Source organism: Centroberyx gerrardi, chromosome 15 (genome assembly GCF_048128805.1).
Source record: "Centroberyx gerrardi isolate f3 chromosome 15, fCenGer3.hap1.cur.20231027, whole genome shotgun sequence".
NCBI classification, from domain to species: Eukaryota; Metazoa; Chordata; class Actinopteri; order Beryciformes; family Berycidae; genus Centroberyx; species Centroberyx gerrardi.
In genome coordinates this window covers 5,508,063-5,579,674 of record NC_136011.1, presented here as the reverse complement: position 1 = coordinate 5,579,674, position 71,612 = coordinate 5,508,063, and the positions used below count along the sequence as shown (strand labels likewise).

Sequence of the window (71,612 nt, the reverse complement as noted above, 5' to 3'; positions counted from 1 at the left end):
CCAACAAGTAGCACTTACCGAATTCAAAGGTCAAGTCAATGCTCAAGTTAGGGTAATAATGATGACATTACAAGTTGAAAAAATGCGCTTCTCCCTAGAGTAACCACTTACTGAATGTCCAAGGATGTTTCTTTCAGGCCTCTTGTGTGTCATGTCCTCCCATGAGCAGTGGAAATGGTGGGTCTTGCAAGAACTTGCTAGTCTTAAATAGTGGATGCACTCAAATCAGCCAATCTCTGCCTCCATTATTAGCACAAGTTTCAACGATCTTAACAATGGCTAGAAAACGACCCCAGTGATTGCACTGGATGAATAGACGACCATCACATCAAATGCATGCAGACCACTGACATCTGATGAGTGGTCATTCACACTGCCATATAGGTTTCCTGATGCATAACATTGCCACCTGTTGGCCAGTAGAACAGTTGTTTTTCTACAGGTGTCTCAAAGCAGTTCTGTGAGGAAGAGTTACCATTCAATAGCTACCCCAACAAAAGCACTTTCTGCTAAAGATATTTGGAAATGCCTCTGGTAAGGTGGCTATCATGGCATATCTATCACCAGGTCTGATTTTGTGATGAGATAGATGCAAGCATATCAATTCTTCAATTGGTTGTGTGGTATGGCTCCATCAAAGGACTCACCACAACCAAGACAACCCCAAAGAGAAGCACTTATGAACACAAGAATCATCAATGCCTCGATTTGAAGTGATCCAAGTGTGTTTCCAACAAAACTGACGTCTGTGTAGCAGCCTGGTTAGTTGCATCAGTCATGTAAAACTACCCCAACAAGTAGCACTTGCTGAATTCAAAGGTCAAGTCAATGCTCAAGTTAGGGTAATAATGATGACATAAGTTTGTCAAAGGTGAAGTGTAACTCTCGCTGAGTTGTGTTTCTAACAGGTAGATGCCAGGATGGCAATTCTTCAATCAGTTGTGTGTTATTGCTCCCACAGAGGCCTCGCCACAACCAAGACAACCCCAAAGAGAAGCACTTATGAACACGAGAATCATCAATGCCTCATTTTGAAGTGATCCGAGTGTGTTTCCAACAAAACTAACGTCTGTGTAGCAGCCTGGTTAGTTGCATCAGTCAAATAAAACTACCCCAACAAGTAGCACTTACCGAATTCAAAGGTCAAGTCAATGCTCAAGTTAGGGTAATAATGATGACATTACAAGTTGAAAAAATGCTCTTCTCCCTAGAGTAACCACTTACTGAATGTCCAAGGATGTTTCTTTCAGGCCTCTTGTGTGTCATGTCCTCCCATGAGCAGTGGAAATGGTGGGTCTTGCAAGAACTTGCTAGTCTTAAATAGTGGATGCACTCAAATCAGCCAATCTCCGCCTCCATTATTAGCACAAGTTTCAACGATCTTAACAATGGCTAGAAAACGACCCCAGTGATTGCACTGGATGAATAGACGACCATCACATCAAATGCATGCAGACCACTGACATCTGATGAGTGGTCATTCACACTGCCATATAGGTTTCCTGATGCATAACATTGCCACCTGTTGGCCAGTAGAACAGTTGTTTTTCTACAGGTGTCTCAAAGCAGTTCTGTGAGGAAGAGTTACCATTCAATAGCTACCCCAACAAAAGCACTTTCTGCTAAAGATATTTGGAAATGCCTCTGGTAAGGTGGCTATCATGGCATATCTATCACCAGGTCTGATTTTGTGATGAGATAGATGCAAGCATATCAATTCTTCAATTGGTTGTGTGGTATGGCTCCATCAAAGGACTCACCACAACCAAGACAACCCCAAAGAGAAGCACTTATGAACACAAGAATCATCAATGCCTCGATTTGAAGTGATCCGAGTGTGTTTCCAACAAAACTGACGTCTGTGTAGCAGCCTGGTTAGTTGCATCAGTCATGTAAAACTACCCCAACAAGTAGCACTTGCTGAATTCAAAGGTCAAGTCAATGCTCAAGTTAGGGTAATAATGATGACATAAGTTTGTCAAAGGTGAAGTGTAACTCTCGCTGAGTTGTGTTTCTAACAGGTAGATGCCAGGATGTCAATTCTTCAATCAGTTGTGTGTTATTGCTCCCACAGAGGCCTCGCCACAACCAAGACAACCCCAAAGAGAAGCACTTATGAACACGAGAATCATCAATGCCTCATTTTGAAGTGATCCGAGTGTGTTTCCAACAAAACTAACGTCTGTGTAGCAGCCTGGTTAGTTGCATCAGTCAAATAAAACTACCCCAACAAGTAGCACTTACCGAATTCAAAGGTCAAGTCAATGCTCAAGTTAGGGTAATAATGATGACATTACAAGTTGAAAAAATGCTCTTCTCGCTAGAGTAACCAGTACTGAATGTCCAAGGATGTTTCTTTCAGGCCTCTTGTGTGTCATGTCCTCCCATGAGCAGTGGAAATATTTTGTGTTTGACACATTTTTGACCTTGACTTCATGTTTACCGTTGTCATTTTTTATACTGAAGGCTTTGCTTTCCTTTGCTCAGAGGTTAGTGGGTCTGTTCTAGTGCATGGGGCTACAGCCATATTTTCACTCCGGGCTTAGGCAGAGAGATAAAATACTGCTTAATAGGCAATCATCCAAACAGCTTAAAATCATTTAAAAGTAACTACTAAGCAAATTGCAGTATTAAAAAAATAAATAAAAAAAAATAAAAATAAAAGTATTTAAAAAACATCAGATTGATTTAAATAAAATAAAACATATATAAATGAATAAATAAATAAAACTAAGCCATCAGAATAGACTTCCGTGTTTGGTTTTTTAATCGAGGCACCACTTGTGTGTAGGGGGAACAAGGTGTGATTCAGGTTATGACAAGAGCTAAATGTTTCTAACAGGGCTGCTGTGAGCGGAAGTTGCTCATTTTAAATAGTGGATGCACTCAAATTAGCCCATCTCCACCTGCATTATTAATAAAACTTTCAATGATCTTGACAATGGCTAGAAAATAATAATAATTTTTCATGTCCAAAATGATATTTCCTTTGAAAATTAAGGCAAAAATCTTGAGGGTTTTTAATCGTTCAGCCCAAGGAATCTATACACTTTCTGGAGTTTGTCACACTGGCAGTCTAATCAAAACATGCTACCCCTTTGGCCAGAATATACCTGGCCACAGTAGCCAGGTAAAGAATAGCCTTAAAGTGGAAAGCTCTAAATTTCAGAATTCATATTATACCTGTTTAGGATAGTGTAAACACTATTTACAACCATGACCATCTCTCTCCAAATGATAGAAAATAAAACTTGAACCTGTGAATGATTAGGGCCTCTCCAACGAGAAAGACATGGTTATTTTCCCAATTCACTCTCGAAAAAGCTCCAGATGTTTCATTGTGATCACAATACAGTTTCAAGTGTTAGTTTTCTGGTGAAGGTGACTAGGAGATCACCTTCACAAGGAACCTTAATTTATTTGTTTCTGCATCAATGTCATTGTCTGAAAACATTAGGCTGGAAAGCTGTTCATAAACCAGACAACACCAAATGGATCTACAGAAAAGGAGTTAGAGTAAGTTCTTTATTCATTGGGAAACAAAGTGTTGATGTTATAAATCCACTTTGCCTCCAATTTTAGGAGCGATTTTCCTATATCACCAACCATTTGACTCAGGATAGCTTTATTAATGCCAATGTATCATTTTCAGTGTGGTTTTCATCCAAAAAATGCCTTGCAACTGATGAATTTAGATCTCCCCTTCTAACATTACTCCTATGTTCACCCACACCCAGACATATTTTCAATTTCGTTGAAGTCTTACCAATGTAATATTTATTACATGGACATATAAGCAAATAAATAACATGGGTAGAATTACAAATAATGCATAATCTCATGTTATAGGCTATACCTATCAGCAGACAAATATTTTTGCACAGAGGCTATTATAATTACAGGATGTACAGCCTCTGCAGGGAGAACATTGAATTAATGCAGACCTATTTACAGTACTTCTACACCAGCTTTTCTGAACTTGTCTTTCATGCTTTTGTTCATGTGTGAACATAGGAGGCTTCTGAAAGACATTGTTAGGAGGCAGTGGGACAACTACCTGTCTATACATTGATGAACGCCAAGGGATGAAATGTCTGTACCTTGATCTGCTCCTCTGTATTCAAACGTTGGAACGTCAGTCATCTCTTTGGCTTACGGTTAAGCACCCCATTTTTGCTTTGAACGCAGTGAAGTGTCGGCTTTTTGTTATGTTTTGTTATGATCTGATTCAGTAACTGATGTGCTAACTCATTCACTCCCTGACTATTATGTTCAGACTGTCACAACCAAGTGGAAGTCAGTTGGTGGGCTACAATACTTTTAATAGCCTATTTAAAAATGAACAGATTTCAAGTTTTGTTAATTAGTGACTGATGAGGACCAACTCTTGGACAGGCATATGCATCAGTTACATTTTTAACAAAATACATCATAATATCAAAACCATTCAGTGAATATGTCCAGTTATTCTTCTTACAAAGATTCCCACACCAATTTAAAATACTTTGCTATCATATATACAGCATTTGTATTTTGAATAACATAACTTGTGCATATATATGGAAATAATTGTGAAACAACAATAATAAGCTGACAAAACCCCTCAAAGTCCCCAGGCTTTTCAAAATTATATAGTTGCAGATCCAAAGTATTTATTTTTTTATATAATTTTATTTTCTGTGATTGTTACTGTTGTAGGCTATTGTAGCCTACTACCTTGTGTTGAACTGAAATGAGTTACATTTATAAATACAACATATGGTAATATTCTGTCGCTTTTACATGAATCCATCCTGGCGGAGGGATTTTTTTTTTTTTTTTGCAGCATGGCGCCTCTGGGAAATGTAGTTCCCACAACCCTCCCCAATGTTCTTTCAACATTCCGGTGACGTTTGTGCAACGTGATATCGTGCGCTGGAAAAAAATGTTTTATAACAACTTCCGCTTCATAACTGTAGTGATTACAGAGACGTTGTAGAAAGGTTTTCGAAAGGTTTCCAGAAACGTTTCGTTAGTTTACGAGTTGGGATAAATTAGCCTAATGGAGCACAACGGAGATAATTCCGGCTGGGCGATGCAACGACGAGTGGACGGTTTGGTCAACAAACATATGGCAGACATTGCCCTGGAAACACTCCAGCAAAGGCTGGCCGCTGTCTCCGACGAGATGCACAGTCTGGCTGAACATGTATCCAGACGCTCGGAGGAAATGCCCAAAGATGACCCGCGGCGAGGGGATGTCAACTTTGACGTGGAGTCGCTCACCGCAGCTTACAACACTGGGGTCGGTGAAAAGTTATCTAGTACATCCACAGGTAAGATACACTTTACTTAGCCATAAAACATCAATTACACACACCACAAACCTGGAAAACATCATCTTCTAATGTTTTTATTATGCCTATTTGGTCTGCCAATCACAACTCAGGAAGAGTGACCATAATCTTAAAAGTTGGCCGTGAAACTTACTATATGGTGGCCTAAGTGAGTCTAAATTTGGTCTTGTAACTATAGCCTACACTGTATAAACTGAACAGACTATATAGCACTTTGAAATTAGAATGTCTTGTCCTTCTCAATGATTTTAAAGCAATTCTGTCACATTTTCTACCTATTATTTCTTCTAGCCTACTTGCTATTTATTTAAAAAATGTAGGCCTATGTCCCTGTGTGTGTTGCTGATTGTTTGACTACTGGGGAATGTGTAACTGAATTGTATTGTGAATTTTCTTCTTCACTTTTATGAATGTTTTTTTTTTTTTCTAATTGGGGCTCTCTTGAAAAAAATAAATCTCGATCTCAATGACACAAACATATTAAAGGATAAATCAAAAATGAAATTTTTCAAAAATTGCCAGAAATTTGTTTGGAAGCAACAAAAAATCCCATCAGGGGAGCTTTCAGGACCAATGTTCACTCCAAGATCATAGTTTGGGGACCTATGTCCAATAATGTATCATATTAACCATATAATAATAACTAATAATAATAATAGCCTAATTGTCCCCAGAAATGTTGTCAATATAACAGGAGTTTGAAGTTTGGGTGGCATGTTTTTTTTTCCACATGACATTAGATGCAAGGACTTTGCCATACCTTAAGGTTTAGGAGGCTATTCTAATTTTCTGTCCTGATGTGTTTAGCCTAAAATAACCTCTCACCTGCCATGTATGCTAAGCCTGCATAGGGATCAGTTTAGCAAACGTACACACACACATGTGAATATACGTGAACACACACAGCACTCTGATGGGCGTGGTAGTTTTTCTATGGGGATTACAACCCCCATTTTCCAACACAGCTCAGATGATATTTTGTAAATATACAGTAATAGATCCTGTTCAGATGTGTCTTCTTTTAAGGCAAGGCAGGCACAATAACATGACCGCTTATAAAATAGAATGATTACGTTTCTATTTATCACCACATTTACATTTACACATTTATTAACTTGAATCAGAAATTGTCAGAAATATTTTTTGGGGGGTGGGGGCACCTCATCATCTTGAGGGGAGAGCTGTCTCCTCCATCTCAGCTGAAACTTTCACCAATGGGTGATTGCCATGGATGCAAATATTATCCTTCAGACTCCTAGAGTAAGTGAAATACTCAGTTTTTAAGTTTGATTCCAACGCAGGACCAACTACTACGGGAGAAGGGTCATCTCAAAAAGAAATGTCAGAAGATGAGGAAGAACATATGAATGTCCAAACTTGAAGAATCATTTGATAGCATTAAGGAGGCCAGAGAATCTTAGGAAGAAACAAAAAAGAAAGAAAAAGTCATCATGACAGCATTTTACAAGGACCCCAACACACTTTTTACCCAAGTGTGGTAACCTTAAAGCAGCAAAGCATGTGTCTTTCTCTGTTGTCATAGATAATGTCAAGTCAATATTATTTGTACAGCCCTTAATCACAATTTCAGTCTCAAAAGGCTTTACAATGGCCACATTAAGAAAACAATAAATGAAAATGACACCGCTCAACCACTGAGAACAAGGAAAAACTTGTTGAAAAACCTCATTAGGACCTCATTGGGTAGGACCTCACAGCGAGGGAACCCCTACCAGGATGGCCAGATGTGCAGTGGGTGCCGAGAGTGAGAAAACAAAGATTTAGATGTTGATGACACAATGGAACATAAACAATATACCCAGAATAAACATGATAATAACGCTTGGGTGAAACGTCCGGATCTGATGTTTTCCATCCTTGGCTGTCATACCTTCCTCCCTTCCAGACCCTGCATTTCAATGCTGGTGTCTGTCGTCTCAGTGACAGAGTTACTGATGTCCTGTAAAATTTTCCTTGATGTTCATGGTCCACATTTACCAAACACAACCATAGACCAGGAGCTTTCTTCGCTTCATTTGTCTTTCTACTCGTCATGTCCATGCCCAAGTCTGTTGCTGTGTTATCCTCCTCTGAGCTGAGCTGTCTTCCATCCTTGTTACCACAAACACAAGCAACTTTCTTCCTCAATATCTGTTTGTGTTTGTAAATCCAATCCGATGTCTCGATTTCAGAAAAGAAAAGGGGGGTGCATTCAGGTTCCACTGGACCAGCTGTAACAAACTAGACTTCAAAATTGTCAATACTGTCAGTTAATACTGTCACTTCAGCCTTCATGACCCAAGAGTCTGCAGGTTTTCATACCAACCAAACGCCGAACCAGATGATTTCATTGATTAGTTCCCCGCCTCTGGATGAAGGTGTGCTTATCAGTGAAATCAGCTGGTGTAGTGTTTGGTTGGAATGAAAACCTGCCAACTCTTGGGTCATGATGGTTGAAGACCAGTGATTTAAAACAAATAAGCCCTTCTTGCTTGCATGTGAATAAAAAGGCAGTGGCGAGATGTGTAATTTTCACCATTGTGGAGTGGCAGCTATATTCATAACCCCCCCCCCCCCCCAACACACACACACATGCACATATGTGTGTCTTAAACTTGTATTGACTACATTAATTCCCTAATCCCAAACCCCAACCTTAACCTTAACATTTTACGTAACCTTAACCCTAATTCTAATCTTAACCCTAAACCTTAGTCCTAACTCGGAACTAACGTTAACCCTTGCTCTGACCTAAAGCTAATCCTAATTCTGATCCTAACCCTAAACCCATGCCCTAACTGTATAATATCCCCAGAGGACTCAAAATGATCTCACTTTGCAAAAATGTCCTCCTCACTCTGAAACTTAAACTGGTTCTCACATGGATAGGAAACTAAGAACCCACACAGACACATACACACCGCTCCCTATCACACTCTACCTCTGTCTCCCTCTCCAGAGACTGTTGCTCAGCGGAAGATCATCGCCCTACTGGTGGAGATCAAGGAAGAGCAGCAGAGGCAGTGGGCAGTGCTGAGGGAGCTCCAGGCCCAGCTGCAGGGCCAGACCAGCCACGAGGAGGAGGAGGTGGAGTCCCTGGACATGGATCTCCCCCTCAAGACCCTGGAGCAGCTGGATGAGACGGAGAAGCTGCTGGAGGACCCGGCAGTGCAGAGGAGAATGGTAGGGTGAGCTCATAGAAAACAAATAGACATAATGCGACAAGTACCTTGACTTACTTGCGCTGTGAATCCTCAGTAACTCTGTCTCCAAACGATAGGTGTCTCACCTGTCACGGATGGGCGGGGCTACAGTTGACGACGCGGTGCGGCGGCTCATGCAAGCTGTGCTCTCATTTGCTGTTGGCTCGGAGCTGAACTGGGTGGGCCGCGGGCAGAAGAGGAGCTTCAGAAGCACTCGCCTCCAAGGGGTCCTTTTCCGTAAGTGTGCATACTACATGACCCTATTCTGAAATAAAAATAAATACAAGACCTGACAAAACTATAAAAACCCAGACAAAATAAAGGTTGTATAGAAAGATTCAGAATAGTGAAATGGTGTAGGCCAGTTTCATATCACTTTTTCTCTGTACTAAATCAAAATACATACATTACATACTTTACATTTACAAGGGGTTTGTCTTGATGTATACATGCTTTTCAGTGTACTCATACAAACTGCTGACGTTACAAAAGGAGCGTAGTTGGACAAGTCCTCACACACATGAAGAAGTGGAAAGGTACACTCATTAAGGACTTTAGTCAAAAACTTTTTCAGTGCAGTAAAATAGTCTGTAGAGGCAGGGGAACATGTAGGTTCATGTAGGTTCAAGTATCAAGTGTCAAGGATATACATGCGATGTGTAGGTCCAATAATATGAAATGAAATGAATTAGTTATGGTTTAATAAATAACACTGAGCTGTACAAAGGATAATCTCCAACCTCTCCACTGATGTGAAACTCTTAGGTGCTCTGAAACGAACACCAGTGGGTAAGGAGGCCACGCATCACCAGTATGCCGACGTGGTGAAGAAATGGCTGCGGTTCGCCCCGTTCAGGCAGGGAGGGAGCGGCCGTCGCTACTACAGACCTCCTATGGAGTTCCCAGGTTCCTAAGAAACTGTCAAATCCACCAACGGCGACACAAATAACTCACTACTCACTTATAGTCCATGGGCCAGACCAGATATCGGTACCATCTGAGTGGGCAAAACCTTACCTATACTAAATTGTTTATAGGGTCAATATAAGTAAATTAATATATGATAGCCTTTCCACAGGAGCAGCTTTTCATATTTATTGGACATTTTGTTATTTTCCCCTATTAGCGCCTGCAGGAGACTTTGTTGTTGTTGCTATTCTTGTTTTCTTTCCCCCCAATATAAATTATTTCTATATAAATTATGTAATTGAAAATATACAGTATATTTAATAGAAGCCGACTCCACTTTTGAAATAATTAACACATAAACACAACACTTTTTGAAGGTTTAGTTTATGTCCAGGTTTCCCAGATTCCATCTCTGTAGCACGTGAGTTGCGTGTTCAGTGAGTGAGTCTAGTGGCTGGTGACTGGTGACTGCTAGGACCATAGGCTAGTCTGTGACAGATGCCTTGCCCTTGTAAGTAATTTTGTTCAAAGTACTTCAAACAAAGATAAAGTCTACCCATCAACAGAATAAAAGGTTACCGCCTCAAGTGAATTAACTTATCCCCAGCCAGATCCATATTTAGAGGTAACGTTAGCTAGCTAGCTAGTTTAGCTAGCTAGCTAATTTTCTTTAGCAGTTTTCTTTCCCGCCACTTTACGCTACAGTGGCTACACTCAGGTCCTCAACTATAGAATATACAGCGTCGGGACCTGAGCTCTGCTCCCAAAATTTCTTCAGCGATCAAGCAGTCAAGAAGAAGAAGATGAAGATGAAGAAGTCGTCTCACCGCGCTGGAGGAGCTGTCCACTTGTGTACCGCCTGCTGGACCGGCTACATCCTGCCGTCGGACCTCCACCCCCGCTGCGAGGCTTGCCTGGGCGCCGTTCACGCCGGGTTAACGTTGACTCCGCAGGCCTCCTGCCAATTCTGTGCCTGTGGAGGAACTGCAGCAGCAGGCGGACGCCTTCACGGCGCTCCAGGTGGAGGGAAGCAGCGACGGTAGCTGGGCTTACCGCAGCGCCGTCTCTCCGGACGCCGAGCTGGACAAGATCCTCTGCGGCAATGACTTCCCGAATATTCCGGAGGAAATCCTCGATGGCGGGTACGAGTCAGCCGGCTCGGCTCCCTCCATCTCGGGCTCTCCTCCCGATTCTCCTGTCTCCCTGTCGGGAGACCTGGAGCCTGATCTTGAGGGCAGGGCCCCGCAATTGCGGCTTTTCCCTTCCCCACCGCAGCAAGGAGCTCCGCTGCTGCAGTCCTCTCCTTCTCCGCTCCAATCTGCAGCCACATGCCGGCTGCCAAAGGACTTCTCCTGGACTTGCCGGACATCATTAAGCAGGCGGTGGATTTGAGGGGCATAGCGATGCCGGCAGAGCAACCTGCACCTGCTCACGGCCTCTTAGGCGGGGATGTGTACGTCCAGGAGCTGCCGGTCAAACGCCCCCGCTTTGGCTCTCCTTTATGCGTTTCCCCCAGTTCCCCTGATTTCTCGCCTCTTAGCACGCGTTCAGGAGGAGAACCTAGCGGTTATTCTGGTGGCACCAGAAGGCACAAGCGCGTCTTGGTTCCCGACCATGGTGCAGCTGCTGGCGGGGAAACTGTGGCAGCTCCCATGGCGCAGAGACGCACTGTCACAGCTGGACAGTGTGATCCTCCAACTCCCTGTAATAGGCCAACAACTGTGGGCCTGGCCGCTGAACCGGAGCGCTTGGATAGGTTAGGTCTGCCCCCTGCAGTGGTGCGCACTATCCAAGGTGCGAGAGCCCCTTCTACTACAGTGTGTTACGCGGGTAGATGGTCTGCTTTTCAGCGCTGGTGTGTGGAGAGAGGCTCAGATCCCACGTCGTGTCCTCTGCCTCTCGTGTTAACCTACCTTCAGACGTTGGTAGATAACGATTTGGCTCCATCTACAATCAAAGCGTATGCTGCAGCCTTTTCATCCTGCCACGAGGGCTATGGAGAGAGATCAGTTTTCTCAAGATGCTATCCCTGAAAACAGCGCTCCTCCTAGCCCTGACGTCGGCTAAGAGAGTGAGTGACTTATGCACGCTGTCGGTCTCGCCGTCCTGCCTTTCTATTAGAGAGGACGGGAGCGCAGCGACTTTACAGCCAAATCCCTCATTCAACCTAAAGTCCTAACAAACTCCTTTCGACTACATCAGCTACGCCCTTAACCCAATAGCGACAGCTCTTAGAAGGCGAAGCCTATACGAAATAGAAGGTTAGGTCAGATTCTATGAGTATAGGCGTAGCCCTCTAAGACTTAAGCCCCCTGCTCCACCAACATTGGCCGAAGAAATTACTGGCTTTTGGGAGCAGAGCTCAGGTCCCGACGCTGTATATTCTATAGTTGAGGACCTGAGTGTAGCCACTGTAGCGTAAAGTGGCGGGAAAGAAAATGTAACCCTCTAACCCTAGTCGTAACACATTTTGAATGCAGCTGTTCATATACACATTAACACAAATAAAACTCTTTTTGACTGAGACGTGCCAATTTAGTAGACACTATGTAGTATAGTATATCTAGACATGTCTGTTGAACATGTTTCTACATGTAATACTAACAGTTAGTAGTCCAGACACACCCCAGGGAGAGGATATAATGAAAGAAAGATGATTTCCAGGGAAGGCACTTTCCCGGTTTTGAACGACAGCAGTCCATACTTTAAGAGGGGATAACCACTAATAAGCTGCCAGTCTGCAAGGTCTATCATATCAAAACATAATCTAGGGATGTATAGGAATTAAAAAATCACAACTAGAATTTGCCCACCCAGATGGTACCGGTACATTCAATTTTGGGTCTGAGCCCATGGACTATTATTCCAAGATAACCTTAAAGGGTTCCACTCCAAGACGAGATATCCGCAGTAATGTAGCGACATTTTCCCCATAATGCGGCCTGTGTTGGGTGAAGAAAAGTATATAAGTCATAATGTCAAGGTGTACCTTTTTTAAGGCCTTTGCTTATAAAATGGAAACATTTTTGGGGATGCAATCATCTGTCTTTTTGAAATATTGGGCAGTGCACATCGGCCATTTTTTGTTTATAAGTTGATATATAGTGTCTTGGAATGAAACCTGTAAATGTGTTTATATTTCTGTATTTTGAAATGTTTTACATTTTGTTTATTGACAAAAGAATACACCAGTTCCATTTAATGAAAAATAATTCATTAGTTTAATGTAGGTTTGTAACCCCGTTGAGGGCTATTTATACAGTATGTGAGGATTTGTTGAATGAATGTGCACTGTTAATACAGCAGGAGGCGACAAAAGCCTAGCATTTGTCTCTGCCAGATGGAAGCCCTCTCTTTTATTGGACTCATGGAGAATATCTATTTGCACACTTCCAGAGTCGAGCATTTCGGAAATTGAATTGAAGTTAATTTAGAAGTGTGGATATGGACAGCCATGAATGGCTACATTCTTCCCCTGGCTCAGTTTCTTACCCTAGTTACAATTAAAGCTGGTAAGGAATACCTACACATACTGTGCAAAAGTCTTAGGCACCCTACATTTTTTTATATACATTTTGTCTTAGATGTTTATTTGTTTTCTGCATTAGTGTGTCAGTAGACTGCTCTTTATAATACATTTTTTGATATGTAGAAACTTTTCATTTAACTATTTTTGAAAGCATCTTTGCTTTATGGAGTTTTTTTTTTTTTTTTTACATGTGCCTAAGACTTTTGCACAGTACTCTACATGTTCTAATATTAGTATGCGTAAAGCTATAAAGGCCAAAAATGTCAAAGTATTTTTATGTTTTTTGCATCCATGCTATTTCCTGCCTTAACATGGCACAATATCACCAAACAGTGGCTGTGATTTTTCCTTGATAAATGAAATTCTGTTTACAGTGCCTGGGAAAGGTGTCTCCTTGACTTTCTGCACATGTTCTTGTGCAGCTGTAACCACAACCTAAAGAAGAGGTCTTAATATTAATAATTAATATGTATTAATATGTAATATAGGTATTAATATGATAAAAAAAATAGTTATGAGCAAAAGTTTGCCCCTTAAGGGGGAATGAGCCCAAATGAGACACTGAGGTGAATTTTTTCTAAGTCATATTTCTGTTCTGCTTTTGTATGCTTCACATAGATAATTTCCTTTTAACTTTGATTAGACTATTTTGCATAGATTTCAGACAAAACACACAGATTAACTTATTTTTAAATCCCATTGCAGCACAAGAAAATGTCAAACAGGGATTAATACTTACCCCAGCTAGTGTATACTTCATTGTGTATAAAGAGTGGTGGAGTCAATCCCGAAAGGCTTTAAAAGCACACCATGTTGTTAGACTTGAATGGGTAGCCTACACATTTTGTTACTATGAAGTAAATCCTGAATATAGTCTGCAGTAACTAGCTTGTACTGAAGAAAATGTGTCTTTTATTAGTTATTATTTAGAATCATTAAGCAACAGATAGACAGTTATTTTGTGTCCAACTTTCACACATCACATAGCAAGGTGAAGCACACACACATGGCTAAATATTTGTAAAACCACCACTAGCTTGTCACATGGGCTGGTTGGCCAGACATCAAACACAGTCCTAGACTAAAATTGCCTTTTGAAATGGTCTAACTCTATTTGGCTTTCACAGACATGGTTTAAACTGAGTTTTCTCTGAGTTGTAAACAAGTATAAGTGGTAACATCAGTATAGTGAGTTTTGCTTGGGGCTGCAGTATCGAGGACTCTGAGCACACAACTTGCACAGCAAATATGAGCCTATTGGAACTTGATCAGTAGCCCTGAACAGGGGAAAGAAATTAAATCTGGGAAATAAATGCCATATACAAAGAAAACATACACAGAAAACATTTCACATTTGCCCTTAGGTGGGGTTCTGAAGTAAAGCACTGAAACAGGAGCTGCCAGTGTGCAGACTTGTTTGTTCTTATACCCTTAGGTGGTTGAAACATTTAAATGGGCCAAGAGTTACGTAATACACAAGTCGAGTTGATCAGGTGTGGAAAACACTGTTCTGAAAAAATGATATGGTTTTCATAGGCATATTAACGCTCACATTTTCAAGCTTTGTTAATAATGTTAATAATTTTTAGGTATTGATGGGTCTGTTTTGTGTGTTCCCTTTAGTTCCACTGAAACAATACACAATACTACATTTCAGGGTTAAGGAAACTCAAAAGCGTAGTGTTCTCTAGTACAAAAGTAACTGAACAAGATTAAGGGATACCATGACAGGTTGAATTTGTCTGTTATTTTTCAAAATCAGGCACTAACCCTAACCACAATATAGGGAAGATGTCTCTATATTAGCACTTCAATTAACTGGAAAGCAGCATTTTAACATTTTTAGCATTTTGCATTCAAACCACTGTGTATCACACGCTGCAACCCAGTTTACAGCAAGTAGTACCTATTGATTTCAATTATGAATGTAAATCATGGTAACAAGCTGTATTAATGGCAGCTAAAAAACAAATGTAGATACTATTTTGCCATGATCTGAAAAGTTACAGGTGAAGAAAAATAAAACACTAAAATTCTAAAATGTATGGTGTCATGATGGCAACGTAAATGTTTTTCCTTTAAATGTTTTTGCTGAGCTGCTCCAGATTCATGCCCATTTCCACTGAAACTAAGCTGTATCCTGCAAATAGCCTTTTTTTGTTTTTTTGTTAAATAATGACCGAAGGTAATATGGCCACCACTCACTTATTAATAGATGAACTTGAAAGTGAGTTCAACCCATGTTTCCCTTTATTCACATCCTCTCTGGGCTTCACCACCAACACATTTTTTACATATTATGGCAAACATTTGAACATGCAAGCCTTTCAAATGAAATCACAATCATAATGGACCGTGCAATTATCAATAAATAACTTTCTGAAGACATTGTTTATCCTTGAGTTTTTATTTCAAACAGCTAGTCTACTGTGGTTCTAGTGGAAACTTGTGGAGATACAGAGATCCCTAATGTCTGCATGGCATTTCTTTCTAATGTTTTTAAAAATACTGTGGGACTGAACCTGGCAGAGGTTGTATGGCAAGAGGGCTACAGTTAATAAGGTTACAGTAATATGTTTACACAAAACATTGTACAGTATTGAAAACTGGCTGTAAAGTACTTAGTTCAAACTCATGGGAAAGCATGGGGAGAGATCATAGATAATAACATTGTTTTTTTTTTTTTAAGTAAATCCGTAACTTTTAAGTACATTTAAAGTAAAATTTCAGCAAAATAAGTGCTTCTACCTGAGTGGGATTTTTGTTACTCTTTCCACTCCTGATTATTACAAAGGCGTTTCAATTGAACCACAAAGTACATCACAAAATACAGGCAACATGCACTGAAAGTACCTGAGCAGCATGTAAAAATTACAAAATAAAATAAAATATAGGCTACATTTCTTCACGAGATGATGCAAAGATTGAAGGATGTAATATTTAGCCATGGCTAGTGTTAGAAAAAAGTTTTTATACTCCATAGAGAATCCAAATTTTATGTTAGGCTGCTGCACTTATTTGGCAATCCATCCCAAAAGGCTCACCAACTCACAAGTATAAACAGATGCTTTGCTGTCTCTATTTCAGTGTTACAAAACATTTTTGAAGTTTAGGTTAAGTCTAGTTTTAGGGAGTTAACTCCATAGGCCTGCATCATTTATAGTCTTAACATGTACTTATTAGGAATTAGAGGAAATTGTCTTGTTCTAATCTCAACTAAAAGCACTTCTTGTGTATTTTGCAGCAGCATGTTGATATGTTGTTATTGCACAGGCCTGTTGAAGGGGGACCTATAAGAGGTTCCCAGAATACATCCATGGATAGGACACGTGACGTGAAAGTTGATGCAGACTTTGCTTTTGTTTCCCTTGCAGCGCTGTGGGGTTTAGGGGGAAACAGTGTCGAGCTAACCAGAGTTAGCCAGAATAATACATGAAGTGCTGCGGCATTGCGTTCAAAATAAGAGATAAATTGTCAAACAAAAAAAGGTTAGATGCTTTGTACTGTTTATCTCTATCGTTAAGTGTGCGATACCTTGTCATTATCCAATAATTTAGTGTGAGCATATTTATGACTGGGAGTCAAAAACCCCTGTACATTTTGTTATGTGTGATGCAATGTCTTTTTAAAATCGCTTAGGGTTTAAAAAGTGTTAAAGTGTGTCAGCCTAACTATCACCGTGTTGCTGTTAACAGGTCTGATTACACTGTAGCTAAACGTATGTAGCTAATAGGTGGTAGTGGCTAGTTGTTGCATGCTAACCAACATAAGATTAATTGTTTTACCATATTAGCTTGCTGGATAGTTAGCTAACGTTAGCTATTAAGCAAATATAAAAAACAACAACTACTGTTTGTTTAGGTTCACTGAGCTGTCTCGTCTCAAACTACAACTCTTTGGAGTAACATTGGGGACTAGAGCTAAACTAAAGGGCTGGGGCAGACAATGAATATAATTTTATTTCCACTTTGGAACTTTGCATGACCCAAAAAGTTGTATAGTACTGTGTAGTTGTAACGGGTAGGATTTTATTTTGAAAAATTTGGCCGGAAGTCTTATTTTATTTATTCTGGCTGGCTTCACTGGTGGGATTGAACTGGGACAAAGTAGCTAGCTAGTACTTCAGAAGAGTTTAGGACCATGGAGGCAGCCGGTGCAGAACAGAGTCTGTTCGGTTGTGTTCTTCACTTGACATTATAATATAGCCTATTTATTGTCAGAAGGACCGTGAGAAGAAAACTCCTTAGCAAGCTATAATGGTTGCACATTCAGTGGATCGTCGGAGAAGTGGAACTTTCTTCTGCCGAATCCGAATAGCCTACACTCCGAAATAGGTAAGTACAGTTTTCCATTGTGTTGACAGTTTGTATTGGCGAACATAGACAATAACGTTACCATTTTTGTTTGCTGTAGCCAACTTCGAAAGACAAAGTTAGCTCGTTTTCTTTATAAGAACGAAACCGCCAGCTTGGGATCATTGTTTTGTTGTATAGTCCATGAATTATGTGTAAGGAATCCTGCGGGACGTGTCGTTCAAGTTATCACCACCTGTTGCTCGACGTCAATACTAGCCCAGATAAGAGGACGCACGCCGAACCTCATACAAAAATCTGGCAATTTAATACCTTATGTGTCGATTTGTAAGGCCACATACCCAACAAAATATGACTCGATCTTTTTGGAATAAGCGGGAACCACCCTTCAAGTCGGCCTATTATATATAATCCACTAAGAAGCACAACGTTTAAGATTTGTTCAACTTAATTAGTTCAAACTGCCAGAATGTGGGAATAACGGGGGAGCCAATTCTAAAAATAAAAAATGCACTTTCTACTGAAATTTATTGCTGCTTGTTGGATTATATGTATACCGAATGGAATAGTGTTTCCCAACGATTCAACGAAAAGTCTTGGGTCATATTGTTATGGTGATTAGGCTTTGCCAATAAGCCAGATCTTATGAAATTGTCAGATTTTTTTTTTTTTTAAATAGAGTCTGGCATGACATTATCTTTATACATGAGAGCGGCACATATCTGGGCTAATGTTTCGATGATAGCTGTGTCGACTGGTTCATTGGTTTTATAAAACGGCGGCCATACTCCATCGTATTAAAAAGAAAAACGCAAATATTCAGTAAATCATTCATTGTTAACAGATAATGAGCAAATAAGAATAGTGAAATGTTATTCTTCCGCCAAGCAATATAGTTCTTGAAAAGTAGTTAAACAACGTAGTTGCTAAGCAACACATAAGCAGACTTGGTTATATTACATGCTAGCTATGGGTCACAGTTGTTATGCAGTCACAGATGTGTTTATGTATTATATCACATTAACCTATGCAGTCACAGCTGTGTGTTTATTGGGTATTTTACAATAGCATTTGGTGTGACTGAAAGTCTCAAGAAGGATGTGTCATTGTCAACAACAGTCTAGTCTAGTGTGTAGTTTGGGACAGCATACATTGTGTTAAATTTCAACACAGAAACTGTGTTGTGCCAGTATGTTTTGTCATTAACAAATGTGATGAAATGACACATCCTTTTTAAGTATACAGCCAGTCAGAACTGAGGATCAAAACTAAATGCTTTTTAAAGGCACACAGTATTCTGGATGAATGCTCCTACCTATATTACTCTCACAATCACAACAAGAGAGTGTAATTTTTTGTTATATGTTATACTTGGGTGTGCTGGATTATATGGGATGTTGATGCGGATATAAAGTCACCCAGAAGAGTGAGAGTATATAGTTAACCTGTCAAAGAGCTATAGCGATGTGAAACCCAATGTCTCAACAATATTGTTGGAAATGAAAGGATAAGCTACAATAACCGAGTAATGGACTCTGAATCATCACTTCAGGAAAACCAATTGAGCATGTCACCAATACTCTCATATCCTGAAGCATTTGTGAAATGTGAGTGGTGTGATATTTCACCTCAGCCTTGAAATCCAGTTGTCTACAATGGTGTTTTGGAGCTTCAGTCACTTTGTGACTCTGGAAGACTTGGCTTTCTTTGGCCCGTGAATGATTCCAACTCACAGATTGGTGTGTAGTCTATTGTTTGCATGGTAATTAGGCTTCTGTTTAAGATGTAATCCATCTCTCAGCAGTAGTGATTTTAGCTGCTAGGCATTGGTGGGGTTCTAAACCTACCTACCATCTCTCTCATCTATCTTCTCTCACATCATATCTCCCCGCTTCTTCCTTTCTATGGGAGAAGCATGAAAAAGAGCTGAAGTATTTCCCAGTTTCCCAGCCAAGACCCTGGTTTTCCAATCTCCTCAGAAATCTGCTAATGTGCTTAGTGCTCAGTGTGGGGAGCAAAGCAGACTGGTGCTGTTAGGCTACCTCAAACCTGAGTCACAGGTCAGGAATTCAAGAAGTGCACAAAGGCCAGGCAGTCTGGTTTGTTCTTTGACCATCTCCTTTTGAAAGCCAAGCCTGCTCCCTTTGCTCAGGTGGGTTGATATTGCTCTGAGTGGGGGTGCACCAATCAATCTGCCACAGATCACAATTGGCCCGTAGATGCTCTAGATAGGTCACTGGTGATGCGCCAAGCACCGTTTCAACTACCCAATCCCATTGTAAGCAGTCCTAGGTACAGAAGGAGTGTAATAGCAGCTAACAAGCTTTTGTAGAAGTTTGTCTTGTCATTCTATTCTTTATCAACTGGACATTGGGATGTCCGTGACTTGGATAAGTGGCTAGAAAATGGATGGATAGATATTGGGATGTATCTTCATTTCATAATGCTACCCACAAAAGCTCCATACAATAATTTTAGTACTATAATATTTCTAAATGTCAAGTGTCCCAAATAGGCTATGCTAAGTAATTGATATTGCAATCCTTTCGTAGTATTATCATGTAATCACAATGGAAACTTATTCTTTGTTAAGAAACCAACTTGGGCCAACCTGTTTAGCTTTTGTCTTCCAAATACATGGCAGCTAATTGCTTTCTTTAAAGTGCACTGCAAATGTTGTTGCTTTTTAACACAGTTCCTGTCTGGATGTGACACTTTGTGACACATCTTACTGCTGCAGTAAGCCACGCTTAGCCACACAAAGCAAACAGTGGGCAATGCCATCGTTTGGTCACTGCGGACGCAGTGCACTAGTTGCACTTCTCTAATGGTTGTAACAGCTAATAGGTCTGTTCAGCTAAAATCCAGTTCCATACTGTGGTAATAGTTAATTTCACTATCGTTTCACCCTCTTTAGTAGTTGACACAATGAGAGAATGTTTTAGGATGACTGTTTTGTCCATAGGTTTCACTGTCTCCAATGTTAACTCACCATGTACAGTATAGCCAGTTGTGTAATTCTCTCCTTCCTTTGAACAACATATTATCAAATAGGGGTAATATGTATGTGTGTTCTCCAAATGAAAAAAAATAATACCTGGCCTATGCTGTTGTAAAATAAGCATTTTCACTGAAGGCATTCCCTATAACACCCTGATTACCTACAGATGCAATAATCAAAGGGCCAAATGAATGACTTGGCACTCTTCCTGTGTGTGCCTGTGCTAAATTATTTAGCATTCTGGAGATTTGCCATTAAGTCATGATTAACCATAGCATGTCTCCTCAGTCCTCATAATTTATCTGCCAAGAACGCTTTTATAGTAATGAGAAACATACAAAACACAGTAACAAATTGTTGTTTTAATCCCTTATTTTGCATTACATGCAACCACATTTCTGCATTCTTTCTGTGGTATTTGTTGGCTTTGTGTTGGTACAAGCATCTTTAATGACTCATTATGGTGGCAATCATTATAGTAAGTATGCATGCCATGATTACTGACACGCAATAACACACAAAAAGCTTAGTGGAGTCACGCAATTTTTTTCTATTCCGAAATAGCCTTCATGAAAAAGCCCAAATTGCAAGCATTAGGCCTAATATCAGCCTCCTAATTTGTGCTACATCAGTGACAATGTACCTTACAGTATCAAAGCTGACAAATTTGTGGCCGTCACAGCTTGAGCAAAACCTTTGCACTATTCTTTTGTCTGCTACTTTAATCTGTGAATCTGCCGGTAACAAAAGGCATTGTAGTCTCATACTGTCAGACCTTGTTTGCAAAGCTCAGTTAGTCAAATTTGATGTAAAAAAGTGACTGCAGTTCCAATTATTGAAAACATATACAAAGCCACTAGTGAGGTGACATCGTTTCAACACACGACGTTTCACTACAGTTGTGAGATGGGACTTCACTGGTCACTGGTGATGTCAAGCTTACCAGTGTTTTTGACTTAATTCCCCATACCTTTTATTTAAGGAACACAGATGGATCAACAGGGTTGGAAAATTCCAGCAGCCACCAGTCAATCACTGGTACATTTTTGGCTATGGCTGTTAAGTTTGGCTACCCTACCAGCCTCTAATGACGGGTTCTCACTACACAACTTTTAGCCTGATACAGGGCTGATTTTTCCAGACTGGATTACAAGATAGAGCTGAGTCTCTGCTTATTGAGCTGATATGGGGAGTCGGAACTGACAATCGGCATAGCTAAATGTGAGAAGGGTTAAGGACTCAGTCTCTTGCCTCCTATCAGCAGATAACCAATTATAATTTGGAAGCTCTCTCTTGTTAAAATCAATTCAGCTGTCAAAATGGTAAAACTGGGTGTTGAATTTAGGACATCCAACCTCCACTATGACTAGTGCTGGACTGTACTGACAAATAATCATATTGCAATTATTTTGGTGAATACTGCAATGACGATATAAATTGCAATACAGTATACAGACACATTGATTTTTCAATATTTTAGATTTTTCATCAAACAAAAAACATTTTTAATAAAAAGCAAAGATGTTTCTTAAGATTTGCTCTATTTGAATACAATTTTTTGTGCAGTTTAATTTATAGGCCAGAAATTGCGCTCAGCACCAGGATACCATGTTTAGGAGTCCATTTTGAGCATGCACCACTCTGATGAGCCTCTTGCTATTTGGAAATTGAAGTAGTTCACATTTCCATTTTCGATTTGTTTCGATTGATTGTGCAGCCCTAACTGTGACTGGTGCATGAAAAAGTGGGTTTCCTGAGCGGAGGATTAAACCTTCTGTCCAGTCTTCATTTGAACCTTCAATGCCCTCACTAATTTTCTCAGGAACCCGTATGCATTTTATAATTACACAACCTGGAGAGACAAAAGTTTGCACCCCTATACAAATGCACTTGCAGTTTTCTTTCCTTTTGTCAGGCCGTCTCGAATCATTATTTCAGCCGTCTACCGCGGTAATGTGCAGAAATCGGATCACTCAAGCGCTTTTGTCATCACTTCAGAATCCAGCTGCACAAACCCAAAGACAGATCCTCCAGTCAAGGAGGGAATGGAGAAATGTGGAGCCAGAATCCCTCTCTCTCTCACACTCTAATCAATGGGAGATTTGTGTGTGAGTCTGTCTCCCAATTAGATCTTCAGAGTATCCACCATTTGGCCAGCAGCCACATTGCCGCTATCAGGAAGTTGGCAGTGGGCCTACCACAACAAGCCAAGATGTCATTAACAGGTCATAAAGCTGTATTCCTTTACCTGTAAAACTTAACACACACACTGGCTTACACTATTTTTGAGAAGCAGGCGAATTAATCGGCTGGAATGTTGTTGTAGAGATGTTTGCCGTGGACTCGGTGACCATGCTGTATATATACTGTATATAAACCACAGCAGTCTCAACATGGCTTCATGTTGAAAGCTTGCAGTTATGGCATTCAAAGATATTGGCCCTTTTTGCTGTTGCCCTTCGTGAAAGTCATCCAGGATAAAGGTGACCAGTCATTAATTTATGTGACCAGCTGCTGTCCGCATATACTGCAGTGCTGAGCTTACGCTAAGTTCCACCTTTCCATGTTTATTTCACTTAATACGTCTACAATTTGTAGTCACAAGACATCTGAAGTGCTTTGTGTTGTTAAAAGCATTAAAAAACACACTGTTTTAAAGAAATTGTTTATATTTTAGAGGCATTTTTACTGAAATGAAAGTGCCTCCTCAGTAACTCTCAGTTTCACGTCCCACTTTAACTTTGACACATAAAAAAATTACAGATGGACAGAAAGTAGCCTTTAAGTTTTTATCTGGCATGGAAGTTAAACTGTTTGCAAAAATGTGAGTAGGCTCTATGTTAGAGGCTAATTGGGTGTGGAGCACCTTATTTGGGAGATGGATGGTTTTCAGAGTTTAAATATGAACAGTTATTCTGAGCCTGAGTCTTAATTTAGACCCCTCTCCATGGAGGTATGGTATCCCGCCATGTATAGTTTATTGTATAGCGCCTTTAGTGAGGCGGTGTGGGATTTGGATTGGAGTAAAGGGTGTGTATGTGTGTGGGTGTTTGTGTGGGCAGTGCATATGCTTTGATAGTGGCTAGAGTCATCAGTGGTGAGTGGTGTGTGTGTCTTTGTTGGGGGGGGGGGACTCCTTCTCTTTTCAATCAAGATATGTGTGTTTGTGCATGTGTGTGATGTCACTGCTGCTTGGTTTTCCATGGCATAAAACTCTCCTCTTGCAAAGCAGAGACACGCCCAGCCAAAGTAGGGAGAAATGGAATGCATTTGACACACTTTCAGGGGCTAAACATAGGCATTTTATGTGGTGGGAGAAGCTAAATGGCTTCCACCATATTCCCAGTTAAACCACGACCCACAGGAAATCCCATCAGAGGGGAGAGAAGATCTCAGGAATGGTGGATGCCGATGGGGTCAGGAGGTTCGTTTTCAGAGACAGTTTTCAGAACTGCTTTTCCCAGCTTTTTCCCAGCTCGGTTTGACCGCGTCTTTGATTTACATACCGGTGGAAGCCATTTTGTGCACCGCAGCAACACATTCATCCAGAGAAATATGTTAAAATGCCCCAAGGTGTAGGCCTAATCTAGATTCTTAATACAAGTGGTGGTCTTGTAACACTTTTGCATTGTACACATGTTTTGTGTTAAGGCCATTGTTTTGTGGTATATTATTCAGCCTACATCACATTATATTACATGTTTCGGTCGCTAACTAGCACTTACATGTGTTTTGTTTGTTTTTATTTTAAAAGCATTTACAAATGTAGTGCTGACTCTTGAACTTGTTGAGGTTACTTGGAATTAGGCTATAGTATTCACAAATACAGCTGTTGCTCTTGTTGGTGTAATTCACCCTGGATAATGGTGACAGCTAAATGAGGATAAAATGGTGCAATGAAGGCAGGTGTTTTGTATGTGATGGGGGGGATTGGGGGGGGGGGGGGGGGGGTATTTTGACATGTCCACCCCAGCTGCGTCTCCTCCTCTCTGGGGCAGGACCTGGGAATGACTCCCTGCCCCGGGGTTAAGGTCTGGAGCTAGTTTGGGGTGAGCATGTGTGGAGAGGTTATAAAACAACAGGATCATAATGGGGAAAACAGAAGGAGGAGAGATCACACACATTGGGCGAAATGACCTCCCATACTCATGAATGTGTTTCATTATCCATCCTTATTTGTACGTGTTTGTGTGTGCATGTACACCAGATATGTGATAAGGAACAAACAGCAGGAAAACAGTAATCTTCCTTTAGAAATGAGGGTGTGTTGTGCATCTAAAACAGTAAAATCCTGGGAGAACAATCAAAAAGGGCACCTCTCTGCAGCATCTGTACCCACTAAATTACTTTTAGAAGGATCAACTTTGGAAGCTCTCCCGTTTACAAATCTATCTTACCGATGAAACCTAGCATGTTAAAATTATGTGGGATGATTAATATTTATGGGTGAAATAATGTGTGTGACCCTTAGGTTTCATAGCTTCCAGATCATGGCCAAGTTGCTTCATGTCTCACCAGACAGGTTTGGGCATGTAGCAGTAGCCTTAAGCATTGAATGGACATATTGTGTACCAATGATGACATGGCGAGGCATGCATCTTATGCCTTTGAAAAAGTAGATTATTTTAGTCATAGGAAATAGCATTAGAAGAGGTTTAGAGAGCCAAAGGGTCATTATTTGGTCAAAGGTGAATGCTTACTGTTGTAAAGCCTCATCGTGCCAATGGGAGGCCTCCACAACATCCCAGCATTCACACAGATTAATGCTCTAGAGGAAAGCGGGATTTACTTAGTCTAGCCCCCTCCACCTCCTTCAAAAATATATTAAACGGAGTCTGTGTATGTGTTTGAGCAGGGGGAGGTGGCGTTACAGTAACTAGATCCCAGGGCGCATAAATGCTTGTAGTATGTGTAACAGTATATAATGCTAAACTGATATGGAATGAGATGTGAGACACCATTCATTTCCCCATAGTCTGCAGGGTGTGAAATTAACACCCACCAAATGCAGTGGCTGTAAATTTGTTTCATGAAATGTTGTTACCAAGGAAAACATTAAATAGGCCAGCCTTAATGTCCACTACGTCAGTTAGTCTTGTTTAGCCTGATGCTAGTCCTGTCTAACCTGATGCTAGATAAGACTGTCAGACTGGAGGCAGAATGTGGTGACATACTGTTGGAGTTGAGAGGCCAGCAGGCACAGATAAGAGAGGTGGTGCATTGCAGCAAGCAAAGGAGGAGACATTGGAGCCAGCGAAAAATGCAATATTTCAAGGAGAAGTGGCAAGGCCAGATGCGCAACTAGCTTGTATCATGAAACCATCTTACTCCAACATATTTAGCCTTTAACATTGATTTTAAAAAGTGGCTGGTAAAAAAATGTGAGTGGATGGTAGCATTTAGGAATCTACCAGACACAGTGGTCAGTCGATCAAAAAGGTAATTTCCCACCCTGTCTGTGTAACCAGAGCAGCCTCACATTTCTTATGTAGTGGAAGACTAAGGAGCTAAGGCCCTTCATTTGTCTGGTCTGTCCTCTCTCTCTGACTTTGGCCCTCTGTTTCCTGCTCTGTTATGCCTACAATATGGCATCTGTTTTTTTTTCTGTGCCGATATATGGGTCTTCACTTTAGATGAAGTAAGTGAGTAACACTAGTAGCTGTAGCCATAGCATTTGCAATAGCACTATTGTGCATTGGCTTTTAACCACTCTCTCAACATAGTGAACTGAATGCATCAAAATGTGCCTTATCACACCATCTGTTCATATTTACCAAGTGGGGTGGCGAGGAGGCAGGCTGCTGTATTCCCTCACATCACTAAAACGCATAGCCCTAGTTGCCAGGGGAAGTGTATTTAGTAACAGTTTCTAATTTGAGCTGAACTGCTTGAGTTGTAAGTTAATGTGGCTTGTAGTTTACAGGACATGACTCACCTCTTCAAGTCCAAACCGAAGTAGATTTTTGTTAATCTGGAAAAGCCAATTCGTCTAGCCAGAGCCACAGATTTAGTCATTGCTGATGTTCCTCAACACATTGTCACGGCAGTTTCAAGAATAATAAAACACAGGTTTTCCTGGTTTTTGAAAGAGGCATCACTAGTGCGGTGGGTTTTGTGCAGGAAGGGGTGGTTAAAGACTGTTAGACCACATGGTAACCTTTAGGAACAAACTACTACTACTACTGGAAATCAGAAGTGCTATACAAGGAAAAGACACTCACTCAGAATCAACATTCTTACCTGTAATTTAAAATATTCATTAAGCGGTCAGAAGGCTGCTTAACAGTAGGGATGCACCGATGCCACTTTTTCAATGCCGATACCGATTACGAGTATGAAAGTTTAAGTATCGGCCGATACTGAGTACCGATCCGATCCATTACTTTTACAGTGCAGGCTTACTTCCTTAGTTTGGGGTCAATGAACAAAATTATTGAGATAAAATCTTTGTATTTCCCACTGTTTGAGAAATTCAGGCTTCTATGTGCCACAAATGCATAAAATCAAGACAGTTTGCTTTTATTTCTTACATGTTACTCATGGCTTTCGGTATCAGATTTTAGTCTTGGGTAAAATCTCCGATACCGATATTCCATTTTAGCCTGGTATCGGCACACTAGATATTGCTCCACTCTAACTGGTGGCTCTTTGGTCGCTGGGAGGGCAACACGAAGATAGACACACACACACACACACACACACACACACACACACACACACACACACACACACACACAGACATGAGTGTCATTTTTTCCATTTCCCTATTATGTGCTGTGTGAAATGTTGATATCCTCTACTGCTTGTAGAAAGCCACCAGCACCCCCCACACCCCTTCCTTTTACAGTGTTGAGCACCATCATCCTCTTGACCATACAGGATGTGACTAATCATCACAGAGTACATACAGTATATTAGCCCTGTGGATGTGTGCGTGTATGTCTTGTCCTTCCTGGCTCCCCAATGGTGGAATGACCTTCTCACTCGAACCAGAACAGCAGTCGTAGGCTGAAAACATATCTTTCCCCACTGAACGACATCCCCTCTACCCTAATTGCTGTCTAAAATATCCCTTCCCATCTCTCTACTTAACTTTTACTCTATTTCCTTTCCTCGCACTTTCCTACCCACTTTCTACTCTCACATGATTGTTCCATGGTCACAGACATATATTTTAAGGCAAAAAGCGCTTTTCACTCCTGATTTTTGGCTGCATAAGAGCATCAGCTAAATGTCTAAAACGTAACTGGCAAATGTGTGTTTGTGTGTGTGTATGTGTATGTGTGTGTGTGTGTGTGTGTGTAGGGGGCTTCATCTTTAGGTTCAGTCTCTGTCTGAGCTGTGAGCTACTCATGTGCAAAGTAGGCTTCGCCATTAGGCTACATTCTGTATGTGATGTGATTTATAGTATCTCTCCTGTTGGGCCTCTCATTCACCTGACAGATTGGATTTGGTCTCTCTGCTTGCAATTTTTTTTTCTCAAGACGATTGTCCAGTCCTCCATGTTTTTTGGGCAAATTTGCAGTTTGACATTTGAATTATGACAGTTCATAATTTGCAAAACATTATATCACCTTCTAAACAGTGCACTGTTGGAAGGAAAAGAGAGTGCTGTAGTTTGAAGGGTTAACAACTTCCTTTGGAAGTGGCCATTAGTCTATGCCTGATTTAGTCGAGCCTATGACCCCACTGAGTCCGTCCCCATCAGTGTTCCCCCTTGTTAGAGCAGGTCTACTCCTCTGCGGTTCTCCCTGCAGCACCCGTGGTTTTTGACACAGGAAATTGGCTAGGTATTGGCGAGCTTTAATTGGCACAGAAGGACTTTGTACATATCCTGCATGTGTGTGCAAGTGCATGTATGGATGTGTGTGTAGAGCTCGGAAAGGGCAATAATCTGTGCAAGTCTTTCAGCTCCTTACAGATTTCCTTTCAAGAATAACTTTTTCAAGTAGAGGTCCTTAGAGCAGTGGGTGTGTTGTACAAACACAAGACAAGAAGACTGAACTTTGTTTTTAAAAACTTCTAAATGATGCCTTAACAGTCAACCACTTAGATGTCATTTCTGGCTCAGGACATTGACCGAGAGCCCAGATCCCAGATCTAACCCTAACCCTAACCTGCATTTCCAATGAAATATGGAATTGACTTCAAACCTCCTGCCATTTCTGTTTGTAGGTCACATAGTGTAAAATATGCAGTGTGTGTGAGTTGAGCTGTTTTGCGTATTATTAGACAAGTACTAGTTGGCAGCCCGGGGTTTATTTTGCCTCGACTGACAACCACAGGGGCCTTCCTGTTTACCAGGCCTGGACAGTGAATCACACACATGTGCACGCACACACGCACACGTCTTGCTCCAACCAAAACAACCCCCAAGCCCGCCCTTTTCCTTTGTTTTGACAAGATGGATGGGCCCAGAGATGTTTCAGTCCAACAGCACCCCATTAGAGATCTGCAGCAAAGAGTGAGAGGAGGAAAGAGAGAGACAAGAGATAAAAGACTGCAAGGTTACATGCCTTGTGTCACTCTGTGGCTTCTGTTGCTTTTCAGGAAATACCATCACCAGCCCACCAGAGTTCTCTCTCTCTCTCTCGCTCGTGTGCACACTCCAGCAAAAAACATGGAACAAGCAAAAATTAATCCAGTGTTTTTCTGTCAGTTTTGTTTTCTTCCATAGCCCAACAGCTGAGCTCATACACCTACACACTGTCTGTCTGTGTATTTACTAGGGTTCAATCAATATGATTTTTTGAAAGCCAGTACAGATATTTTTATATTGAAGCTGCCGATAGCTGTTATTTTGTGCCAATATCCAATTATCTTTAAATGTGTACATTTTTCTTTATTGGTAGTCAGTGTTTCTCCCAGAATGTTGTCAGGGTGGAAAATCCCCTTAAACAGCATTTAGCTGATGGGACACTAAGACTCTCCATTGAAACCCATACTAATTAAATTATTTTAGGTTTAGTAGCGACGTGACTCGCCACACCTATTCAATGGTAGTGAAAGTCATATAGACTATTAATATGTTGCTGCAGTCAGGGAGGAACCTCTATGTTATTGGCAGTGGACCACATGACTGGCTGATATCTGATATTTAATAAAGGGCCAATATCAGCTTAATAAAATCAATCTGCAAAGCGTTATATCAGTCTAACCCTAATGTGTACTAGCCTATACACATGTGTGACAGAATGTATAGGCTATATGTTCAGATCACCTTACTGGCTCTCAGATCAAAGGCATTCCTGCACTGACTGAGCAGCAAATGTTTTTGTCTGCATCCCTCAGTATCCTTTCACCCAGTCAAACAGCGCACTCTCTGGCCTGTCCCAACTGTAGCCACAAGCCTTACGCTTTCAAAACAACCCCACTGTCTAGTAACACATGTTCATGTGGATGAGGACAGGATTTTGTTCTAGTAGAAGGACGCTGATGGTGTTTTCTTCTTGTGTCTTCCACGTGCCAGGCCTTAAGGGGAGGGGTGGGAGGTGTTTGCATGTCTCGACACAGCTGGCTCATATCAGCTGGTGTTACCGGATCGACCATAACATCTGGGTCTTGTGTGTGAGACTGTGTGTATGTTGGGCATACGCACATGTATTCTATCTCTGTTCGTGCAAAATCATCATTACCATCAGCGGTCAATTTGTATCAGCCACTATGCTAATACAGGCTAATGTGGGCTTTCCTTTTCATTGTTTTTTGCTACACGTGAAATCGGTGTCAGAGCTCCATCCAAGGCCTGGAGGGAAGAAGTTGCTTAGAGTGGAGAACACACTGCTTGTTGCCATGAATGAGCAGAGCTGGTTCTTTAAAGAGATAGACGTTATAAAAGGACAGTGGTGAAGAAAGAGGCAGGCAGAGTAAAGGGATTCTTATTTATGTTTCCTGAGATGTTAGTCTAATTACCATAAACAAACAAGACCATTGCTGAGAAGAATGGTGGCTTCTACCGGCCCCTACTCTGTATTTTACATCATGTGACACTGGGTTTGATGTACGGGAAATCCTGCTGGATTGCTTAATGGCACAAAAGGAGATTGGGAAGAGGGTATTGTTCTTCCAGAGTTTCTTGAGAAAGAGAAAACAAACGCACCCAGAGCGGTGCCAGGAGCAACATCCTCTTTGTGACAGAAAGCAATGGGGTTTATGGGAAATGTGGTCTTAATTTTTAGAAACACTAGCATTAACAGCACTACTAGTGTAAGACAGAGGCTACCAATTGTGTCAGTTATGGTTTTATTTGTTTATTTACTATGTTCATATAGTATAACTCAATTCATTTGAACAAATTGAGTATAATGAAACTAATCAGTGGACCTATCACAGCAGCTGTGCTGGGCTGAACAGGTCAGAAATTGGTTTTGTTGGTGTGACTCTAGTGTTAGGATGGATTTTTGTTTCTTTTTTCCCCTATAATTTGTTTTGGCACACAAACACAATTTCTGTAAAAATGTTTGGAGGAAGGCAAACAAGGTGGGGGAAAGATGTGTGCACCTAGGAAAAAAGCTGCCAGGACTGCTTTGTCAACCACTTCTTTCTTGATTATAAATCTTGAGACTAGACTAAGCTCCACTGGACAAAACTAAACTGCCCTATTATTTGTATTCTGTGGTATGTACTGTATATCTCTGTCTTCTTTCCCTCACAGGCACTCCAGTAGAAAGAGACAGACAGAGAAGGCCATACAGACAACATGTCTACTAGTACAGTCAGTCAACCCCGCCAGCAGGAGAGGAAAGGCAGCTTCTTCAAGGTACGTGTCACTCATATCAATTCAAAACACTAGTGTCAGCCAACAGCACTGAAAAGGCTGTAGGCTTTAGCTTGTGTAGTTTACATAAAGATATTGGGTAAGCCTCTGGTTACCTCTGACTCCCAGGAGGGGAGATAATTCGGGTGGGGGGCAGCAAACCGTAGAGTTATAGGCTAAATCAGGGAGAAGATTAAAGAGGAGGAGAGAGGTGGAGCCTTCTTGAGTATAGCTTTGTGGTTTGGCGTTCTGCCAGTGTTTTTGTCTTTCTTTGTTCTTGTAAAGTTCAGTTTCTCCTGGATTGCTGAACAGACATTGTTTTTAAGGAGGATGTGGGAGTTGGACCCTTACCAAATATTCCCACCTTGATTACCAAATGAAGTTTCAGTATTAAATGTGACCCAACATTTGGAAATTTGACAGCTACTCTTATACATAATTGCTGTCACTTTAGAATATTATTTTGTTAGGAATCTTTAGCAGGTTGCTTACAAACAAACAAAGTATCATTTTAGAGGATCTACCCATCTGTATTCATGAAATATTGAGGTTGTAGAAGTGGCAGGAATGTGGAGACGGACAACTTCTCTCGTTGACTACACCAACTCGTGTGTCATTTATTTGAAACCCAAAGAGCCAGACAATTTTCATCGCGCTGCCCAAAAACACAACAACACTACGTCGAGCTGACGTCACTCAGAAAACAGACTTTCTTAAAGGGACCGTGTCTCCTTAACCCTGAGAAGCACACAATATAACTGCGTGTGTTAAACATACCCAAACCACAGATTATGGTGAATAATGTCCATAGAGTCCGCCACAAGGTAATCTTTTTTTTTCCTGAAATGGATCTAGTTCATGTAGCATTTTGGAAGAAAGCTTTTCAAGCAGCAAAGCGTGAAATAGAAAACGTTGTCTGTAGTAAGTAAGTGTAAGTTGTCATTTAGTCCAGTTCATGAGTAATCTCTCTTATGGCTTTTCTTTCAATATATGCCTTGTTAAATCAGCCTGGAATGAACTTTTGAAACTGGTCCTAGCCAAATCTAAGTAAGTTGACTTTGGGGCACTCCCTAGTCTTGATTAAATATTGAACTGTAAGATAGAGCGCCCCATCACTCCACATATTTCACCAAATATCAGCAGTTCACTTGCTTAGAGGAAGCTCTTCTCACTAGATAGGGTCTGTGGTTGTTAGTAGCAGCGTAGCGTCTTTAACTAAAGAGAAACAGTTAAAAGACTGATCCTCGCCAACCTTTATTATGGTTGAGTGAAGACTGTGTTGCTGCCTGTTATCTGCAGCCTATAATTATTATAGGCCTGCCTTAAACACACACTGCCTGATGGCATAGCCACACCTCACAGCAAAGTGGCAATGAAATCAAAGCTGGATACACGATCATTAGCGTAATAATTTGGCTTGGAAAAAGATAAAGCTTAGTCCTGCTGAACCGTTCTTTGAATGACATATCTGTTGAATAATAGTTTTAGTCTAGGACTAGACCTAATTTCTATTACAGTACACATCCTCTTTCAGTGGATACTGACGACAAGAGCAGTTCTAGCGCTCTTGTCCAAAAGCTTGGATTGCTTAGGATCTCTTTCATCACACAAGCTATTTTTTCTCTTGCACATCTGTCCTCGACCTTGATCCCACCCAGGTCTGGGAGGGAGGCAGAAGGACAAGGAACAATGAAGAAGGGAAAGAAAGAGGAGAGAGAGGACTACTAAAACGTAGCTAAGGGTCACTAGATCCGGAAGTAGCATTTTTTAGGAATCTCTCAGCGCAGACATGGCACAGGGCTTAAAGACCTCCGGCCAGGTGCCGGATTTCCGGCATATGGACGTTTTAGATTCACAAACAAAAAACTCACTCCACGTGGGTTTTTGTTTTTGATGTTTATTACATATTCAGCAAAGCAATATTTAACATTTACCAATGGAATGCGAGCAAGATTTTTTTTATCCAGTGAACAGCAAGCTACTTTCTATCACAATGTAGCACCGATTCCGTGGTGTAGCACAGCTGAAATATGGAAACGAAGTTTATGAAAGCTGGTGAAGATACACGCGTCACTGAGAGAGGAGTAAAAAACAAATGGCGATAGGTATGGATTGAATAAACGGGTGGAGACGGGAAACCGTTTGACACTTGGTGCGACAAATTAAGGGAACCGGGTGTTTGTTCTGCACTGTGTGCTCAACCAGCAGAAAGAAAGTGCTCTTTCCACATGAGGTAAATCCCAGACACAACGCCGCTATGCACGCACTCCGATATCTGACCACACCGGGAGCGACAGTTACAGCTGCCGCTCCGCTCCAGCAGCAATGACAGATCGGAACGTGATCTGTCTTTCACAATTTACAATCGTCATTCAGCATAAAAATGTGGCATGTGGCTTTGGCTGCTCTACAGAGCTGGTAAGAAAAAAATAATTGATGTGGAAATCCATATGGGCACCGATTGGTAAACCGTGCACGGCTCCATGCGCACGGAGTCCTAAACAATGCCCGCGGATTAGTAGACCGTGCACACAGATTTGTAATGTATATTGATAATGTCAAACAGGGACACCACAGCGGCCCACAGAGTTGCATATACAATTTAATTAACATGCTTTTTCTACAAGCATGATTTATAGGGAGTAAATAGGTTTCATATTGTCACCAAAACACACATTGGATCATAAATTAGACCTACTGATGTGATTAATCAATGGTTATGGTTCACATATGGTCTAGGTGCCTATTGGCTATTACAGCTCACTATATGTATGCCAAGCTGTGTGTAATGGCTCTGGCTCACTGTATATAGGCCTAAAAGTCCCTCTTTGATGTTACCAACGTAGATATTACAAATTTGTGCGCATGGTTTACTAATCCATGGGCACGGTTCAGGAGTAAATTGTAAGAAAACCGTGCCCACTGATTTCCGCATCATTTTTTTTTGTACCAGGTGACCCTTGGGGGGCTCCACAGTTATCCTTATTGCACTAGGTCTGTGGATTAATAACGCTGTGTGTTGAATATTCATTCATTCAGCACAGAAATGTGTCAATTGTTTTCGTTGTTCTTGTTATTGGACTAGTCTTACAGAGAAATGGAGAAATAAATGGTGCGATGGTGCAGTGTGCTCACTACCCCCCCCCCCCCCCCCCCATCAGTCAGGAACATTTCAGGCTCAGAATGTTTTTTTGCTTTAAGCCCTGCATGGCAACCTTCTGCCTATCAGCAATTCACAAGTCTCTGGCTCTCTACCGCCTCAGGGACTCTAGGGGAGATAAAAAGGCCATATGGCAATATCAATACAAACCAAGAAGCCAGAATTTCCTGTCACTGCCCCATACACATACTTGAGAACTGAAAGCAAGTTACGGATATGAGGACGGAGAGGAAAAAAAGAGTGCAGTTTTCCACCCTCTTCCTTAGTGTTTATTCTGCCCTCTTTGGCGTCTCGCCACTCCCAACGCCAAGCACACATACTTTCCATATGACTCCTGAAGGATGATTTTGTGAGTTAAAAGTGGTTTTATTGCTTGTAGTTAGTGTATGCAACTGGGCACTAGACCCTATGTGAGTTTCACTAATGCCAGCATATATGCCAGTCTTTGTGTCTTAACAGCTATGGCCTCAGGAATGAGTTTCCTTGTAAAACTGGCCATGCATTTCTGTAAGAGCTCTTGTATTTCTACACCTAGAATATCTGCAATAGTGAATGAATTTGTCTACACTTTACTGGTCAATGAGATGATCCTTAAGATTTTTTCCCCCATCACTGACAGTGGCAAACTTTTTTTCCATAGCTTTTTAAGCATGCATTTTCAATCTTCTCTCAACCTCGTTTTCAAATAGTGCTTGCCCCTTTAGCCTCTAAGCTCATATCAAATCAAAAGGAAATCCACATGAAATTCAATGCATGTCTGAGATTGAGACTGAATATATGCAGCAAAACTGTCAGAACTATTACAGATTGGTGCCAGTGGTGCACATATTTGCAAAAAAGTATTTGTAATGTGATCCTGTAAAATATTTCAGGTTCTGAATCCACTGTTCCTTTGGAAACCTGAATGGGTCTGAATTTGTGATTTCCCCTTAAACAGCTCAGCCAATTGTGTCATCGCTTTCCCCAAGCAGCTGATCCCATGTTGCCCAATATCCAAGTTGCACAACTAGGCCTATAATTGGGAAATGAAACAAATGACGCCAATGCCACACTGAAAATACTCAGGGTCAATCTAAATTCCAGGAAAGTAATTGCAGGTTCCTATGAAACGAAAGCCTTCAGAGGTTGGGACTGGGAAATCTGAGAGGCAGGTCTTGTTCTGTTCTGTTGTTGATTGTTGGTAATCCTCCATGAATCAGAGGATAAAAAAGCAAGGTAAAGAATGAGGAGTCATATTATAAATAGGCACTTAAGCAACAAGCTCAACTTTTACATTTTGAAAATGAAACATGATTCTCTTCTGGATAATGGTGCTTGGCCTGAGTCCCTGGATACCAGTTTTTATACTGGTTAAGACGGTTAGCAGTAGCAGTTTTTCCTGGCTGTGTGTGTTTGCCAGTACACATGTAAAGGCTCATGTGTGAGTTGTCACGGAGGTGCCATTTTGACACCGGTATTGTTTCCCTCCTCAACACAAGCGCTATCAAAGTCAGCGTCACTACGATGAATGTGAAACTTAAAATTCCTCTCCAAACTGTATTAACGGCATTTGTAAACGGTAACACTTTTTAATCAGAGATTTATAACACTGCTCAACACTCAGAGAGTTCATGTGAGTGCAGGTCAGATTCTGGCATATTGCCCTTCTTTAGGCTCCCATTGGATTGCACTGGACACATTACTGTCACTAGGTAAGGACAAATAATTAATCCTATTCATCCTAATCTGTCATATTAGTGATCAGATATTAGCGATCAGTATGTTGTTAGTATGTCCATTTATCATTTAGTAGCCTAACTTGAGCATGGAAGCTCTGAATATTTTCAGAGCTTTTACAAATTTTACAAAATACAAATAACGGTATTCCCGGTGTGGGGCTGATACGATCTTGGAGTGTGGACTCCAAGACCGTATGCCACCGGTAACACCGCCCACCACGACAACCCTAGTGTGCGTGTGTGCATTAGTGAGTTGTTAGAGTGTGTGTGTGGTTTGCTGACTTGGGGGTTGAGAAAGGGTCAAACTAATAGTCTTGTGAGTAGTGGTTAGAATGGCTGGCTCACAGCTCAGAGCCTCTGGAGGAGTAAACGGGTAGTAAAAGCACTGATTCAGCATGGCAGGGATGGACTTAACATAGGGGTGAATAGGAGGCTAGCAGTTTCAGGCAGATTTCACACATTGGTGTTGGATCTGTGCAGCAAATGTGTGTTTTGAAATGGAGACCTCTACTGGCTTGAAATTGCCACTAGCCACCAGTCTAACACTGATTTTACCCTGAATGTACAAGAGATTAGGGTCACTTACTCTTTTCATGAAGTAGCCTACACTGATGAGGGGAATCCAGGTAAAAGCATTACTCCTTATTGATTTCTCTTATTAAACCTGTATCAATCACAAAGGAGGAGATGTAGATAAAGAGAAGCAGACAATATCAGGAAGATGTGATTTATTTGTCCTGGGAGAAACTGTTGTGTATGTGAGGGTTTGTGTACAGATGGGCTTTTGTTCATTGTTTCCTCCTCCCATTGATTGCTCCTCTTCAGGAGCTCTGGTCAGTCATTAGGAAGTGTCTAGGCCAGGAGTAGGTGGACACACACATACACACACACACACACACACATATACAACTTCCAAGTCTGCAGAAAAGAGAACCAGTTCGTACCACAAGCAAAACACCTGAACACACTCCGTGAGGCTGACCTCGCCTCTATACAAATATCAATTTCTTTTCTCCCTCAACTCTTCCCTGGTCTTCACTCTGCTGCTCTGTCTGCCTCGAGCCGATCGACTAATTCTGTCCGTCTCTCTGTAGCTGATCGACTCGTTTGCCTGGGAGATCGGGACCCTGAAGAAGGAGATGGTGCATAAGAAGGAGCCAGCAGAGAGAGACCATGAGACAGATGCACTCCATGGGTGAGCCTGTAGTATTAGTCTGTGTGTGTGTGTGTGTGTGTGTGTGTGTGTGTGTGTGTGAGTGTGTGTGTCAGTTTCTGGTTTTGTGTGTTTGTGTGTGTGCCTTTGTCTGTCCATTTAGTATTACCATCTAATTTAATGCAGGGTGATTCCTTGTGGCCACCAGCAGGGAGCGCTCTTGACAAACCATTTGTGTTCATGAAGTGTTATCACCAGATGCTGACAAATAGGTGTCACAGTGCAATGCCAGGAAACAGACGATATCACAACAAACTGATAACCTGCAGTATCTGGGAAGTGTTATGGAGTGTTGACAAGGAGTTACAAAAGCAGACTTAACAATAAAGTCTTGGTATAGGTATATGTTGTTTATGTTGTTTTTCTGTCTGTAATTGACAAGTGATTTTATCTATCACTTGTAGAAAAAAACATTGATGATAATCTAGTGTAAAATGTCAAAAAAAAACAACTATGATAGCTGTGCTATGGCATTGTTTGTGTAGATCTTTCTAGGCAGAAGGGTCCATTCTGTATAAGAACTACTAATGTGTCTGTTTATTATCATATACCAATTGTTAAACTTAGATTGTGCTCAACACAGCCTTACTTACATCCCAAGACTGTTCTGCTTGCCTTTGTGGTATGCAATTCCTCTTGTAAGGCACAGTTTCTCTAGAATTCAGAAAGTACCTGTTGACTGCTGAGGAAGTGTGAAAGAGGTGGGCGAGATGCGGCGTCATAAATTCCAGCCATCTAATCTATTTTGGATTGGGGTTTGTGTCAAATTGTCTGAATTAGTCATTGACTGTCAAAATACTTTGCACAATGCTTTTCCACTTTTACTGTCTGAAATGGGAACACTTGATACATTACAGTATTGGTGTCACCCACACATTCTAACCAATGTTAAGTTTGTGTTTGTGTATGTGTGCACCCAGTGTTTCTTCCAGGAAATTTGTTAGTCAAGCTGGTACTGGCTGAATTGCGATGCACAATAGTAATCAACTTACCTAAATGCCCAAATCACCATACAAATCCAAATAATTTGGTTGGTTGAACAGATACAAATAACAAGTAATAATAATAAAAAATAGTAGCATCTCCCAACTCCCCTACTGTGTTTGCTGTAAAGCACTGCGGGAAACCCTGTGGACACGTGTATCTTTGTCAGCACGTTCAATGGTGACATTATGACGTGTTAATCCTTTTCCTTGTAATGTAATATAAATTTGCCCTTGATCTTTCTTTCAGGCTGGGCGGAGAGGTGGGTGGTCTCTTCCTGCAGGCTTCGCCATGCGCCGGCATAGGGGCGGGGCTGGCAGGAGCAAGGGATTCGGGCTACGACTCCCTCCGTCGGCGGATGAGTGTCTTGGACAGACTGGTGCAGACACATGCTGTGTGGCTACAGCTGGGCCTTAGCCACCAGGACGCCACGCGCATACTGCAGAGTCAACCCACTGGGGTGAGTGAGCAGCAGCCAGTGTGGCTGCTCATATGCAGGCACTGTAGACTTGTTGAGAGTCTACAGAGAGTTGAAATATTTCCAATGCAGCTACAATGGCATTTAATAGGAAGAAAATGTTCAGCAATCTAAAACCTCAACGGTAAACATCAGGGTTCGGCGTCAGTCCCTCAGAATCAAAGAGCAAGTTCTTCTCTCTACAGCTCCCATTTTGCGTGGGTGTTCAGTAATCACACAGGGAGAAATCCATCATAGAAGAGGAAGAGACACCAGTTGCTCCAGTGACAGTAGCCTCAATAAGGAAGGAAGAAGAATTTACAACCACTAGTTTCAATGTTTGATTTTCTACTTTCTGAACACATTCAAATTTCAGTAGCTTGTTTCCCATATGAACTTGAAGTTGTGTAAGAAAAATATCTTCTCAAATATTGAAAAAAGTGGTTGCAAATTATTCTTCCTCTTGCAGTAATCACAAATATATTCATTGATGTGCTTTAAGTTATTGAAGGCAGAAAAATAAATACCCACAGAATAGCCAATATCAAGTCATGTACACACGTACTCCAGCCACAGCGAAATGGAACAAGTTCATGCTCTGGGGGCTGTCCAAAGGCATTCTGGGAAATGTAGGAAATCACGAACTGAAGTGGAAGTAGATGAGGCAGGTTGAGGAAAAGTGGATACACCAAAAAAGTTTATCACAAAATAACTCCTGGAATGCATTGAACATGATGTATATCAGTATAAGAGGGTGGATTTTTCCTTTAAAGCTATATCTCACTTTGGTAGAAGATTTTCCCTTCTTAGCACACATACCTAAGCTGGCACAGTTCTGTTTCTAAACTGCTGAGCAGGCTGCTGCAAGACAGGAGGGTCAGCCGTCCATTGAGCCTGTTGCTGTTGAGACCAACAGCGGTCTTAGAAAGGACTGGGTGATGTCGAGAACTTGCTATAAGCCTAAGTATAGGTACAGGGTAGTGTAGGTGACTATAGGTCTGTTTATTCATGAGAGCAGATGTGGATGTGGATGAAGACTTCTCCACTTATTGGAAGTGTACGATGTTCTGACTGGACCTCTCTCCTCCTGGGCTGTAGACGTTCGTGGTGAGGAAGTCAACCAGCCTGCAGAGGAAAGTCATCTCTCTGCGCATGGACAAAGACTCGACGACGGCTGTCAAAGATTTCCCTGTCAAGGAGAGTCAATACAGTAAGCACTTGGGAAACTCTTTATTCATGTTTTGTTTTAGTTTTTTTGCTTGAAAGTAAGATTTGCTTTCTGGCCGGCTTTAAGTCCTCCTCCAGCTACATCATAGACGATACATTAGAGAGTGGAATGAGGTGAAGGTCACCAGAGATGGGTTTTGACAAAAAGATTAACTTTTTCAAGGAAAATCAGTATAGTAAGCATGGGGAAACAGTATACTCCAGTGCATTTTTGGGTCAGCGACTAATAAGGAATCAAATGAGAAAAAGTTGGAAATTTGTTAAAAATGCAATAAGCTGAACAATAAGCAGAACATACTGTATTTAAGCAAGTTTTATTACTTTGAAATGCCATTTATGAGTTGTAGTCATGTGATGTTGCTAAGTTGTCTGCACAACCTTGGAGTCATTCAGGATTTTTTTCTCTGTTTTGACTTCCTGCCTAATGGCTGCCAAAATGTCTGTTATCTGGAACAACATAGACTGAAATGTAGTGACAAGTCTTTCATGTGGAAAAATGGAAGTTGAGAATCCCTACAATATTTTTTTTGTTTATTTGGATGCTCATTAGCTGTTGTGAAAGCAGCTATATGTTTTGCAATATCGTCTGCTCTGGTTAGCAGTTTCCAAAGCAGCAATATCTTTACATATCTATACAAAAACTTATAACACTAAGCCAAATGGATGGGTTTAACATTTATTCTTTCTTTTTGTAACTTTTCTATGGCTTGTTTTAGTTGCAGACAGTTATCCTGAATGGCATTTTCAGACTTTTAAACTTAAATGCGCCTTAAGTTTCAGTATCAGTAAATGAAGACAGGAGAACTGAGTCAAATAATGCAGGTTTGAGAGATGGCTGCATGTTCTCTACATTAATATGCATGAGACACCAAAATAGACATGCCATTTTTATGGTGAAATGGCTTTGAGCAAGCCCTCAAACAGAAAATGTGAACTTTTTCTCTCTCCTGGAGGCATTATTCCAGAGTTGTCTGAGATGCCGCAGGCCTAAATATCTCTGGGCCTGAGGGAGATCTCCTTTTAGCTTATTGCTAGATGTTCGGTGTCCTGTGTGGGAGGCTTCGCTTCGCAGTTGACATTTCCTCTTTCATCACTGCATCTAAATGAGTGACATCACTAAGTCTTCTATTCAAAGCTGTTCTTTTTTTACTCTGCTCTCGTCTATTTGCTATCTTGTTTCCTGCAGTACGGGGATTTTCCTGAAACTTATGTCAACCATCTTTACTGATCTGACTACTCTTTACACTGCTCTTAATGTGTACTGTAGCTTGTACCTGCACACTGACAGTCCTCTTTGTCTGTGAGGTATTAGTTATTGCCATCAGCACTGGACTGGAATTTCCAAATGCTTACCTAGTGAGAGTGTGTGCTGTGTTTTCCTCCCCAGCCTTCACTGCAAGAGCATGAACAGCGTGAATGCTTTGCCGTTTAGTACTGGTAAATGGGGGGATTGATGGTCTCTTTTCATCAGTCAGGGGCTACTGAATGCAGTCTTCATGCAAAAGACTAAATCTTTTTCGACTAATGAGTCAGCGTTCAAGAAAAAAGTCGCCAGGTAGTCGGGGTTTGTGTTCCCTGGCTGATTGAGCTGTTGTCAGCAGTTTGAGGGGAAATATGGAAAATCCAATTTGGCGTGTGGGGTTCTGCTGAAAATGACTGAATTGCCCTTTTACTGCGCGTGACTTATTTTTCTGAGCAACATGATGACTGGCGTGAAGCGGCCTGTTGCAGCTTGCGCTCTGGCTTTGCGTAAGGTTGTGTGTGTGTGTGTGTGCCAGATACAGCGGCATATACGCAGCCAGCCAGCCCTGCCCATGTGCAGGAAAAACAAAGCTGGTTGAACGGCCAGCGTGGCGCTCGGCCAGCCTCAGTGCCAGTCTGTCTCTGTTCCACATGGCTGCGTTTACTGGATGTTGGCGTTGTTTTGAAATGCTGAAGTTCATTTTTTGTAAAGAGCACAGATTATGTGATAACAGTACAGGAGATAAATATCTTATTAAGCCTATTGGAAATGGGATATGGTCAGCAGGAATGAAGACATTTGATTTGCACACTAACAAGCATATCTAGTAGAAACTAGCGTTAGTGGCTAGTAATCGCATGTTAACATTAACATTGGTTTCCAGCAGATGTGGCTGCTAGATTTGTGGTGTTACTGCATAGCCTTTATGAATAAAAATGCATTCAACAGTGGGAAAACTGACTGAAGATCTGTGTATTACAACATTGAATTTTGGTCTGAATTTGGGACCATCACACACCTTGTTAGGAATGTGTCTTCTAAAAGAACTAGCTCAATATAACAAGACTCATCCCTTTCCTCTACTCGCGTAAGTAAACATTTGAACAAGCCCGAGAATGATTAATGGAGCTCAGATTAGAGTGGGGATGTATGAGGACAGCCCCCAAGTCGCTGGCCTGCTGCCATCGAGACATATGTTTGAATTTAACCCACTTCCCTAATTCCCCCTCCAAAAAGTAAGCGCGTATTGTTCTCTTGTTTTCTCTCCATCCCTCTCCCCGTTTAACCCTTTTTTTTTTTTTAGGCGAATCCGTTTCTTTTGACTCACTTGTAAATGCCACACTGCAAAAAAATTTCATCTTAACAAGTCAGTTAGTCTCATACTCAAACTACATACTAAAACAAGTGAAAATTGAGATAATTCCACTTTTTCCAATGCAGTGTCGCTTGTTTCAGGATCTCTGCTCTGTCTGTTTGTGTGTGTCGCTCTCTCTTTCTTTCTTTCTTGTTCTGTGCTTTCTTTCTCTCGTGATTTCATTCGTTGCCCCCCCCCCCTCTCTCTCTCTCTCTCTCTCTCTCTCTCTCTCTCTCAATACTTTGATGACATCGTCCCTTTAATGTGGCTTTGAGTGATCCACTCAATATACATACGCTTCTCTCTCTCTCTCTCTCTTTCTCTCTCTCTCTCTCTCACACACACTCTCACACACCCACTTGATTCAAATGTAAATGTCTCTCTCTCTCCATACTCAGATCTAGGTCATGTTTAGTGTAGTACCATAAGCCCTGATTGTATACTGTTGTCATTGTGTGCCAAACTTGGAGCAAACATGCTCCCATACAGTGCAGTTCTGACCAGATGTGCACATAATTTTCTCTTGTCTTCCACTGATCCATCTGTGTGATCTATCTGTTTTCTAGAAAAGCCCTCTCTCGCAAATGCCCAATTTGAGTCAACACAGGGAAAAGTGGTGGCTGTGTGTTCCTGATAATCTGTTAGTTCGCACTGTTGCTGTCGAGGAAGAAAACACATATTTGTAGCACTGCCCAAATCTATTGTCCTTAGGGGAATTTCGTCACTTTAAGGATTATTGAGATGAATTAAACCGCTGCATTGCATTCTGACACATTGCGTGCATTGGTTTAAAACTTTGCTCAGGCATTTGCATTTGTCTCTCAGCTGTTTCCTCTTTCCCCTTTGACAGTAAAACAAACAAAAATGATATATGGGTGTACAGTCAGCTTGATTTTATATTTTAGGAGGTAGTCGGTAACATCAGCATCAGGGCCATGAGCTAGTTACAGTTGTTGTTTACTCATCTACAGAGAAATATGGATTTCACATTTCTTTGAACCATGTTGAAACAATGATGGCAGCAAATGCTTTGGCTACCGATTTTACTGTAACTTGGTATATCTTGGTAATGGTGTTCTGTGTTCCCCACAGCTTTCTCTTTGGAGGGATCAGGCCTGAGCTTTGCAGACCTTTTCCGACTGGTGGCTTTCTGCTGCATCAGCAGGTGAGTCAAACACACAGAAATGCTCATGAACAGCTACAGACATGCAAACCACCTTCATCTTGATCCAGGTTTCACCTTTATGACACATACTTTTGGAGGCCTAAATAGAAACCTTAACTCAGTCATACTACATTTGCATCTGACACCCTAAGATTGTTTTGTTTTTGTAACACTTTATTAAACTCTAGAATTTGAAGATGAAGTTGATTCTGCTTCCCTAAAAGCCATCTCCATTGTTTTGGAATTAAGTGGTGAGAAGAGAAGCGAGAAGAGCGTGAAGTCATTCATTGGAAGAGAAAGAAAACACATTTTTTCACTTGTTCATAGCACTTTTTGGGGGGAGTGAATCTGCGAGTAATCATACAGGATGTGTGACATGGACAGTCACACATTTATCAGTCACTGGAGAAAAATGGTGTATAAGAATAGAAAAATAGTTCAGAGTGTTCATGACCGTTCCTCGAATAGTAGGTATGACCAATTACTGAAAACAGCAGGCATTCTGTTTTTCTTTCTCCGGTGTAAATCCCCTTTTAAGCCTGGTAGTCTGGCTCTGATAGAAACCATCTCCCTGTCTGAACAGCAACAGGTCAAAGCCACAAATCAAAACAACAAAGGCAAAGGAGGAAGTGTCAAGGATGGGGAAAAAATCACTCCTCAAAATGCTCCCTTTTTTTACTTTTATCTATCCAAGGAAGGCTTGCTGAGCGCTCATGCTCTTTTCAGATGGATGAAGATTTAAAATAGCAATGCATATGACAATTGCGTAACTATTCCATTGCACTATGTGCCATTGGCGCCAACACGTGTGGGGGCATCTTCCTGTTATGTTTTTTTCTGAATTCAGACTTTAACTTTTCACCCATTTTTACCATCACCACAGGACAGAGTGACACTTAATTATTCTTTGCTTTTGAAGCAGGATTTGGAGTTTAACATTGTCACTGGAGGTATTAAGGCTCCTTCAGTCCAGTCAATGATTTGTTGGCCAGCAGTGGTAGACCGCAGAAATAAGTTACCTACCAATGGTGTAATGGGAAGAAAGTTCATTTTTCACCCGATATTCATAGGTAACCTCAACTCTAGATGACGGTTTTTATTGTTCTCAGGTTTGGCTTATTTTAGTGCTAACTTCATCACAGTGAGATCGATTGGGGATTTCTCTGCTGAGATACTTTTTCAGTATTTTGTTTTTATGCAAACCCATTTGTGTGTGTGTGCATGTCCCATTTTGTGGACATGCACACCATCTTTCAACTTATTTCTACTTATTTACATCCATACACATTTACGTCCATACACTTTGCAAGTTTGAATATTGTTGTCTTTATCTGTTCATTGTATTGAATCTCAAAGCACATACTGCTTATGCATTAAGTTTCCTAAATCCATGGCATTTCACACTCATGTCTGAACTCAGTGTTTAAAGCCAGTTTCCATGCCTCTTTCAGTAACTTCCACAATAGCCCTACAAATACCATTGTTTAGCCGTCTCACACTGGTGTTGTCACCATATAAAACTAATGACATTTGTTTTTGTGAAGTGTCCAGACTTCACAGTGAGATTTGCTCAGAGATTTTTGGAATACTGTAGGTTTAGTACCCAGCCATGATCCCACAGGTTTGCATGAATAAGACCTTTGGAAAGCATATAAAAGCTTTGGAGCGCCTTGTAAAAGACCCACAGGGAGGAGTGCACCAGGAGCATATTACCCTCTGGCTGTGTGGTTGAATCCATGGCTCAGCCAACGCTACACACCCTAAGCCCAAGCCAAGCTCTCTTCCAACGCAGTGACTCACAAACTTTCAGTCCCGCCCTCTTTCACTCACTTTTCCTTTTGACCCATATCCTAGTCTTTCTCCCTCTGACATGACTTTTTCTCCCTTTCCATTCCTAGGGATGTATTGCCCTTCACCCTGAAGCTTCCAGAAGCCATCGCTTCAGCCAAAACGTCTGGAGATCTTGAGGAGGTTGCTAATCTAGGAGCAGGTTTGTCTCTCATTTGGATTCAAATTATCTTTGGGGGGCAAGCATGTTTGGGCTGCTCAGTGGACTGACTGCAGGCTGAAGGTGCAATACTACGATTAAGATTAACTTTGTTGATTACCAAGGAGAAATTGGGTCATTGCAGCATTGCATAAAAATATGATGCTTCAAGTTCCTGTTGGCTAGAAAGAATTATTGCTATATTGACTTTTGATTTACAAAAACAGTTTGCAGTTTACAGATTTACAAATTTACAGTCTAGTGCGCAGGGGTGCGTTGTTGGCTATTCACATTGTCAGATTTACAGAGCAGATGTGTAAAGGTCCACCATTAGCTATGTAACTAGCATATGTGCAGAAATGTGTCTATGAAGTTAATGGGGGTGGAGGAGAGGGAGACATGGTTGAATGATGAGATGTAACTAACATTAAAGAAAATCTAAGGGTGAGAATGTAGTGGGTTATGTGTGCAGATGTTTTGGTATCACTGTATTGTGGGTGAATATGGGAGCTCTTTGTGTGTTGTGTATACTGTAACTGATCCTTATTGTGATGGCTTCACAAAGTCAGTCTACATGCCTATGGACCAAAGTACTGCATCACAAGAGCCAGTCAGGTTGCAACATTAACCCAGGGATTACATTTTCTCTCAGTGGACAATCCCTATTGATGGGAATAGTATTTCAGTCCATGTAATTGTCAGTTAGCGTCATGCGGCCACACTGATTTGTACACTTTCAAAAGCCTGTCAGAGACGTTCAGAAATGTGGCGTGTTTTCTCTCAATCCACATCTGTTGTGTGTAAAAACGGAGTGACTTTTCCCTCCTGGGGCACGACACTCGTAAAGCCCATCTCAACCGCACTCCCCCCTGCTTGAAAGAATAACTGGCATGCCAGGGCTAAATGACTCACCCCCAGGGACAAAGCCTCTCCCAGGCCCAGATCAGTGCTGCTCGGCTGGGCACGGACGCGGGCGAAAGCCGGGTGCCTTTGGAGCCTTTCCTCTGCCCCGGCTACGGAAGGCCCCGGCCTTCTTGCAACCTTGACCACAGACCTTGAACAGATAGAACGGACATTTCCATTCAGATAATCTCTCTTGAGCGGTCATTCGGCTGGTACATTTCCACTACCAAAGAGTATTTGACAATGTTGTCATTGAAGTGAGGAATTGGTGCGTGTGTCATTTGGCTACACATCGCAGTGGCAGCTGTGTTGTGCATCCCAACTATTCTGTGAATCATACATTGTCCACACATGAAACAATAACAAAGTTTTTCCATGGGAGAACTATTAAAATTCTTTGCTGTACTAAAGGAGGTGATTGTACTCTTGATGTAATGTAGTGGTAAATAAAAGGTTGTATTTTCAGAAAAGCATTAATTTATGCCTTTTTTCCTTAAAACACCATGCTTTTAACTTACACCAGCTTGATGCTACTCACTATGATATACATATACAGTATATACTGTGAATTTACAATTGCAAGACCTGGCTCAGGCTATAATGGTGGATAAAATATGAGTTTATGTAGGGGTTTATCCTCCACTACGTCCACTGGGAAGTGCCCTTTCTATCCATTCAAGCTCTATGGCTGTGACTCAACTCTGAGCTATCACATGTACTATGGCTTGACTCTGCCAGACTTCCAATGTCCCTCTGCCTGGAAGCCTCTCAAAGAGGCCATGGTGACACACAGTGATTTGATGACATCCTCCCTTTAATGTGGCTTTGAGTGATCCACAGACATGCGTTTTCTGTCTCTCTCCCTCGCTCTGTCTCTGTCTCTCTCTCTCTTTCTTGCTCTCGCACTCTCTCTCTTTCTCTCTCTCTCTCTCTTTTCATTATATCCCTTAGTCTCTCTCTCTCTCTCATATAAGAGGCCTGCTGTTTGGTGAGTAAGGTGAGGAGAATGGTAAGCTCAGACAATGCCAGGGTTTGTGTCTATGCAGGTAGTTGAGTATCAGTGAAGAGTTCATATTGACCTTAAAGGCAATTCTGACGTATTTTTGAACAACATTGTGTGTGTGTTGTCTGCGTCATTGAATGGCGTATGGCTGGGAAAGATCAGAAAACAGTACTGAGGACTTTGACGTCTTAACAGTGTCATATTACCTGTTATGTGGCTGTTCGTATGGTCTGGGATACAGGTTATTGCTTTTTGTGCAAGGAGATTTTTTGAAGCTGCCCATCACTAATAAAGCCTCCTTTTACTGCTTGTACACACTGCAAGCAACTTGATGGGTCACTCTATTCTGACCAATTGTTTAGTTTAGTTTTCGTAACGTTACATTGTTTTGATGGGTTAACATAGCTAGCTAGCTAGCGCGAACCATCATGACAAAAAGTTCAGCCGTGGCAAACTTTTCTGTTTGTTGACCATCCACACATTGGCTGAGTTTCCCTGGTCACTCGGTTAATTAATGGACTTCAGTGATTTGTTGATCTTGTTGCTTGCAGTGTGAACGTATGACATTCAACATGGTTTTTGTATCTGAGAAATTGGCACCAGCCTCCTATTAGTATTTATTAGCATTTAAAGTCAATGGCATATGAAAACTTTAGTCATAAGTCAAATCGAATGCCAGTCATTCCATATACTGTAACTCGTTAATGCTTCCTGATCAAAAGTTCAACAAGCTGATATTTCCAGTCAGGATATACAGGTCATGGTAGCCTAAAAGTCCCTTGTAAAAGAAACATTGGTTCTCCATGGGCCTTCCTGGTAAAATAAATAAAAAATAAAAGTGAGAGAAGCAGGCTTGTGGCTGAAGTAGGTGTGTGTGCGCGCCCTTTGCTGTGTGTTTTGGGTGTGCATGTATGAGCATGCATGTGTTTGTGACTAATCAAAATAATTGTTCCCGTGTAGAATGAAGCAGGAAAACTGATTAGGAAATGTCTTCAACAGAAAAACATTCATACAATCTCTGATGATGCAATGCCAACCTTGGAACATTATTGACAACAAAGTAATACTATCAGAACAGCTGGCTGGATTTGTAAATAACAAAAACAGAAGAGCAGAAAAAAAACAAGAGTTGAGTAGGCAGGGAATCGGAAAAACCTTACGAGAGAGAGGGAGAGGGAGAGAGAAACGCAAGTGCAACAGAGAGGGAGAGAGAGAGAGAGAGCAACGCAAGTGCAACAGAGAGGGAGAGAGAGAGAGAGAGCAACGCAAGTGCAACAGAGAGGGAGAGAGAGAGAGAGAGAGAGAGAGAGACCAACGCAAGTGCAACAGAGAGGGAGAGAGAGGCCACGCAAGTGCAACAGAGAGGGAGGGAGAGAGGCGGGAATGCTGTGTTGACAGTCCGCCCACACACACACATTAGCATGGGTGAGTCACACACAAATTGAGTGTATGCGTGAGCGAGAGACGGCAGTCGAGTTTCAGCTCGTGGAGAGACAACAGTGCGTCCCAGTCTCCTCCAACACCATTCAAACTATACGAGAAGTTAGCCCAAGTGTGAGATCAACAGCTTGTGTGTGTGTCATAGAGCTCTGGGAGCACAGTGAGTATTGTTGCCCTCTCTTTTCTCCTCTGTACTTCTGTGAAAGAGTTGGTCTGTGTCTGGCACTAGTATTCATCGTGTGGTATTGTCGCCTGTGTTGTGTGTGTCTGTCTTGCTTTGCTCTAACCGGCACGGCTTGGGCTCTGAAAGTTGTTCCACAAGTGGTTGTGTTGCAGTTGTTTTGCAGTGCCATTTTCCACTGTCGCGTTCGTTAGGGAGAAAAAAACTTCTCGAAAGGCTGCGTCTTGCTGTTCTGCAAAAGTAATCGGCAGTGATTTGGCACTGAGCGGCATTTAGGTTTTGTGCAACTGGCAGTAATTGCAGTGCTCTTGGGTTGTATTGAGTCATTGGGAGTGGATGAGTTGAACAGTGTTGTGCTTTTGTTTAAATGAGATTTGCATTTTAATTTTTTTCTAAACATATAACATTTATCTGATGTTGCTGTGGTCTAAGAGAGCAGACAATGTTGAGTGGTAATGTTTAAGTTGACATTATGTTAATTTAACATTGTGTTTGGCATGATATACCTTGTCTCTGTTTAGAACCCCTGGGGCTAGCTGTGGTATGGTGCAGTGTGGTTTGAGTCTGTTGATTAGGCAGCTAGTCAAAGAACATCAGAAAATAAATAGAAGGCAAATCACAGTTTTATAGGTAGTCCTCACCCAGGTGCTTAATTTGTGAAACAGACATAAATTCAACCCAGCTAACTATTAAAACTCCATGCTGTGCAAAACCTTTCCATGATTTACAGGAAATAACTCCAATCAATAGTGGTTAATCCTTCATGTGGAAGCTAGTGGAAAGGCGGCTGGCTCATCTCTGGTCTAGCCAGGTTTGGCCAAGTTGATGTTGGCTTTGATCCAGACAGGCCATGGCACAGCTAAACCCTGTCCACAAGGCAGGAACCGTTGCAGACATATTAAATTTGGTCTTGGCACTTGGCTAATATTGCAGTTATGTGTTGTATCACACAATGCCAATGTAATAGATGTACAATTGGGTTATTTACTTCTCTCTCTCTCTCATAGGCTTCTGGGACTCTCAGTTGTGCCGCAGGAGGAAGGGCTCAGCCTCCTGGTTGTCGGGGACGACGGCTCCCGACAGACCGCCCCCCCCTGCCCAGAGACCGGTCTCCACGGTAACCATCCCAGAACGTCCCCGGCTTCGAACCCGCACCCCGTCGGAGCTGGAGTGCTGCCAGTCCAACGGAGCGCTCTGCTTCATCAACCCCCTCTTCATTAAAGTCCACCATCCAGAGGACGACTGCGGCGCCGACCCCACCGCTGGCACAGGAGAACAGGGCCTGAGGGAGGAACCTGTTAACAGCAACAACAACCCAGAAACAAATAACAAGGACACTCAACACTCCTCTACTGACGACCCTCAGGTCTGCAGCTCGGATCACAGTGAAGGAAGCCGTTCAGGTTCTAACAACCTTACAAACAGCCTGCGGTGCCTTGTCAAGAACGCAGAGCTACAAAACGAAAGCATTCAAAACAGCAGCGGTCAGAAGCTGAGCGGTACAGACGGTGTGTCACGCTCCCCGCCCCCTCGTCCACCCCCGCCTCGCTTCGGCCCACGACGCCCGGCCCCCCCTCGCCGACAGCGCAGCATGCCTGAGAAGATCTCCTGGATCAACCTCCCCAAGGAGAAGGTGGAGGAGAGGGAGAGAGGAGGCGAGAGGGAGAAGGGCAGCAGCCTCCTTTCTCGTCTGGGCTCCTCGCTAACCATCAGCCCCTCGTCCTCCCCTCCCAAGAGGCTCAGCATCAGCTCGCCCATCTCCATCCCCCGGCCCTCCTTGCCCCTCTCCCTCTCCTCCCTCTCCTCCTCGCCACGTCGGGCCAAAGCCTCGCCGTCATCCAGCCAGGAAGATGCCCACTGCCACCTGGCACTGGAGGAACACACCATCGAGAAGGCGCTCAGTAGGGCCAAACTGTCTCGGCAAAACGCAGCCACAACTAACGCCCAAGACTCCAGCAGTCCCCCAGACCCTTCCCCGATGACCACCAACGAGCAAGAGGAGGTGCAAGGAGGAAGAGGAGAAGACGCGGGAGAGGACTGCGGTGGAGGTGGCCAGCGGCTGAGCGACATGAGCCTCTCCACGGACTCCTCCGACTCTCTGGATTTCTCCCACTCCTCGTCCTTCTTCCTTCCCCCTCTGCACGACCCCAGCCCCCCCACTGCGGCCGACTACGCCACCCACCTCCCCCTCTCCCTGCCGCCGTCCCACCTGCCCTACAGCAGCATGGAAGAGGACGACGACGAGGACGACGACGAGGATGAAGAGGAGCCAGACTACGGCGTCAGCCTTGAGAGTGACCAGGACCAGGACCAGGACCTGACCATGGTGCCGCCCGGCCACCGCACCAAACGTCGCGCCAGCGCCGGGGCCCTGGTCCTCCAGCGGGCCCTGCGAGGGCACCTGCGCAAGATGAGCGGTGTCTTCAACTCGCTGCTGACGCCCGAGAAGCGGGCGATCCGCAAGGTGGTGGAGTTGTCCAGGGATAAAGGCTCGTACTTCGGCTGCCTGGTGCAGGACTACCTGAGCTACATGGGGGAGGGCGCGGGCACCCAGGCCTGGCAGGGCCACGCCTCGGGCCTGGAGCTGCTGCAGACGCTGCGCCAGTTCATCACTCAGATGAAGAGCTACCTGCGACAGAGCTCCGAGCTGGAGCCGCCGATTGAGAGCCTCATTCCCGAGGACCAGATCGGTGAGTTTGGAAAGAGAGAGTTCCTCTGTTCTTTACTCTAGCTCTAAGCATTGTGTTGTTGTCCCTGGCACTTCACTAGTTTCATAAACAATGGCCTTTGACAGTACAAAGATCACTGTTGGCCTTATTACTTTTGTGCAATAAGTCCCTTGGAATTAGGGTGTTATAATGCTTTAGTTATAAAAAAAAATGTGGTGGTTTTGATGTGTGACACATATCAGCCTAATTAACATTGACATCCATGGATTGTGGGATTGCAGCATTTCTAACTACTCTGCGGTATGGCCTACTCCTCAACTAACTACTTGATGTGTGTGTTTGTTAAACATTTTCTACGTGTGTTTACCAAACATTTTTGAGGATTTTTAGAAAGTGTAAATGTGTAATGTATTTATGGAGTAATGTGAATTTTGTGGAAACAATATGTCAGAGAAAGTGCATTTAATGTAGCAGACACAGCAGTTTCACTTCAATATTTTAGCGATGAGGACTGCGGAAAACTTGTCTTCACGTGTGTGAACAGACAAACACACACGTGTGTGTGTGTGTGTGTATGTGTTTGTATGGGTTAGACCAGACCTACCTGCTTTTCTGTGGAAACCACTGTGACCGGGATGATTCCAGTCAATTAAATGTTACTGCATTCTTGCAATTCTGTAGAATGTAAAGGTGTAGTGGTAGTACAACTCAGAGGGAAATTACCGGAAAAATCCACCCTAAAAACTAAAAAGACTAAAAAGAACACTGGTAAAAACAACTATTGGAGTTGGACCCTTCATTCCTGGGTCCATTTTGTTATTTGGTGGTGTGTTTTTGCATGTGGATAACTGGCCAAACATAGATGATGTGACGTCATATCAAGACAATGGAGTTTATTAGGAGAAAAAATATAAACAAACTAGAACATCAACAGTAAACATCAGGTTTTAGTGGGCTTTTTTCTAGACTCAACATTTTCCACCGACGTTTAACAATTGCACAGGGAGAAATCCATCGAAGAGGAGGTTTTGCGTAAAGGCCGCAACTCTCGCTTTTTCTCGACTGGAAACTCTCTTGCCATTATTAACACTATTGTTACTGCTCTCTCCACCTACACGTAAAACTTAGCTGGTTGCAACAAGTTCAGGCGAGTTCTCTGGGGGTTGTCAAAAGGCATTCTGCAAAATGTAGGAGATCACTAATTGAAGTAGAGGTAGACGAGGCAGGTTGAGGGAAGTTGGATGCAACAACAAGGTAAATAACAACACCTCATCGCAAAATAACTCCAGGAATGCATTGGACATCTCAGGTTGATGATATAACAGTGTAAGAGTCGCTGAGGGTGGAATTTTCCATTAAGCTGTAGCTGGAAGTGATGCCAGTAAATCAGTATCTATTGGCAGAACAAAGGCAGGTGAAGAATCATTCATGCCCTTTGTGATAGATTTCAAAGTTAGTGTAATACAATATTAATATTAGCCATCTGGTCTTATTTGCCTTATATTATTTTGTGCCTATATTATATACTATACAATACTATGAGTGCAACATGAATGGGAAAACACAGACACAAGCGCATAGACACACAACAACGCACACCTGCCGGAAGGACAGTCTGAATGATTTAGGCCAAGATTCATTGGCCGCATTAGACCTTGGACAGAGTAACATGTAGACACAGAGCACAAAGGCTTTTTTATCTCAGGAGGATGGGGGCTGGTGAACCAACCTGTTTCTACTGGCCCCGATCAAACAGCTGGCACGGAAATTCACCACAGGGCTGTAATTACGAAATGATGAACAGGGTGGAGGACTATTGCTTTGATCAGAAATCATTACACAGCATAAAATACTACTCTTAAATGCTGACATTTTGAAGTTTATGTTAGTTTTTCTTCAGCAGTCGCTTATCACATTGTGGGAGAGAAGTTTTTTAATTTATTCTTTACTTGAACTACCTTGAAAATGTCTCTTTAGCGTCTCTTATGGGATCCTTGTTAAAGCTATAATTCACAACATTTTTATACAAACAAATGCCTGTTTTGTTGCACCCTTTGTTGATTGATATAACACAACAGTGATTCAACCTATAGCCAGTTCATGTAAACCTTTTACATTTGCTGTACTTAACACCCTAAGTCATTACAGTACTGGCCACACTGTTTGATTGACAAGTGAATGATGAGGGAAGTGCAGTGGAGAAACACCATGTATACTAAATACAGAGACAAAATAAAAACAATGAGAATGTCAAGTCAACTTTTTCACAGTAGTAGAAGAAAAAAACGAGCAAAATTCGAAATGTCATGGTATCTGTTTTAAATTTTGGATGTTGCGTGTCGTGGATGGTACGCCTCGTGCCTGTTTTCTGAATGGCCTATTTTTATGGAGATGACACATTGGGCCTCATGCAAGAACATTTTCGTATTTTTATCGTAAATTTCTCGTACTTTTTTCGTGAGGTGGACTCGTACGAGTGTGCCACGTCAGATTCACCAAACGCTTGTATCTTCAGAAAACAGTCGTAAATGACCTGCGTAAACATGATGAATTCCACCTGTTCTAAATGAACGCTCGTTCACGAGAATAGTCAATTAGCATAATTGACGCCCCTATAATACTATATAAGGTTAGGCGTCCGGCCCATATGTCGGGAAGCTTCATTCATAAAAATGACACGGAAGACTAAGGAGAAGTCTATCAGCTCTGAGACTGAAGTCCTACTATCAGAAATAAGTCAACCAAAGCATATAATATTTAATATAATTCAACAGTGGAATCAAAGGTCCTGCTAAAGCCAAGGAATGGGAGAAAATAACTTGTGCTGTTAATGCAGTGTTGTCTGTTGTGCGTTCCCTTACGAAAATCAACTATAGTATTCCTATACATTTTAGATGAATACTAAATAAATATCCCAACAAAGCTAATTCCCTATAGGAATATTATAGTGATACTACAGAAGACAAAAATACCATGATAAGGTCAGTATAAACTCACTATTGAGTACCACAGACACTCTAAGTCCATATCGGAGTATTATAGGAATATTATAGGACTATAGTGATTTGTCGTTAGGGCACAGTCACAGAAATAAAAAAAAAAGAAATGGCTTGACATGAAATTAGATGCAAAAAGCAAGGCGATCCATGACTATAACAGGAGGGCCAGGAGGAATTCTCCGTTACACAGACAGATGAAAGAATAGGCCTATAGCTGCCATAATTGGCGATATAGCTGTCAGGTGTCCAGCGATGTCGCCCTGGACAGCGACTTGCACCTCAACCTGGTAAGACCTAAAGCCATTTCTCTTTTTAAAGTTTAGATTCACTTGCACCCACATTAACGTTATCAACTGGAGTAAAATAGCCTAGAAATCAGATTTATCTCCCTCTATAATGTATTTCCCCCAATACAATCTAACCTTGCCTTTGTCTCATCTGAATGTTTGTCAAATAACCTGGCAAATTAGTGTTTTTTGTTTTGTCTTTGTATTGAGCGCACTTATAGGCTACTATGTAACCCAGATGGATAGCCTACTTATGAGATTTTATGCGGCTCTGGTAAAATAAATTACGCACTACCTTCTTTTGAAAAAGCCAACAGTGCTCCCTTGCTATTTTTCCTATGACTATAACCACTGTACTGGCTAATCTCAACATGATTATACATTACTTTACAGAGTCATTTATATATTCAAACTCAACATTTCTTCAAAGTGACAGAGATACAATCCATTAGTCAACAACAAAGTTTTTTTTTTGCTTTGGAGAACGGCAGGTTGATTGTATGTGACTCGTACGACAGGTCTGGACCACTCGTAAATTTTGTTCGTACCTAAGAGAAAATTCTAAATACAAGAAAATTGGTGAATGCGGCAAGTTCTCGTAAATCGCTCGTACGAGTGATTTACGAACGAATCTGTGCGTACGAGTGGTTCTTGCATGAGGCCCATTGAGAGGTTCTGCAGTTTTAGTTCTTGGAATTGTTGCTCAATGATTTGTTGTGACTGCATCTCCGTCGGAGAGTGTTTTCAGTCCAACTCGACGGCCGGTCGGCCCAGATGCGCTTGGGTGGCCGTCGGCCAAGTGGTTCCAGCTCTATCCCGCTCCAACTCTCTGCATTTCTTTTCACGCCCGTTCGCCAATCAGTGTGAGAGGCTTTGAGACGAGCCCCCTCAACTTTCTGTCTCTCTGCCTGTCTCTCTCTCTCTATATTCATCTCAATCTCTCGCTGTCTCTGTCTCTTTCTGACACTCTCTCTTTCCATTTCTCTGTTTCTGTTGATGTTTGATTCTCTCTCTCTCTCTCTCTCTCTCTCAATTCAGGTTAATTCAATTCAATGTGTTTTTTGGCATGAAAGTAAAGAACACTATGACAAAAGCATTAAGATGATGAAAAGACCAACATTTTAACATGAAATCCCTTTACCCCCTTGTAGCTGTGTGTGTGTGTGAAACTGAGTGTGTGTGTGTGTGTGTGTGTGTGTGTTTATCTCTCTCTTTCTCTTTCTTTCCATACAATAATATAAAAAAATGCTTGGAGGAGACAACCGCAGTATCTCAAATACGGAAGACTCTCTTGCTCTTTCTCCCTCGCTCGTTCAACAACCCAGGCGTGTGTCTGTGTGGGAGAAGGGAGGAAGAGAGAGAGAGAGAGCAGAATAGAGTTCCTTGTATTCCTCCCATCCCACACAGCAAGGCTCTCCTCCAGTGGATAGCCCGAGACAACAGGATGTCCTGAAGCCCTGTTTACATCTCATGCCTCTCGTCTCTCTCCTCACTAGATTTACAGAGGATTGATCATAGAGAACTTTATTGTCGCATGAAAAAAAATCCCACAGGCATCCTGAAATCCTCTGCGATTGTGGTTTGTCATAGTTTGGTTGTTGGAGATACAGAATTTGAGACAGAGCAAAATGAAAAGGTGTGTCAAGTTGAACAAATTCATCCACCCAGTCCCTTGTTCTTGTCTATTAAGGAGGCGTTCCTCAATCTTTTCATTTTCTGGGACCAGCAAACCAGCTCTATGCCAGCTATCCAATACTGGGACCACTAAGCAACATCCCATATACCAGGACCGGTCCCTCCACCGGAGCTTGCTTTAAGTTTCCAAGGCTAGGTGACATGTATTTGACCCAAAGGATATTTTCAAGTCCTGTATCACACTACCAGGAAGCAAACGGCAGTCTTTGTATCAGCCGAGGCCCTTAGCTAGGTGACAGGACAGATAGGCGCACCTCTCCTCCAGATTACACCAGGCTATTTTTACATCAAGGAGACAGACGCTCATTGTCTAGATAACTCTGGCATCCTGTGTGTGTGTGTGTAAAATGTGTTGTGGCTGTGATTCCTAGGTTTAGATTGAGAGTTTAGTTGAGAGGTAAGAAATAATTGAGAAAAACAAGGAACGTGAGCATTGCTACTTTGATGTAGCATTCCTCATGTACAGCTGGGTCTGGGTATGAACACACTCCATGACAGATTGGTTTGGTTAGAAGCTACAAGGGGACAGACAGGATGTTTTGGCGAGGGGATGTTTATATCAAGCAGGAAGAGGCGCTGTTTCATGGTAACATTTGTGTGTGTGTGTGTGTTGCCTGTCTTGGCTGTCCTTGGCTGATAAGTCCCTCTTGAGTAGACTGACTCCTCGGTGTCTTACCACCATCTGTCTCCGCTGTTACAACACACACACACACACACACACACACACACACACACACACACACAAACACACACGACAGATTAACATGGAAAAAGTTGAGAGGGTCCCACATTCACCCTTTGCCATTCCTCAGAAGTGTGGAAAACTCTTGTTATGACCACCAGGCCCACAAATACACTTACGTATTTTAAAGGCCTGTAAGAGACACAGCAATCCCTTGAAGAGTTTGGTGTGTGTGTGTGTGTGTGTGTGTGTGTGTGTGTGTGTGTGTTAACTTGGACACTTCACCCCATTAGAAGCACATGGACTGAGCCCTCATCTTAAGGCCCAGGGTCTGGAATGCTGGCTCTGCATGCCATGTTTTTAATCACTTTAACAGAACTGTAGGGAGTCGAGTTATTACCGGACTCCAGGAGAGGCATGAGGAAATAAACCAAGTGCTAGAAATCAGGTAGAAATGGTGTATCTTGTTGCTCCGCGGGCAAAGGTGCACACCATGCACGCAAGATCTTGTGGGTTCAAATTCGAGTTGTGACCTTTGTCGCATGTCATTCACTAGTCTCATCTTTTTCGTCACTCTCTGGTGGGTCATGAAACAGTGACATAAAAACTAGGGATGCACCGATACCGATACTGGTATCGGTATCGGTGCCGATACCAGGCTAAAATGGAATATCGGTATCGGAGATTTTACCCAAGACTAAAATCTGATACCGAAAGCCATGAGTCACATGTAATAAATAAAAGCAAACTGTCTTGATTTTATGCATTTGTGGCACATAGAAGCCTGTATTTCTCAAACAGTGGGAAAAACAAGGTTTTTATCTCAATAATTTTGTCCATTGACCCCAAACTAAGGAAGTAAGCCTGCACTGTTCAGTAAAAGTAATGGATCGGATCGGTACTCAGTATCGGCCGATACTTAAACTTTCATACTCGTAATCGGTATCGGCATTGAAAAAGTGGCATCGGTGCATCCCTAATAAAAACCATATTTACGAAAAAGAAGAGCTGTGGAAGTGAAGAATATGAGGAGGAAGAGAATGTATTGAGAGAGTGAGGATGAACATTTATGGCGAACAACAAAGAGTGTTAAGGGAGAAAAAGGAGATTAATTGATGAGGAATTATACAATGGTTACTTTCAGCCAAATAATCTGATTGGTCAAAGACATGTTCCAGCCATGCTGATAATACTCATAAAACACGGCTAGGTGTGCTTTATACTTGCGGTAACCAGGGAGCTAGTTGGTGATCTTTTCTGTTTTCTCCTGTTTTTTATTCTCATGCTGTGAAGATAAGCTGCTATTATATAAAAGTGCTCGGTGTTGCCTCATACCTATTGCGTTACCGTCGTACCCGTAATCGCAGCAAAAACCACCCTCTTGGTCGTCATTGCTATTATTGGTCTTTTACTGTAACATAGTTTTATTTCCCGTCGCTGCATATGGAGGAAATGTTCCACGAATTTTTCTGTCCGACTCTCATCTCAACCTAGCCGCAGGTATTTTCTGTAATACTCCAGGATGCGACCAGAAACACAAAAAGAGCAGGAAGATGGTTGCCTCCCATTAGAAGTGAATGGAAGTTATACATCCCAAAAAAAAACTTGAAATCTTGAAAAATAACAAAACGCACATCCTGGAATACTAATGCTATTTTTAGACAGCGAGGGCGGTGTCAGAAATATCAGATCCAGTCACTCTTCGCTCATAATCTGAGTGCCAGTAAAAAAAGAAAAGAAAAACCCTGATCGTCCTAATGCCTGTTCAACGTGTTGGGTGCACTTCTTACTGGCAATTCAGTTTATCTTTGTTATGGCGATATGGAATGAGAATGAGGAAGTGAGAACGCGCTGAATGATCTGTGAGAGTCTGGCAGTGGTGCCATTCACTTGGATATCAATTCACCTTAAGCCGGCTGGCTGGCTGGGTTCCAGCAGAGGTACCAGGAAGTAGGAGTGACGTGGGTGTGGAGAAATTTTCCATTAAGATGAGGGAGGGAAGGGGGGGGGTTGAAGAATTGATAGCGAGGAGTGTAATGAGAGAGAGAGAGAGCGAGGAATGCTGAGAAAGAAAGAGTGAAAAAGATTGATTTACATGGATGACAGATGTTGGATGTCATCTGGCCTGGGTGGAAAGTACAATCTCTGTCTGCAGATGTGCTCAGCCAAAAACCTGCTGACTTCACCCCGTTCTGGAGCACCGTCAGCAACACACGCGCGCACACACACACACACACACACACACACCAAGAAAAAACATGGTCCTTATTCAGCAGTGGTGCGGTTTGGCCTCTCTCTCGGCATCCATCCTGTCTGTATTATGATATCATGGTTTGTGTTAGTCAGACTGCCTGAGCTGAGCTTGTAAAAGCTGATGTCGACACTGTCGCAGCGTGGATACACTCCCAGCCATTCGCTCTCCATGCGCTATGAATTATTCAGGTCCGGCAACAACAACACAGTCCACTTTCCTTGACAGTGATGTACACGATTGGCGACCGTGGGACCTGCACTAGGAACAGATTTCTTCCTGTGCCCGATGACTCCATAGATGGCTGATCCTATGTCAGTCCATGAGTTGTTTAGTTCTGCACGTTGTGACTCAACCTGGTGATTTTTTGACCTTGGCTTCTTCCAAGAAGCTAGTGGGTCTTTACTGTGTTTATTGCGTCACACTGTGTGCACAACAAAAGTGATAAGCAATAAGGTATTAACCTTGACATGATGTTTGTTCTGTGATATTAATGACCACAGCACACAATAGGCTCACAGGCCAAGGGAGAGGTTGTGGATACTGCATACAATACTAATACTAACACAAAGGGGTTCAGAACAATGTCTAGTACATCAGAAATAATATGATAAGATCCAGACTATGGTCATTCAGCACTGAGATTTTTAAATAAATGAACATAAATTAACTGATGAACGAATGGATGCATAAACACAACAGGGCTCTGAAATATGACTTCACTTGGCTTTTCTAGGACCTTTGTGAATGGAATTGAATGCATCTGAAAAAGCTCTCCTTTCTCCTCCTCCACCCAGACCAAGTCCTGGAGAAAGCCATGCACAAGTGCGTCCTGAAGCCCATGAAAGCCGTGATCAGCGCCGCCCTGCAGGAGTTCCAGGTGCGCAGCGGGGAGTGGCAGGAGCTGAGGGAGAACCTGTCGCTGGCCAAGTCCCGGCTGCCCCAGGAAATGGGCGTCGCCGACGCGCTGCCCCCGGACCCCGTGGCCATAGAGAAGATCAGGCACAAGTTCCACACCATGTGCAAACTGTACTCCCCAGAGAAGAAGGTCACCATGCTGCTGAGGGTCTGCAAACTCATCTACACCATCATGGAGGACAACTCAGGTAGACGCCAAGGCTTGGGCAGATACAGACAGATGCACACACTATAACTACTCACTAAACCTAACTCGGTATAATTTGACATTTACACTATCTGTTGCATACAATACAAAGGGTTCCTACACAGGTCTGGAAATTGTACAAAAATTTAGGAAAAGTATGGAAAAATATTTGTATATTTGTATATATACACCAACAGTGTTTTCAAAGCCTTGTCATCTCACATTCTGATATTTGTCACTGTGAACAATAATCTTAATTTATAGAGTGATATAAGATATTAAGGTCTGGAAAAAATATGGAATTTTGAAATTAAAACTGTAGGAACTCCTACTACACAGACTACAGAGTATCTTGGTGTAATGTCATACCTTGATATGTACTTTAAGTCCTACATATAGCACACAAGCTTAACCCCCTGTGCTGTCTGCCTCACAGGTCGTCTGTATGGCGCCGATGACTTCCTGCCCATGCTGACCTACGTGTTGGCCCAGTGCGACATGCCCCAGCTGGACAATGAGATCCTCTACATGATGGAGCTGCTGGACCCCTCGCTGCTCCACGGAGAAGGTACGTCTGATTCAACTGGGGAAGCGCGCACACTGATGAAGAAACAAGCATCCAGACCAATTCTGTCCAGAAAATGCAGCTTTAGCCAGGGAATGTTTTCTTCTCACACTACCTTCTGCTGTGGTCCCCAGTGGCTTCTGCCTGAGTAGACAAAACACAGGATTTGTAAAAACATCTTACTTCAAAAAAATCTAAGCAAAGACCCAATGACAATGAGTAATAGAAACTATTAATGAAAAAAAAAACTCAAGGAGGAAAACAAAGTGTAACCCCTCTTAAATCGCCCCCTGGTGGCTATTCACTGTCAGTTATTGACTATTGGTCAACTATATGTATCTATCTAGAATAGCCAGTAACACTGTGTGTCCATATGCAAGGTACCAAACCACTTTGCAAGTAAATGGCAACCGTCTGTCTCTCTGCATCTACTACCAACCAGGTGGCTACTACCTGACCAGCGCCTATGGAGCGATGTCCCTGATCAGGAACTTCCAGGAGGAGCAGGCAGCCAGGGTGCTGAGCTCTGAGACCAGAGACACACTACACCAGTGGCACCGCCGACGCACCACCCAGCGCTCTGCACCCTCCGTCGACGACTTTCAGGTAAGCACACACACAAAAACAAACCCTTTTATGACTTTCGCTTTTGAATTCATGTTTGTTTTTTTACTCCTTTTGTAAAGTGCTTTGTAAGTGTGTTTTGAAAAGTGCTACATAGATAAAACGTCTTATTATTACTAAGATGAACAGTTTCAGTCAGTTCAGTAGTGCTTTGCAGGTCATATATACTTAGTTTGTGTTTTCTGTCCATCCCTCAGAACTACCTACGGGTGGCCCTGCAGGAGCTGGACAGCGGCTGCACCGCCAAGACCCTGCAGGTCCGACCTTACGCCACCGTGGAGGAAGTGTGCCAGCTGTGCGCCCACAAGTTTAAAGTGTCGGACCCCGAAAACTACGGCCTGTTCCTGCTGTCCGAGGGCACCAGTCAGCAGCTGGCGCCCGACACCCACCCTCAGAAGATCAAGGCGGAGCTCCACAGCCGACTGCAAGCCGCTCCCTTCCACTTCGTCTTCCGGCGCTTGGCCAACCACAACTCCTCGTCGTCGGCTCCTCTCGATCCTACGGCCAACCTCAACGACCTCACTGTGACCTCTGACCCGCGGGACAACCTCAGCGACCTCAGCGCGGCCCCCGCCCCCCAGCCTGGTCTCGGCTCGGGCCTCAGCCCCACCCTGAGCCTCAGCCTGCCGCCCAGCCACCTCAACAGCAACTCCATATCCATCTGACTCCGGTGGGCGGGCTAACTGGAAGTTTGAACAGGGTCTTTGTATCCCGGCTCTGACAGCATCTCCCATTATCTGTAACAGATATAGTTTTACAGGACCTAAATGGACTAGCGTCTCGAAAAGAGCCGCACTGTGTTTGGGTCCAACTGGGCAAAAATGGCGTGCCGTGCCAGTCTTTACAAAGCCCGACTTCTCCTTTTGGATGACACTTCTGTCTCGGTCAACATCCCCTCGGCGGAACGTTTTGTCTGAGAGGCCAGGGCGAAAGAGGAAAAGAAGAAAGGAAGGAAGGAAATGAGACAGATGGAGTTGTTTTTTTAAATTTTTTTTTTTATTCCATGGCTCTGTTTGTAACCCCTGGTGAATGTGGCACGAGAGCCGCACTTGCAGTGTTGAACACAACTCTAAAAGCCTTACCACACACACAGACTTGGATAGAGATGTTGGAACCATTGTCAAGTGTTATTAAAGACCACAAATCGGGCTTTTTTTTTATCTGCTCACACTCCTGCCTTAATGCTGGTGCTCTAGGTGCAGATTCAGGGTCAGCTGTTATTGTTGATACCTTTTAGGGTACGTAGAGGGAAGTTAGATCTCAGATGCATATGAGACTAATCATAGATCCATCACAGTAAATATACAACAGATACTTTATATAGGTGATAGTAGCGATGATTTACTTGTTGCAGTTGCTGGTAAACTGTGTGTTATTTGCCGTTTGTATTTTTAAAAAGTAGTAAAATATATTACTGCATGTAGTTTATTTGTTTAATGTTAGAAACAGGCATGTCTGCCAGTGTTGAGAAAGGTAGTGGTCATTTATATATTTTACTGATTATCCTGGAGATATGAAAGATACTGTAACACCTTCGTAGATATTGCTTGACATAGGGCATCTTTCCCATTCTGAATGACATGATGGCGAAGAATAATGACATGACCGAGGAACAACTGGATCCACGTGGCTGCCACATTACAATTTTGACAAGGTCATGAAATACTGTACTACTGACAAATATTAAAGGATGGAAGATTTTGTCCTGATAAAAAAGAATTAGCCAATTATGAAATGGGTGTGTGGACTTCTAAGCTGGTCTGAGGTTACACACAGTAACATACAGTATGTAGTGTGGCTCTTGTGAAGGTAGACATTTGGAAAGAGAAGGAAGGTATGCAAGGTGACAAAGAATAATAGAGGTGGGTTAACTCTGCAGTGGATTAGTACCGAAGTCTACATCAGTATTGAGTACTGTCAGTCCAAAATCTTTGTCAGTTTTTAATGTTTTCAGTCGATTTGAGATGCTGTTTATTTTCTGAATCGATTGAACTGTAAGACTCCATTCCTGTTTTACATTGACATGAAATGTAAAGGTGCGAGCTGCTGTTTGTAGAGGGAAGACAGAAAAGTGAAAGAGGAAATGCGGCTGGAGGAAACCCAAGAGCTTTTGGATGGCAATTCAAGTAGCATTTCTGTTAGAGACACTATGTATCGACCTGTATGTTTAGCTCACCATACATATTACTGGGGGCGAAGTGAATATTTGTAGGAGTTGACTTGTACTGCCACGTTATTGGTAACCTAACCATTTTGATTATGCAAAATGAGTATTTATATGTATCTGTGCGGGGATGTTTCACAGATTGCTTCTCCCATGTCTGGACTATTTGAAATGGAGTCAAAATGGTGTTTGCATCCATGAGACATGTCTTCCTTCTTCTCTATTTGTCATTGAATGATATAAATATTCTTTTGCACTTAATAAACTTTGGCAATGAAATTACACCTGGATGATTTTGTGTTTGTATTTCCGCCCTGCTGCACTGGAGTGAATTGTGGATGTACTTTTGACTTTTGTTGCTTGGATTCCTTCTGTCAGGTTAAGTGTGAGAATGACTTTCACCACAAGATGGAGTCCATGCCTTACATTTAAATGTTTTTTTTAAGTTCTCTATATGAATCCTTTTGTATACATTGGATGACTTCAACAAACACTAAATAATGCTTGATCAAATAAATGTGAAAGAAACAAAGTGAAAGAACAAAAATCTGTTTTTTTTTGTTTAATTAAATGTCATGATACAGAAAATCAATGCCATTGAATGTTTGGGTTTCAAAAGATTAAAGGCCCAATCCAGATTTTTCAAATGTATATGGAGGGCTTGGAGCCAGAAGGGCATTACTGGCATTTTGGGAAAAAAAGCTCTTGAGAATGTCTATTTAGTATTGCAAGTAAATGTTTGTTGTGCTGGGTGCTGTGTCCCTGGCACCGGAGTCCCCAGTTTCCACATCACACTCTGTGAAAATGAATTACATACATTGAATAACTTGTGTAGGCCTACTTACCATGAGCTCCTAAATTCGTGTCGCCCTCACATGGTAAAATGTCAGACACGGTTTCTCCAACTGCAGCAACCCTTTCCTCAAATGGCGTCAGCTGCTTTCCTGTGCCTCCACCAGCAGCACTGACACTCTGCAGGAGCGCAGCGACTCTTCTTCTGACATCTACTTTAATGTCAGACCATTTTTTTTGTACAGGTCTCTGACTGCCACTGTGACATTCTGCCACTCCATCACTTTATGTTTGTTACTAACCCTGGAGGACAAACCACCAAATAAAATATGTTTTCTGGCCTCCACCTCACTCACCAACACCTCAGTTTCACAATCAGTGTAATTTTTCTTTTTCGTGTTTTTTGCCACAGCATTCGTCATTGTTTTTTGAGAAGAAAGTGACAAGAGGGGCGTATTTATAGTCATTTGCATAGTTAATTTTGGGAGGAGACAAGGTGGGGTGAGAGAGTCTTGCATGTGTGTTCAGTTTCATGTTGAGTGGGATGTATAAAGTAAAGGTGCGCAGGACCTGGCGTACGCACGGTTTTATACATGGTTTTTATACAATTTCTGTGCATAGTCACTTCTCAAGTTTTGTGCTTAAAGCAATATTCCACTTAGTTTTAACATGGGGGTTATTTGGCACTTGACCGCCATGAAAACCAGAATATAAACTACTCACCAAGATTGGATGCAGCTGAATGAGTTTGTAGCTTTCGGATTTTTTACTTGCCATTCATTTGAATGAGGCCACGAAAATAACCTGAAAACTGACATTTAACACATCCGCTACTGTGATTTTTTTTTATTATTATGTAATTCAGGTCTCGCTTGCAAATGGGTTCTTGATCTCAATGGAATTTTTTTTTTGAAGATTTATTTTAGGCCTTTTATGCTTTATTTGACAGAAACAGTGAGAGAGAGACAGGAAAGTATGGGAGAGAGAGAGGGGAGGACATGCAGCAAAGTGGCCCGGATTCGGTCGCTGCAGAAAGGACTGAGCCTTATATGGTACGCGCTCTACTCGGTGAGCCACCGGGGTGCCCCGAGCTCACTAACATATACATGTCCTGATAAAGTACATACTATGAAATGTAGGTAAATTATGGCAAAGATCGCAAACAAGTCCATCATGCTTCACCAATGTTACAGGGGCTGGAATCAAATCTGTTTTTATGGGGTTCGGCTTGTAAGAGCAGGGAGTTTCTGGCACTGGACCGCTGCTGGATCGTCCTGATCAACTGGAAAGACATCATTGCTCACAAAAACTGATCTCTAACTGATCTATAACCTTTCAACCATTCAAGTAATCAAATCACTCATAAAGACTGGAGGTGGCTCCAATGGTTTATATTTTTTGAAGCGGGTTTTAAAAAATAATGCTGATAATGCCGACTGATGGCATGATCAGTCGAGCCAGGGGTGCAGCTGCAGGCGCTCCAGGGTGAAGCGGCGATCGGGACACTTGGTGAGACACCTTCTCAAAAAGTCCTGGCAATCTGGGATCAGACAGGGATCAAAGATTAATACACATCCTGTCTGTGTGTATGTGCATATGTGTGTGTGTGTGTGTGTGAGCATGTGTCTTACTTCTGGAAAATCCATTGCCCAGTTTGGCCTTTTTGTGGACAATCTGCCTCCCGGTGTCAAAAGGCAGACGTCCAGCCAGCAGCCCGAACATCAGCACCCCCAGCTGCCACACGGTGGTGGGTCCCGCTCTGTAGGAGCCTCGCTGGTACCACTCCGGAGGGGTGTAGGCAGGGGTTCCTGTATTCAGACAGAGAGAGGTATTCAGACACCTTGAAAACAGTTATTTCAGAGACTGGAGAAAGAGTGGAAGAGCAGGAGGAGAAGCTGGGGGGGGCGTACCGGAGGCCTGGGTGTAGGCTCCCTCCCTCATGACGCGGCCGAAGCCGAAGTCGATGAGCCGCACGCGCGGGACGTCGGAACCCGTTTCCACCAGGACGTTCTCCAGCTTGATGTCCCGGTGAAACACTCCTTTGGCTTCAATCTCCATGGCTGCGTCCACCAGCTGCTTCATGATGATCTGAGATGGACAGAAAGAGAGAGCGATAGAGAGAAATATGGTTTTAGATAGATCGTCAGGGTGGGAAAACACACACACACACACACACACACACCTCTCCACCCACTCACCTTAGCCTCGCACTCCTGGATGTGGCCCCCTCTGGCCTCAAGGTAGGCGATGAGGTCCATAGATGGGACGGGTCTCTCAAGCACCAGGACCAGCTCGTCGGACAGGTCGAACCAGTCGACGAGGGTCACGGCTGCGGTGCTGCCGACTGATCCCGGTTCTGCTCCCGCTCCTGCTTTCAGCAGCAGGACCACCTCCAGTGGAACCTGACGCACCCTCCCACCCAGTATCTAAAAGAAATAGAGCGGGTGCAGTGAGGCGGGTGAGACAGAACTCCTATCTAAGCTGCTCTTTTTCAGTTCTAGAAGTTCCAATTAAACAGAAAGCACAAACACATCACTCACCAGCCGCATGTAGACCACGTCTGGCTTGGCAATGTGTTTTATTGCAACCTACAGGACAGAAACACAAATACTTTGATAGTGAATGGCAAATTGTGTGTGTGTGTGTGTGTATGTGTGTGTGTGTGTGTGTGTGTGAGGCTTACAGGCAAACGGTCCGTTCTTCGGTAGCCACTGTAGACGGATCCGTAGCTGCCTTCGCCAAGTGGTCCCACCTCCACATATCTGGCGTTAAAGATGGCTACAAACACACACACACATACACAGATATTAGTTTACTATACTTGTGAGGATCTTCCATTGATTGCATTCATTAACCCCGATCCTCCAATCCTTACACCACACACACACACACACACACACACACACACACACACAACTAATGTTCCTGTGATTCTCTTTCACACTGTCTATCTATCTTTCTGTCTGACTTCTTTCATTCGTTCTTCCGGTGTTGACTGAGGAAGGCGTGGCAGCTCCAGCGGCACTGGCGCTGCCGCCGTGGTCCTGGGAGGCCGCAGGGCTTCGAGGGCTTCCGGTGGTTCCCCTCATCCTCTTGCTGGCCTCCTCATAGCTCTTCCCGGAGCTGGCTTTCCTCTTGCTCCTCCTCCTCCTCCTCCTCTCTGCTCCTCCATCCTCTGCCAGCAGGTCGCTGGGCTTGTTGCACCTGTCGGTGGCTGCTGGGCTGCCTAAAAATGGGTGAAAAAGGACACAAACACCTTATCATGATGAGAAAAACAACAAAACAACAGGAACCACAGCTATAACTTGAGGTACTGAACTGGAATTAGTGTCCACCCTACCTGATAAATCACATGAATTAACATGTAAGAGGGACTGCAGGTTTTTGCCAGGATTTCATACTCACCTTGATCTCTCTTGGAGCCCAGAGAATCCAGAGTCTCAAATGCCTGCATAGACCTAGAGGCCATGATGCAGTTGAGGCCTGTTACAACAGGACTTTTGTCAAAATGGATTGAATCTGAATAACCACAGCTCGTACAGTAGCTGTATTTCTCTGTGTGTCTCAGTCTTGCTCTTGTCGGCGCTCTGTTGTCTGCAAGTGGTGACCAGTGGCTCCAGAACCGCTTGGATTCTGTAATGCCTGTTGTGACTTCACAAAGCTGACAGAATATTCAGCAATCAATAACATTAAATGTAAACAAATGTAACAACCCAATCAACCCCCCTATTATGGTCTATTATGGTCATTTTGTGCTATAGGGCAGGAAAAACCTTACATATTGCCCCTTCAAACCTGGATTCAGTCTCTGTATAGTATATTATAATGGAATTCATAAAAGCAGGGTTTTTTTTTCCTGCTGTGCTGCCCCAAGTTTTATTGTGCATGTGTTATAGACTGAATAAAGTGCATTGTTTAACACCTAATGGCAGGTCTAGTATGTTTCTCTAAATATATATACTGTTGTTTTTTTTTTCCATTTTTGCAGCTCAGTCTTTAATAAATCAATGGTTCAGTTAATCTATGACACATTGAGCATGTTAAAATGCACAGTAAGCTTGTGTGCAGTGTTGTGCCATTAGCTGTTTATATGAGGATATCATGGTCACAAATATACCCATATAAATGAACTAAAAAAACAACAAAAAATGACCATGGAAACTGAATTTACACTACCATAAAAAAAACAGTTCATGAGTTCAGGATCACAACATCAACTGCCTGAAGGTTTGCTGATCTGTTACAACTGCAAACAGAAACATGATGCACATATAATTGATCCCCAACATAAATTAATTACTGATCACATTGTTTAGATTGAGAAAACATGTTTGTGTGAACATGAAAGCTTGTAGATATTCGATATTAGAAATTGGAATACCTTGAGAGTAGGCATGGGAGTCCCATTCCTACATGGGACGATATATTGCAATATAAAAATGTGACAATACGTATCGTGGGGCAGAAAAATGAATTGTGATATTAGCTTAGGCCTTCGTAGACAAAACTACAATGGAATGATTTTAATTGTGTAGAACAAATATTTGAACATTTATATTGTGAGCAGAGTGACGCCTCTTCACTTGATCTGATGGAGCAGAGTAGTGAGCACAGGGCCAGTTAAACCGTCAATCATAATGAAGCAATTCATGGTAATCAAACAGCAGAGTTTTGCCTGGGAGTTTTTTATGTGTGGTAGTGGGTTTGACTTATGCAAAGCGGTCTAACTTTTTTCATATGCAAGTCGTTTAATAATGTCATTGGAATAATCCAGGCCCAATTGAAACTGTGTGGAATCATGCAGCATAAATGGCTCCGTAAGAACTATGACTGATGAGCAGTTTTCAGTTTTAGCTACTAGGATGGAGTCTGGTGTCATTAAAGATTAAATCACTTTTAAAAGTGAATTTACAAAATGTCCATTATTATGGCCTTTGCGTTGTAGATATTGTGTTGTATCATATTGTGATGTCTATGAATTTGATAGCACAGCCCTAAATGACAACAGTAAAAATGCAGTGTTTCCCCTATTCTACTATGGCATGCTGCCACTGTAAAATCATGACCTGCCATGCTAAAAATATTTGCTATGATGTTTCCTATACTGTTTCTATAGTCATTCACACACACTCACACGTCTCTCTTCCTCTCTCTCTCTCTGCGTGCGTATGGATTGCTTTGACGTGCGTCTCATATTGTATGATTCTGTGACTACACTTGTATGTACGTGTGCCTTGAGATTTGGATTTGACCTTTGGTGTGCCTTAGCCCAAAGAAGATTGAACACCACTGATTTAGGATAATCGTCCACATACTTAATACAGTGTTTCCTGTGGAAATTGCTTGTAGGCGTGGTGGCGTAGGTTGGGAGTTTGGTCCCAGACAAATTTAGCGAAAATGGTCAGTATAGCCTATGTGACATTTTAAAGATGTTTTAATAATATCCTAATAATAAGTCATACTGTTAATATTAATAATAAATGTGTAACAATATTATCTTAGAGAGGAATGTGTTTATAGACCTAGTGTAATCGGGTCATTAGAGTTTGTATTGTAAAATGCATCTTGGCATACTGTGCTTTTTTCTGATCTGTGTTGCTATGTTGTCCTTTGATATCCTCAGGAACACAGGAGTCCTGTTGCTGACATCTCTCCAGAGGTGAAGGAAGAGATGGAACAAATGCCGAGCTAGCACACCAAAGGTAATATGACCACACACTGGAATTTACACTTAACCAGTTTGCCACTTAACAAGTGAGTGGTTGTAGAATTGCAAAGGTGGTGGCTTCATTCCTAATAACATTCATGAAAAATAAAGTTATAAATATATATGTTGCCTCTCCGTTTACTAAATGTATAGTACTCAAGGTTGGTGTACAGTCTGGTATTCGGACAATGAAACAACAACTCCTGATTGGGGCACCTGGCACTGTTACAGTAACATCAACATTCAGCAACATTATGCTGAATTATGCTCATTGCTTGTTGTCAGTCTCTACATCGCTATTGACCTTGTGCTTATTACCAGCTATCAGACTCAACAAATCTGTTGCTGTTAGCCATTTTTTGCTCATATTTCCATTGTTTTTGCCCATTTCCAAGATTTGCAATGATTGTGCTACTGTCTTCCACACCTTATAATGCACTGCCGTAGAAATAATGTGTGATCAGTATTACCACCATTTGTATACACTGGATTCCTGCACTTGAGGTCATTCACTGCTCCCCAACCCCTTGTGTGCAACATACAACTACATAGTTAACATTGAGTGGCATTGGATGCTGAGCTATGTGTTGTAGTGTGGACCAAGTGTCCTGTCGGAATGGATTGCCCTGCATCAGTTAGTTTTGTATTGTTTGTCATTGTCAAAACACAATTACAATTTTAGCCAGCTGTGTGTGTTACTCAATTTATTTTTCTTACTTCGTCCAATTTTATATCCTTTCAGCTCCCACACATGGCCTTATGACTGTTGCCCCAGTGAAGAACCTGAGGTCCAGCCTTCCCCATTCAAGACATGCCTGAGACAAGAGTGACTGTATTCCAAGTAGAACAATGCACTGGAGGCCTGTGAATTTGGGCAGTGTGATTTGGAACTGTATAGTACATAATATACAGGGTTCCTACGGGTGCTGGAAATTCTTGAAAACACTTGAATTTTAAAGTGGTGTTTTCAAGGTTTGAAAAGTGCTTGGA

The 71,612-nt window shown here is 42.3% G+C and overlaps 3 protein-coding genes across 4 annotated transcripts; 2 read left to right on the top strand and 1 right to left on the bottom strand.

The window, feature by feature from the left end:
- Positions 1 to 5,020: 5,020 nt before the first annotated feature.
- LOC139927516 (uncharacterized) lies at positions 5,021 to 9,477 on the top strand. Its single transcript, XM_071919680.2, has 4 exons — positions 5,021 to 5,315; positions 8,296 to 8,519; positions 8,617 to 8,776; positions 9,305 to 9,477. Exons 1-4 carry the CDS (start codon positions 5,042 to 5,044, stop codon positions 9,451 to 9,453), a joined length of 807 nt encoding a protein of 268 aa, XP_071775781.2. The 5' UTR covers positions 5,021 to 5,041; the 3' UTR covers positions 9,454 to 9,477.
- A 7,704-nt stretch (positions 9,478 to 17,181) lies between these two features.
- Positions 17,182 to 64,405, top strand: rin2a (Ras and Rab interactor 2a). 2 transcript variants are annotated; one of them, XM_071919683.2, is made up of 12 exons: positions 17,182 to 17,311; positions 30,946 to 31,050; positions 37,020 to 37,120; positions 38,372 to 38,582; positions 39,678 to 39,789; positions 43,496 to 43,568; positions 45,467 to 45,558; positions 50,090 to 51,772; positions 60,463 to 60,771; positions 61,207 to 61,338; positions 61,778 to 61,941; positions 62,157 to 64,405. In XM_071919683.2, exons 2-12 carry the CDS (start codon positions 30,991 to 30,993, stop codon positions 62,622 to 62,624), a joined length of 3,405 nt encoding a protein of 1,134 aa, XP_071775784.1. In that variant the 5' UTR covers positions 17,182 to 17,311; positions 30,946 to 30,990; the 3' UTR covers positions 62,625 to 64,405. The 2 variants fall into 2 exon arrangements, with proteins under 2 accessions (XP_071775784.1, XP_078144824.1); XM_078288698.1 differs by lacking the exons at positions 17,182 to 17,311; positions 30,946 to 31,050; positions 37,020 to 37,120; ... (2 more) ...; positions 43,496 to 43,568; positions 45,467 to 45,558 and adding an exon at positions 48,829 to 49,061.
- A 1,958-nt stretch (positions 64,406 to 66,363) lies between these two features.
- On the bottom strand, positions 66,364 to 68,384 carry LOC139927517 (serine/threonine-protein kinase pim-1-like). Its single transcript, XM_078288908.1, has 8 exons — positions 68,321 to 68,384; positions 67,884 to 68,141; positions 67,599 to 67,693; positions 67,456 to 67,503; positions 67,114 to 67,341; positions 66,826 to 67,003; positions 66,547 to 66,723; positions 66,364 to 66,455 (listed from the first exon to the last, which is right to left on the bottom strand). The coding sequence occupies exons 1-8, from the start codon at positions 68,382 to 68,384 to the stop codon at positions 66,364 to 66,366; spliced, it is 1,140 nt and encodes a 379-aa protein (XP_078145034.1).
- Between the last annotated feature and the right edge of the window lie 3,228 nt (positions 68,385 to 71,612).

What these genes read in the sequence shown, in the direction of transcription:
- LOC139927516 (XM_071919680.2), top strand. Translation starts at nt 5,042, where the DNA reads ATGGAGCACAACGGAGATAATTCCGGCTGGGCGATGCAACGACGAGTG. An exon ending in CGGCAGTGCAGAGGAGAATG is followed by an intron (nt 8,520 to 8,616) that starts GTAGGGTGAGCT and finishes TCCAAACGATAG; the next exon opens with GTGTCTCACCTGTCACGGAT. An exon ending in CCTCCAAGGGGTCCTTTTCC is followed by an intron (nt 8,777 to 9,304) that starts GTAAGTGTGCAT and finishes TGAAACTCTTAG; the next exon opens with GTGCTCTGAAACGAACACCA.
- rin2a (XM_071919683.2), top strand. Translation starts at nt 30,991, where the DNA reads ATGTCTACTAGTACAGTCAGTCAACCCCGCCAGCAGGAGAGGAAAGGC. An exon ending in TGCAGAGTCAACCCACTGGG is followed by an intron (nt 38,583 to 39,677) that starts GTGAGTGAGCAG and finishes CCTGGGCTGTAG; the next exon opens with ACGTTCGTGGTGAGGAAGTC. An exon ending in CCTCCGTCGACGACTTTCAG is followed by an intron (nt 61,942 to 62,156) that starts GTAAGCACACAC and finishes TCCATCCCTCAG; the next exon opens with AACTACCTACGGGTGGCCCT.
- LOC139927517 (XM_078288908.1), bottom strand. Translation starts at nt 68,384, where the DNA reads ATGGCCTCTAGGTCTATGCAGGCATTTGAGACTCTGGATTCTCTGGGC. An exon ending in GAAGAACGGACCGTTTGCCT is followed by an intron (nt 67,504 to 67,598) that starts GTAAGCCTCACA and finishes TCTGTCCTGTAG; the next exon opens with GTTGCAATAAAACACATTGC. An exon ending in AGCCTACACCCAGGCCTCCG is followed by an intron (nt 66,724 to 66,825) that starts GTACGCCCCCCC and finishes GTCTGAATACAG; the next exon opens with GAACCCCTGCCTACACCCCT.